The sequence below is a fragment of the Bidens hawaiensis genome, unplaced genomic scaffold, assembly GCF_021521415.1.
Source record: "Bidens hawaiensis isolate Kalapana, Puna unplaced genomic scaffold, B.hawaiensis_p1.1 tig00002423_1, whole genome shotgun sequence".
Classification (NCBI taxonomy): Eukaryota; Viridiplantae; Streptophyta; class Magnoliopsida; order Asterales; family Asteraceae; genus Bidens; species Bidens hawaiensis.
The window spans coordinates 740,265-807,599 of NW_027491133.1; the positions used below are offsets into that span (position 1 = coordinate 740,265).

At 36.9% G+C, this 67,335-nt stretch overlaps 3 protein-coding genes across 3 annotated transcripts; 1 reads left to right on the top strand and 2 right to left on the bottom strand.

The window, feature by feature from the left end:
- The first annotated feature begins 29,556 nt into the window (after window positions 1–29,556).
- LOC143619267 (NAC domain-containing protein 43-like) lies at window positions 29,557–31,783 on the top strand. Its single transcript, XM_077091235.1, has 3 exons — window positions 29,557–29,873; window positions 29,967–30,238; window positions 30,808–31,783. The coding sequence occupies exons 1-3, from the start codon at window positions 29,681–29,683 to the stop codon at window positions 31,519–31,521; spliced, it is 1,179 nt and encodes a 392-aa protein (XP_076947350.1). The 5' UTR covers window positions 29,557–29,680; the 3' UTR covers window positions 31,522–31,783.
- Window positions 31,784–42,103: 10,320 nt separating this feature from the next.
- Window positions 42,104–44,223, bottom strand: LOC143619269 (uncharacterized). Its single transcript, XM_077091236.1, has 2 exons — window positions 44,077–44,223; window positions 42,104–42,367 (listed from the first exon to the last, which is right to left on the bottom strand). Exons 1-2 carry the CDS (start codon window positions 44,197–44,199, stop codon window positions 42,272–42,274), a joined length of 219 nt encoding a protein of 72 aa, XP_076947351.1. The 5' UTR covers window positions 44,200–44,223; the 3' UTR covers window positions 42,104–42,271.
- A 991-nt stretch (window positions 44,224–45,214) lies between these two features.
- LOC143619270 (GDSL esterase/lipase At5g41890-like) lies at window positions 45,215–47,692 on the bottom strand. The gene is made up of 5 exons (XM_077091237.1): window positions 47,215–47,692; window positions 46,480–46,610; window positions 46,138–46,380; window positions 45,559–45,817; window positions 45,215–45,458 (listed from the first exon to the last, which is right to left on the bottom strand). The coding sequence occupies exons 1-5, from the start codon at window positions 47,441–47,443 to the stop codon at window positions 45,217–45,219; spliced, it is 1,104 nt and encodes a 367-aa protein (XP_076947352.1). The 5' UTR covers window positions 47,444–47,692; the 3' UTR covers window positions 45,215–45,216.
- Between the last annotated feature and the right edge of the window lie 19,643 nt (window positions 47,693–67,335).

The window sequence follows — 67,335 nt, forward strand, 5'->3', positions numbered from 1 at the left end:
CATCATGTCCATAAATGTTGCGGGAGCATTCGTTAGACCGAATGACATTACGAGGAACTCGTAGTGTGCATACTGCGTCCGAAACGCTGTTTTAGGGATGTCTGCCTCTTTCACCTTCAACTGATGATAGCCTGATCTGAGATCTATTCGTGTGAACCAGATTGACCCTTGCAGTTGGTCAAACAGATCGTCAATCCTTGGCAAAGGATATCTATTCTTTACCGTAAGTTTGTTCAACTCGCGATAGTCTATGCACATTCTCATACTTCCATCTTTCTTCTCCACGAACAACACTGGCGCGCCCCAAGGAGAAACACTTGATCTTATGAAACCTTTGTCGAGGAGTTCTTGCAGTTGGGACATCAATTCTTTCATCTCAGACGGCGCTAGACGGTAAGGCACTTTCGCGACGGGCTGGGCTCCTGGTATTAAATCTATTTGGAATTCTATCTCACGTTCCGGTGGCAACCCCGGAAGATCCTCAGGGAATACTTCTGAGTAATCGCACACAATAGGAACATCTTTCATTTCTTTCGTCTCGGCCGTAGCGTTGACAACATACGCCAGGTAGGCACCACACCCTCGCCTTAACAAACCTTCGCCTTTTATCATTGAAATGACGTTAAAACCTGAACTTTCTTTATCGCCATAAACCGTCACGACACTACCATCCAAGGACTTTAGCTTTATTATTCTACTCTTACATACTATCTGAGCTTCGTATTCAGATAACCAATCCATTCCCAAGACTACATCGAACCCTCCTAAGGTCATGACATACAAAGTAATAGGGAACTCATGTCCCTCTAATTCTATCTTACAATCCTTAACCATTTTCATTATTTTCACCGAGGTGTCACTAGCGGTTTCTACTATGAAGGTTTCAAACACTCGGCAACTATTCATTTTTGCCTAGTTTACTAAACGCCGTAGCTACAAAATTCCTATTCGCACCCGAATCAAATAATACTGAAGCAGAAATACCGTTTACTAGGAACGTACCGGTCACAACATCAGGAATCTGTCTAGCCTGTTCCTGGGTCAGCATGTAGGCTCTAGTCCTCGGCCTTGCTTGATTAGCATCTTTCTTCCCACTACCTCCAGCCTCACCGTCGGCGCACTCCCTTTCCATATGGCCTGTCTTACCGCACTTAAAGCATGCTGGTTTTGCATTACATTCATTAGCATAATGACCCATCTTCCCACACTTATAGCAGGCATTTGTCCCCATCCTGCATTCTCCACCATGAGCCTTTCCACATTTGTGGCACATGTCCGAACCAGTACCCCACTTGCACTCGCCACCGTGTACCTTCCCACACGTCTTGCATGTCTTTCTCCCCCACACCTTCTGCTTCTTGTCCCTAGGGTTCCATAACTGAGTACCAGGTCGTTTGGTAGGCGCGACCCACTTCTTCTCCTTCTTCTCATCCATAGCCACCCCATCTATCAAGTCCTCATAAACCTTTTCCGCGAGCCCCATAGCAGAATCAAAAGTACCTGGTCTACCAGCCTTGACCAAGACACGAACATTCTGTGGCAGTCCCCTGAGGTAGCATTTGATCCGCTTGGCCTCGGTGTTCACCATGTCTGGCACCAACCTTGACAGACGGTTGAATTCAGTGAGGTATTCTCGGTGCGTCATCTTACCCGCCTTCAGACTTTAGAACTTCATCTCAACCTTCTCTATCTCTGCATCAACACAAAATCGTTTCATCACTAACTCCTTCAGATCGTCCCACCTCAAGGCCTTGATCTCCTCTCGACTCTTCCTCTGCTCAATTGTCTCCCACCAGTACATCGCCTCCTCACCGAAGGATTGGGTAGCATACCCCACAGCTTGGTCGGGACGACATTCGCTAATTCGGATAATTTTGTCCATCGCGGTTATCCATTGGAGAGTAGCGATTGCGTCTCCCAAGCCGGTTAGCTCCGGTGGACCACAGCTTTTGAAAGACTTATAGTTGCAACCACCTCGGCCCCTTTTCTTGCTATCAACCTTCACTGACTTCACCACGCTTGATTCTTCCCCTTCCCCTTCACCATTTTTCTTACCATCTCCTTCCGCCCTTTCAGCGGTTCTTTCACGGCCTCCAGCAGACCCTTCAGCATTCCAGTTCTTCGCAGCAGTTGCTACCGCTTGTGCAATGGCAGCTTGAACAGCAGGGTCAAGTTGATACCCCTCGTTGTTACTCGGATTTCCACCAGCTGCACTTCCTTCTCCCTCATTATTAGTAGCTGCTTCCACTGACGGTTCTCGGACAACGCGTGGCCTGTCACGACGTCCCGTACGTCCTCCTTTTCCAGCAGCTTTCTTAGCTCCAGCCATTCGTATTCTATAAGGAAACTCAAACGTCATCACTTAAGGAACCATTTAATACAAGGATAGTAAGGCTAACAGGTAATAACAGTGGCCAGCTGTGATTAGCTGATCACGTTACTTTCCGTGTCCTATACACTTCCCTTTATGAGTCTATTTGTGCTGGTTCTACTTCTAACAGTTAGACAATCAAGAATTTCATATCATCTTATACCCCTATCCCTAGCAATTAAGCTAGCATTCACACATTCTTTATTTAGCAATTACGCAAACATTCATTCATTATTCTACTTTACATGTGAATTTAATCACGTACTTTACCTTTACTTAGCTTGCTTGAGTGACACATGGCATTCTCGTACTGGCATCTTCTTTCTTTTCTTACTTTTATCTCATTCTCTGTTCGAGTCTAAGCATGTAGGATGCTTAAATCTCTCGAACTTTGTTCTGATACCAACTTGTAAGGCCCCGTTACCAGTAGTCCTACTTTAACGTTGGATTTACTCATAAACGCAGTTCTAAATATCAGAGTTAACAAAAACTTTCGTGGAATAATAAAACTTCAACCATAACATTTTACATAACCATCAAATCATGTCTTATAAAACATTCGTAGTCAATTAAAACAAAACATAGTCTTTAAAACATCACAACATTTCTTCGAGATGCCAGTATCTTCGATTTCCATGCCATGTGTCTTCAGTCACGCGAGCTGCCTCAACCTATTTGCCTGCGTGCATACTAAAAGTCAGCTATGCTGAGTGAATTATAGTTAATCACATAACTTACTTTTCATACACATATATGTACCCAAAGGTACGCATTACAACATATCTAGGTCAGCATTCGTCCATACACATTCATATCTAACCATACATTATAAAGGGCGTTTCACCCTACATACCTCGAATATTTTTAGGGTCCAGTACCCTCCATCCTCGGATATTATTAGGGTCCGGTCACCCTTCATCCTCGGTTATTATTAGGGTCCGGTCACCCTTCATCCTCAGATATTATTAGGGTACGGTACCCTTCATCCTCGGATATTATTAGGGTCCGGTACCCTTTCTTCCATAGCTTCACACTATACATGTCGTTAAATATTTTTCCTGACAATACGTGTAATCTCCGAAGAGCGTTCACGTACCATTAACTTATCATACGTACATTATGCATACATCATAAATATTCATACATGCATCTTATCTTACATCATACATAGCAATCACGTCTTTAGCTACCACCTGAAGATACATGCAATATCCGAAGATCGTTCACGCACCGTCAAGCAATCATCATACATACATCATACAAGGCATACACTTACCACTTAAGGTAAGTGTATTAACTATCACATTGAGTATGCACACAGCCCCGAAAACATAACAAGGAAGTGGGGCTAGAAACTCACCTCAATGCGGTTGCGTTCACCGTTTACGGTTATTCCCTTCTTGAGCTGTGCACGACTACCTGTATAATAATTATATGTTTCAGTAAACTATCACTACACATATCGCCTTTCTAGTTTAATTATTACCCTCAACGAACGGGGGTCCTGGGCCAGCGCCCCTGGCAGCGGGGTTCTAGAGGCGGCAGCCCCTAGCTGGGTCCAAGGGGCAGAGCCCCTGGCTGGGGTTAATATGCTACTTAAAAGTTCAAGGGCTTATTTGTAATTAAATCATTCTTTTCTAAGTCCAGGGACCATTCTGTCATTCTGTTAAACTTCTAATTCGTTACTTATCCTTAACGAACTGACTTGCCATGACGAACTGGTTCTTGTAACGAATTGGAACCTTTAACGAACTGGTTACTTACACGAATTGGACTTTTAACGAACTGGACTCTTAACGAATCAGTCCATGTAGCGAACTAGTCCAAGTAGCGAATTGGACCTTCTAATTCGTTATCTCCTTTAACGAACTGGTCATACCGAATTAAGGGTAATTCGTTACCCTTTTCCATTAACGAATTGGATACGAACTACAGCTAGTTCGTTAATCTTTCCTTAGCGAATCAGCTGGCGAATTACCTCTAATTCGCTAGTTATTTCTTAGCGAACTAGGGTTAGCTCAGATTTGTCAGAACATTCCCTGACAACCTCGTAAACGTTTTTCCGGCGCCGCCATTGCCTGAAAACTCACCGGAAAAACGTATCTTCACCGTTTTTCATCGTTTTTCGTCCCGTTCGATCCAGATCTGAGCTAGGGTGACCCCTAAGCTCATATTAGGTTCGGTTTATACCCGATTTCACCCGGATCTCATGACTTAAACGGTTTAACGGTGTCGGCTCGTCGTTTCATGATTATATCTAACGGATTTAAGCTCAAACAATAAAATACTATCATTACCTCGGGTCGGTTCTCGGTTTCCTTCTTGATATCGGTTTAGAGAGAGAGAGAATCTTAAGTGTGTGTTTTGGATGGTGTAAGGGATATGTGTAAATGAATTAAATGGAGGATTAAGGGTATATATATTTTTTATCATGGGCTTAAGCCCATGGTCTTTCCTTCATTCCTCCATAACCCAAGTCCATAACCCATATCCATTTACCCAACACAAGTCCATCTCGTATTCTATTCAACTAAACCGGTAACGACCCGCTATAAAATAAACAAACTTTATTTTATTAATATAACCGAAAGTAGGATGTTACAGATCATAAATCAAACAAAAGCCGGTATTCGATTTCATGTCACCAAACATTGGTTGAACAGCTTTAGGAATGAGCTATAAGTAACACAAAAAATGTTCTTAGAATGTATATGTTGCAAAACTGTAAAATGTTTCATAAAAAAATTAACCAGATAACATTAACATACCATCCTACTCATGGAATCGCTGTCGATATCTACCAGGAACTTAACTCCATTATTGAGACGTGGCATTTTTATGTTCTTACCAGGATAAGCGATCGATGTCTACGAATTACAGTAAATACGAATTACAGTAAAGCGAAGTAGAAGTCGATTTAGGGTTTTGAAGTTAAACGGAGTTTGAATTTTGGTTTTATTTATTTCTACACATTTAATTATATATATTTTTTGGTTTTTGTTTTATAAATTTTTAAAAATAGTATAAAAACATTTACTTTTACTTTTTTTTACTAACATTCCGGTATTAAATTTCGTTAAAAGTTAAGTTCGTTTAATAAATTGTTTTTTTTAAATAAAATTAATTTTTTTTCCATTAGTGAAGTATTATCTTAACCATTAATAAGATTTTCTGGATAAGATTTACAACTTCGTAATAGAGAAGCTCATAACATTCTAGTGTTATCATCATCATATGGTTATCATCATCACCATATGTGTTATGATGATGATCAACATCATAAAGTTATCATGGTTATCATGTATTATAGTGGTTATCATCATCATAATCGTTGATCATCGTCACCATGAAACGGCATCATCATCAGACGTGCGGGTAATCAACGTGGTCATTGTATAGGCTATCGTAGTCGGCGTTGATCATACTGGTAACATATATCTCACTATCAGTGTCGTCATCATCGTCACACATCATCATCATCATCATCAACATCATCATCATCATCATCATCCGATTGCCATGTACGGGATGTAGTCAGCATCGTATGGGTTATCGTCAACAAAACGCCCAATATTAGCGATCACTGTCGGCACCATCTTATGAATTGTTGTCGTCATCAAATGACATCATCAGTCGTACATGCTACCATCAGTATGACCATCGTATACGTTATCATGGTCGTCGTCGATCATACGGGTTACATGTCATTAAACATCGGTGTCACCATCATCATCAACATATATATATATATATATAAATATATATATATATATATATATATATATATATATATATATATATATATATATTAGTGTGTGTGTGTGCGTGTGCGCCTGTGTGGCGTATTGTCATATAGGTACATATAATTGGTCATCATCATATATATTTGTGATCATCATCATAGACGTCATGCTCGTCGTACGAGCTACAGTCGTCATCGTATGGGTTGGCGTAAGCAAACCGTACCATATATGTTAACAACGTCAATATGATAACCACCACCAACCCAGGTTGTTATATTAGCATCGTCTCATCATAATTGGGCCAATCATCATGGTCATCATATGGGATAGCACTGTCATCGTCTCATGTATTACATATCCGCAATCATACTACACACCACCTACTACCACCATCCACCGCCCACATTCGCCACAACGACCTCCAGCACCAACCACTAAGCACACTCCACCATCACCCACCACAACCACCCACCACACCACCACCACCCACTAATATTATACAAAAATATATATATATTTATTTCTACCCATCCACCACCACCCACTACCCACCACCACCACCACCCACCCACCACCACCAACACCCACCCACCACCACCCACTGCCCACCACCACCCACCACCACACATCCGCCACCACGAACCACCACACCTCCGCCACTATCCACCACCATCTAATATTATATTTGTATATATTTTTTGCTAATATACAATACAAACCGTACGATTAAAATTTAAAAGCACGCGCCTTTTTGCTACTATACAATACTAACCGTACAATTAACTCATCTATTCTGGAACGGCGATAATTATTCCCAAAATTCAACCTCGTAAGTCAATATTCCTAAAAACTCGTTTCTACTGTGAAGCACAAGCACAAGCCCGAGTGGTTTAATTATTCTGGAACGGAACCAAAATGAAGAACCCTAACTCATCTACTTCTGGAATGGAACCAAGGACGAAGCAAAAGCAAGATAGGTCTCAGAATAAAGATGGAACAGGTGTTAATTTATGATTTTTTTAGCGTTTTAGGTTTACTTAATCTTAAAATGTAAGCATTTGTTTGAATCTTCGTATGTATTAAAGCGTTTGATAAGCGTGTTGTTGTAATACATATCTTTGTTTTTTTTAATCTATGTATAATATTAATGCATGTTATAAGTGTATGATTAGCGTGTTATGGCTTTGGTATGAGAATTTATCATTGTGATGTCTGATAAGAGTTTTCTGTTTCCTTGTGATTCGTGTTGTTATCCCCTACCCCCGTGTTTTATTGTATGTATGTGATTTAGTTGTCGAAAAAAACAAGACTGATAAAAAGGAAGACTAAAAATTTTGCTCCGGTGGGGAAACAAAACATGTTGTGGAAGCAGACTCTGATTCAGACCTTGACACAAAAATTGACAGGTTGTTGTCAAAGCGGAAACAGGTGGAACACAGCACCTCTGGCCCGAACTTTCAGCGTCCGAAAAAGAGAGTCATTCAAGAAAAGAAGCCAGCCAAGAGGGGAAAACCTTTTGTTGAATTTGTAGACAAAAAATTGAAGAATAGGTGTGCACCTTGTAATATTGTTGATGCAATGAAGGCAATGACCACTGCCTAAAAAACTTGTGTAGAAGAAATGGGTTTCGGGTCAATGTTAAGGCTTCAAGTAACCCAAAATCCAACAACTTTGGGATATTGGTTGCTCATGAACTATAATAACCGTTAAATGAATTGAACATTGGGAGCGCTGTTATTAAGATAACACCACAAAAAGTACATGAAGTGTTGGGGATACCAATGGGTAAGATTCCTGTTTTAGACAAGAGTAGACCAAGATTGGGGGAAGATGTTACTACAGATTTGTTCAAAATCAATTCCCGACAAATTCAAGAATAAGTATAAAGCATGTGAAAGACAAACTGGCCGCGGATCAAGGAGTTGGTGAACTGTTTAAGATTAATTTCCTTGTGTTGTTCAACACCTGTATAGGATTTGTGACAAAATCAACAACAGTCAATCAACGATTCATCTCCGCAATTGATAAAACCTTGGATACTCCAAATATGGACTAGTGCAGCTATGTTATTGAAAACTTTAAAATGACAAAGGAAGAATGGAGAGGTATCAACGCTCAATACAACGGTCCGATCACCTTCCTTGTGATGCTTTACACGCATGAATACCAGAAAAAATATGGTTCATTTGGGACTCCCGTCACAACGCCTGTAGTCAACTACATAACAACAACTACTCTTAATAAGATGGAAAAATACTTGGGAGAATAATGGTCCTCCCTTAGAAGAAGATGCTACAGAGGTTGCTGCTGTGACGTTTAGTGTTGACGGGAAAGGGATTGATGCGGCTCCTGCTACTGTGACCGTTTGTGCTGCCGGGAAGGGACTTGATAAGACTGCTGATGTTGCTGTTGCTGATACTGCTGCTGTGGCAGTTAGTTTTGCCGGGAAGAGACTTGATGAGACTGCTGCTGCGGCTGCTGCTGCTACTGGTGCTGTGACAGTTAGTGTTGTCGGTAAGCCTGGAGTTGAAGAAAACACTACAGCTGAGGAGAAACAAGAACATGGTATTAAACTTGTTATTTTCTTCTAAAAAAACTCTCATATCTCTTATCTCTACATGCATTTTATGTAATACAATATTATATGTAATTAAAAAACAGATGGTCAAAGTGCATCTAAAACAGATAATAACGATCAAACAGCTGAACAAGATTTGGATGATTATGTAAGTGATTATTCACCTTTAAGTTTGCAAATGCCTATCGTGCTTGTTGACTATTATATATCTCCATTACAACTGGCTGGGATAAATTGAAAATGTTTTTGAATTAACAATAACTATATTTTCTTTTTACAGTCTTGGAATAAGGCAATGGATAACAAGTTGAAGAAATTTGATAAAATTTGCTCCGAGATCAACGAGTTGGTCCGTCAAGGAAAGGATAGACATCCATCAAATGAGAATATCTTTGCTAGATGTTGTGAATGGGAAAACAGATTCACTAATAATGTGGTCCCTAAAACACAAGATTCAGATGTTGGTGTTGGTGGTCCAGTGGCTGCTCTAAAAGTATTTGGGCTAAATTAATTATTAGTACAATTAAAACGCTCTTAAAACACTTATGCTGTTATTTTAAACTTATTACATCTGTGTGATGCAGTTGATTCAGATGTTGGTGTTGGTGGTCCAGTGGCTACTCAAAAAGGTATATCATATATGTACCAGCTTAATTATATACCAGCTTAATTATAATCATAGTTGAACATATTACATCTTTGGCTGTCGTAAAAAATGATGCAGGTGATGCAGGTCAAGAAAACAATGTCTCGTGCACAGATATTGATGAAGTTGTTAATACAGTGGTTGCGTGGGCAAAAGAAGGTATTTAATAATAAATAAAAACCAAAAGGGGTTGAAGGTATTTAATTATAGTTACAATTATTTTCAGTCAAATTTAATGTGAGTTGTTTTATGTTTAACAGTTGACACCGGATTGTCAACAAGTGATAGCCTCATTACACTGAACTCTACATATCTTCTGAGAGAGGTTGACGTATCCGCTAGTGTCACGGTAGATGAACAAATAATTTCAGAGTATATATTTTTTTGTCTTGGAGACATTTGGGAGGAGGTCTACAAGTCCACTCACACAGAATCGTTCAAGGTGGTCTTTGAAAGCTTCTGTCCAGGAATTTATATAGCCACCAATGCAATGGATGCATTCAGTGAAGTAATGAACTATGAAGAAAAGAAAAAATCTGCAGCATCACCGTTCAGATTCTTTGCTTCAAGCACTGTGCTGGTACAAATTAATCTATTTTGTTTGTACTATTAGAAAACACACAATAAACGCTTTAATCATCTGCATTTTAATTATTATACAGACAAGTGACCATTATGCTGAGTCAAGGGGTTACACAGACAAAGAAAGACTGGATGTGTTTTCAGACAACATCGAAAAAGAAATGGCAAGTAGTGGAATTCTATCACTCAAGGAGGTTGCTATAGTGCTCATGCCAATTCTACAACACGATCATTTCTTTGTGGTTACCTTCAATCTTCAAACAGGAGTGATAGAATTACTTGACAACAGTGCACATCAAGAAATACCAGCTAATGCAAAGTTTAAAAGCTTAGAAGACAAATCAAAAGCAATTAGAGAGAATTTGGAAGAAAGATACGAAAAGACTCCTGATATACTGGTAAACATATATACCTTTAACCCGAAAAACATACTTAAATTGCTTAAATTTAAAATACTTAAATTGCTTTCTATTTTGTTTAGGAAACGTCTTTTGCATGTATCTTAAAACAATCAAACACCCCATTACTCAGCAAATCCAAGTAGCAACAATCAATAGATTGAAGATGACATGGAGAACAAGAATAATGGAATAGATTGTGGTATTTTTGCTATGAGACACATGGAGACATATGATGGGAAGAGACCATGGGGGTGTAATTTCAAAAAGGAAGGCCATAAACAACAAAGACAACTAAAATGGTTGAGGTCAAAGTATTTGTGCAAAATCCTCCTCTCGGATATAAACCAACACATAAATACTCTTATCAAGAAAGCATTGCTATTCCATGAAAATGACGACACTCGTTTAACCGGAGAAGAGTTGATTGCTGAACTTAAGAAAAGGCAACAAAAAATTTGAATGATTTCAAAACTGACTGCTATGTACTTTAAGATACTTGTTATGGAGATCTCTAGTCTTCTGTTAACAGTTTGTAATGAACTTTAAGATAATAGTTACATGTTGAATCAATGTTTTAACACAAACATAAAAATTTTATTACTACTAATCTCTGGGTGACACACATAAAAACACACCATCACTACATCATAAACACTCATGAAACACCATCACAAACTAATCTCTGAGTGACATAAGAAACTTCAACTTCAATTCCATTGAGCAATTCAGTTCAAGAATTGCCTTTCCCAAAAGTTTTAACTCGTCAATCTCTCTCTGTCCTACATCAACCATAAAAAAACAACAAGATATCGGATAGTACTAGAGGGCATTCGAGTAAGAACTTTTGCAATGACATCCCTGGCATCCAAGTTGTTGCTAGTCTTTACAAATTCTTCAGTAAGAGTTTCCTGACAAGCTTTATCTATCTCGATTTGATCCTCAATATGCCTTCTTAGGGCAGCCTTGTAGGATCTGGATAATGATGATGATGATGACGAGCAATCCATTATTAACTAAAAAAAATAATTTAAAATTGTGTAGGTATATGAGTTTCACAAATGTGATGTAGGTATATATAACCAAAAGGCTCACAGACAAAACAAAAGGGTGTCCCACGCTTGGGAAACGCAACCAGACGAATAGTAACTCTGTAATAAAAAAACAAAAGGGTGTCCACGCTTGGGAAACGCAACCGGACGAATAGTAACTCTGTAATAAAAAAACAAAAGGGTGTCCCACGCTTGGGAAACGCACAAACTTGTCTCATGTGTTTTTGTTTAATCTAGAGATTACTTGCATTTATATCACCTGTCAGAATTAATTGATCACAATTATACTCACCTGTCAAAAATGCCGGGAAAAATATTATGGTAATGATAGCCTACATTAAAGTTAAGTTATATTTTACTAGATCTTACTAGATCATACTACAAATCAAACTTACTAACTTACTGGTTACTCAATCACACTAACAGTTTCAGAAAGATAATAAAAATGTATTCTTCTGACAAAACCGTGAAGAACATGGTGAAAACAACGATGGATCTTGAGAAAGAGAAAGACGACACTTTGTTGAAGACAGTCGAAGCGATTAGGGCTAGAGTCGCATTCGAAAAAACAAAGACCTTCGACTCCTGTAAAATCATGTTGTTTGAAGACGGCAATGAGTTTCGAGCAATGGTTGCTAATTATCAGAAACAACAGTCTGAATGCTACGACTCAGTGTGTGAGACCCTGGTTGACACCATAACTACGGTGTCAACCAACATAAGTTTTAAGGAGCTGGGGAAGGAGATTGTGGACAGGGCGGAGTGATGGTGATATTAGCTTCTCTCTTTTTGGTTTTTTTGTGAGGAATTGTAATTAATGGTACTTTTTGTATGACATCTTTTGATTAATGGTAAATATATGGATTATCTTAAAATGCTTTATGTATTGTAATTAATGGTACTTTTTGTGATGCATCTTTTGATGAATGGTAAATATGGATTAATGGTTCTCATATTTCTTTGTTAAAAATGCGTGTAATCAATTAGCTTAAAATATGTTATATATTTGTTCAAAAGAGTCTATTACGCTTACAACACGCTACTGTACAAAGACATATATAAATATCCTAAAACGCTAGTAACACGCATGTGTACAACAACTCCTTTCTAAACCCTCCTATATATATATATATACACACTTATATATCTAGTTTTGTTTTCAATAAAAACTCCTTTTTCACCATGGAAGAAACCTCATCGCGAACCACAACATCCAGTAACAATCGATCTCATGTTTATTGTTTTTGTGGTCAAGAATCCATTCTAAGAACATCAAGGACCACCAAAAATCCAGGTCGGAGGTTCTACAATTGTGCATCTGAGGTTAGTGAAATTGCAAATAAAGTTGGAATTCATCTACAATTGTTGACCCTGAATTCTATATTTTTTAACTTAGGGCAAAAAATGTGATTTCTTTACATGCTCTGATTGTGTTTCGTCCACAAGATCTGATGTGTGCACAAGATGTACAGACATAATTCCTATCTTGATAAGGGCAAATAAGTCATTAGAGTATCAACTTTCAAGGAGTGTAGCTTCACTGATTGAATCAGAAAAAAAAGTGAAGATATTGTATTTTATTTGCTTCTTGTTGTTTTTAGGGCTTTTAATTAGTTTTGTAATTAAAAGCAAAGAAACTTTGTTATGATTTTACACCAGCTATTATGATGTATTTTTATGTTTCTGAAAGGATTTAAAGGCCTTTTAATGAGTAGTTTAGTTTGAGTGTTTTCAAAATCACAGTGTATTTATTTCATTAAAAAGAGGTTATTATAAAAAATTAATAAAAATATGTTCCCTCCTGAGTTTCGAACCGGCGGTATTTGCAATCTATGTTTAATGACAAGCGCCTCTACCGTTTGAGCTACACCCTGAGAACGTAATAGAACCTCTTCTAATATTTATATAACGAAATTTAGAAGTTTAAAATTTTCATTTTTACCCGCCAATTAATCGAGTTATCTTCTGGAAGACTCCCAAATCAATTTGTATTTATTGAACCAAATAAAATCTCACCAAACCCTAATAAATGATCTGCTAGTGTATTTATTGAACTCTCATCAATATCATTCCTACCAAACAGCTTCATTAATTTCAGGTGAGTACCAAATATTTTTGCTTTTAATTAGTCGGTTACATTTATTGGCGTTAATTAGTGTGTGTATATATATATATATATATATCGTTGATGACACAGTTAATAAAAAAATTCTTGGAAGATGGATAAGTCTTGGATGTCAGTAGGCGTCAGGTGCAGTAAAGCATATAAAGATGGTGTTAAGGCATTTCTACATTTTGCAGTTCGTAATTGCAATGAGTCATCACCATCAATTTCTATTTCATGTCCATGTGTTCGGTGTGTGAACCACGTATCTCTTAGTGTAGACGATGTAGAACATGACTTGTACAGATTTGGAATTGATAAGAGTTATACTACTTGGATAAAACCTGGAGAAACCGACACCAACATTCCAACAAATGTTAATAATACTGGGTTTGCCTACACCTGCATTCCAACTAATTATGATAATAATACTGGGTTTGTTGACACCAACATTCCAACAGGTGCCTGTGAAACTGTAGAAATGGTAAATGCTAAAAAAGACAATTTCAAAGGTGACAAGAAGTATCAACAGTTTCTACAACTACTTGTTGACGCTGAGAAGCCCCTATATAAAGGATGTCTTGACTTCACCAAGTTGTCTGCATTAGTACAACTACTCAACTTGAAGAGCAAGCACGGGGTATCTCGTAAGTTCGTTGATGAACTTCTGAAATTGTTGAAAAAGATGCTACCTGCAGATAACAAAATGGTAAATAATATGTATGAGGGCCAAAGGATGATGAAGGCAATGGGTTCAGAATACGAAAAGATACATGTGTGTATCAACGACTGCATTATTTACTATAAGGATTACAAGGATTTGGAAGCATGTCCAGTTTGTAAAAAGTCAAGGTGGAAGGTGGATGAGAAGACTAACAAAACTTACATAAACACGCCCGCTAAGGGACTGTGGTGCTTTCCCATTATTCCACGATTCAAGCGCCTCTTTCAATCAAAGACCACAGCAGAGAATTTACATGGCACGCCACGAGTACCAATAAACCCGGTGTTTTATGCCACCCATCAGATTCACCAGCATGGAAAGCCATAGATGACAGGTACTCCGATACCATCGGAAGCGATCCAAGAAATCTTCGTCTAGGGATTTTCACTTATGGGGTCGACGTACATAGAGGCAACAGAAACCATAGTGTCTGGCCTGTTTTAGCAGTCATTTACAACCTTCCACCTTGGATGTGTAAGAAAAGAAAATTCATCATGCTTTCCTTATTAATATCTGGAGTGCCAGGAAACAATATTGATATGTTTTTACAGCCTTTAATTGACGATATAGCATCTTTATTTGAGGTCAGGGAGCCAACATATGATGCATATAAACAAGAAATGTTTACACTACGTGCAGTTGTGTTATAGACGATTAATGATTACCCTGCTCTTGGTACAATATGTGGTTGCCCTTATAGTGGATTCAAAGGTTGTGTGGTGTGTCGGGGCGACACTCAGTGTGTTCGACTTTATCACACAAAGAAGAAAAGTTATGTTACCCACAGAAGGTATTTATCACATGACCACCCTTTCAGAAAACAAACAAAGACGTTCAACGGAAAAGAGGAGATGAGAACCGCTAAAGAGCCTATGACAGGGGAAGAGATATACGACGAAGTCAAAAACATTAACAATGAATGGGGAAAGGGATCTGAATCCCTAAGTGGGAGTAAGAGGAAAAGGGATAACACAACGTCGTAGCCATATTGGAAGAAGTTCAACATATGGTACCAACGGCTCAGCTATTGGAAGTATTTACCTGTCCAACATTGTATTGATTTGATGCATGTTGAAAAGAATGTGGCAGAAAGTATTGTCGGGACGTTGCTGAACATTCCCGGTAGGACAAAAGACGGATTGGCAGCTAGAAAGGATTTGGAGTTTTTAGGGATTAAAAAGGAGTTGCAACCGAAAGCAAAAGGCAACAATACAGAACTGCCTGCAGCATGCTTCACATTATCAGCGCAAGAAAAAGACATGTTTCTTGAAACACTGTATAAACTGAAGGCTCCACTGGGGTATTGTTCTAACTTCTCTAGTTTGGTGAATCTTAAAGAAAGGAAGCTACAAGGCCTTAAATCACATGATTGTCACATGCTTATGCAACAGTTTCTGCCCCTTGCAATACGGTCCATCATGCCAGAACCAATGAGAAATGCTATAATCAGGCTTTATTTTTTTTTTCAAGTCAATTTTTAGCAAAGAAATCATTGTAGAAGAGCTTGATAAGATGCAGGAAGAGCAAATAGTTACACTGTGCCTGCTGGAGAAGTACTTTCCGCCATCATTTTTTGATGTCATGGTTCACTTAACGGTGCACCTTGTAAGAGAGATAAAATTATGTGGGCCATCATGCTTTCGTTGGATATATCCCTTTGAAAGGTGTATGAAGGCTATCAAAGGGCATGTGCGAAACAAAACTTATCCAGAAGGGTGCATTGCTAAGGAGAACATTGCGGAAGAAACAATCGAGTTTCTGAGCGAATACCAAAAAAACATCAAGAGTACTATTGGTATTCCACATGATAAGCATGATGATAATGGGGAGACAATTTCTATCACAGGCGCTAAATCAGTTGAAGTTTCTCCGGATCTCTTCAAGAGAGCACATTTCTATGTGCTGCAGAATATGCCTGAAATAGCGCCGTATATCGAGTAAGTAATACTAAAATATATACTCTAAATTATATATATATATATAGGGTGTAGTTACTGTATATAGAAAACTTAAACCTCAGCAAACGCACCCATATATTAAATCAGAATATACCGTACGTTAAGGCATTAGCATACAGTAACTGCACCCATATATATATATATTAATTCACAATATATTATACTCCTACTTGCAGACAACACAAGACCTCTTTGAAAGACCAAATGCCTGGTAAACGACAAGCATTGATGGAGAAGGAGCATACTTTAAAGTTTGGTGACTGGTTACGCGACAAGGTAGATCAATTTATTAAGTCTTCTATAATTTTTAAAATTCTTTTATAGTTTCTGCAATGTAGGTGAAGAATCTAATCCTTGTAATGAAATTCAGGTTGAAAGAGAGCTAGCGGGCTCCCCAGGTTCTGTATCGGAAACCGTAAAGTGGATTGCACACGGAGCACACCGCAACGTTTACAAATACGACTCATACGACATCAACGGTTTTGAATTTCGTACAAAATCTCATGATGGTAGAGTTTACCAGAACAGCAGGGTTGGTGTAGAGGCGGATGACATGCACATCAAAAAAGACGTGGTGACCTATGGACAAAACTTTTATTTTGGTATTTTGCAAGAGATATGGGTCCTAGATTATCATACTAAAATAATCTGGTCTTCATGTGCCAATGGGTTGACCGTAAACATGTCAAACATGATATTCTTGGTTACGCGTCGATCGACCTAAACAAATTTGGCCACAAGGATGATCCGTTCATATTGGCCTCACAAGCACGCTAGGTTTTTTATGTTCAAGATCAGCTGGATAGAAAAAAACATGTTGTCCTCATGACTCCACCCAAGAATTATAGGCATTCGTATGACGAGGTCAATGAGGAATTTAGTACGGTAACTTTCCCTCATGAGGGTAATACATTGCCACTTGTACAACCAAATCAACTGCTTCGTAATGAGTCCCCGGATGATTACTGGAGGCCCGGGAAAAAGCCTACAACTATTCGTAATGGAGATTGACACCAATGTCGGGGTTGTCGACCAGCAGTTGTGTTCGTTCGACTAGTTAGATGTAAATAATGTTTAATTTAGTTGTGATACACGATATCACCATTCTTTACTTTGTACTTATTAATTCAAACTAAAGAAATATTGGTTGTTTTTAATACTATTACTACTTATACAGGCCGGTTTGTTGAATTCATTTCATCTTCTGGCTATTTTGGTCAATTGGTGTCAAGTTCAAACATACATCATGTTACATCGATAAAAGTCACAATTGACTTGTAGTGTATCATAGTAAGATCAAAGCTACATTAATACAAAGAAAGCCCAAAAATGCATCATGTTGTCTAGGGTGTTCATGGTTCGGTTGGAAACCGCTAAGCTGCCCAAATCGGCCATCGGTGACAGTCATCATTTCTCGTCTGATGGTTTTGTTTCTTGCACAACCTCTATTTGGTTATGTTTCAACATACATTTTAACAGCTGGTTTCCTGCAAAACATTATCAACTCATTTTATAAAAAAAGACCATTATGCCCTTCTTTTCACTAACCTGCATACCAAAATTGTACCCTCTATAAGCAGATATTTGACCAAACCATCTGTGGGTCTTAGACTTTGAAGAAGCCTTTGAACAAATAAAATTCAGTTTTGAAAAACCCCTTCCAAACTCAATGCCATCACCAGTAACCTTAGATTTGGTGATGGTATTGAGTTTTGGAAGAGATTTTATCAAAATTTAAGATCTTTGGGAAGTTTAAGATCTGTGGAAACCTTAGATTTTTTCTGCTTGGCCAAGTTTGGAATTCACATAACATATATATATTAAAGCCTAATAAATTTTAGCCACCAGTTTTATTGCAGGCATTAAAGTCTATTGTTTTATAGTTGGTTTATTGCAGTCATTAAATTTCAGCCACCAGTTATATATATCACGCTTAGGAAACGCTCCACGCTTTACAGTTAATAATAACATTTACAATAATAACATTTACATAATATAAGTGATTATGTATTAAAAAAACAGTCATTAAATTTCAGCCACTAGTTATATATATCACGCTTTGGAAACGCTCCACGCTTTATAGTTAATAATAACATTCACGTAATATAAGTGATTATGTATTAAAAAAAAAGCAGTCATTAAATTTCAGCCACCAGTTATATATATCACGCTTTGGAAACGCTTCACGCTTTACAGTTAATAATAACATTTATAATTACAACATTCACATAATATAAGTGATTATGTGTTAAAAAAAAATTTAAATATGATTAATCAATTCACATAACATATTAATACCAAAATATAATAACATTTACAATAATAACATTTACATTAATATAGAAAACCAAATTACATAAAACTAACTAGCTCCTAGCATCCGACTCTATATCAGAATCTACATCGACATCCATCGTAGACCTCCCTGTAGATTTCGTATCCGAATCTACATCCGGATTCTCTTCTGGAGTATGAGAGGGCATGATCCTATCGTACATGTCATCCGAGGTATAGGTGGAGTCCCTAAGCCTTTGGAGGCGAAGGTTCACCTGACTACGGAATGCCCCATAAACGGACACCGCCTTGAAGTGCTCCAAGTCGTTCAACTCGATGTACGCCACCTCGATTCCCGGCACTACCATATCAATGCTGAAATAATCAACAGTCATTTACCCAAGCCACCTAACCATTCGGTTAAGTTGTTGGTACGTGAAGGTGTGAGGGTGGACGTAGTCCACATACCTCACCCTTTGATTCCTCCGAACAGCGCCGAAAGAAAACTGGAATCGTATGGTGAAAAATGTGGGGTCGTAGTAGATGGGGGCATGAGCACCCGGTGCACGTTCGACCCATGTTGAAGCCTGTATCGGAATTTATAATCGGAAGAAAGGTGGATTGTGATTGTGATTGTGATTGTGGATTGTGATTATGGATTGTGATTGTGATTTGTGGATTGTGATTGTGACTGGTATTTAAACACCATCGGAACCCGGTGGTACATCTCCCTGGCAATTTGAATTTGGCGGCACAAGAAACTGTAAAGGCAATGATGACGTCGCCACTCGTCAAATCAAAGTGTGGCCATTAATTACGTTTTTGACACGCTAAAACATATTTTAGTGTGATCATTTATCACTTAGCCCCACATAATAAGTGTATCTATGACAATTAAAAACTTAGAAAAAATAAAACTAACATACTCTTTGGTCACACAACCTCGTATAAGTAGCCATTAATTACATTTGGACACACTTAAAAATATTTAAGTGTGACCATTTCTCACTTATAGCCACACATAACAAGTGTATCTGTGACAATAAAAAAACTTATAAAAATAAAACTAAGATACTCTTTGGTCACACAACCTCGTATAAGTGGTCATTAATTACATTTGGACACACTTAAAAATATTTAAGTGTGACAATTTCTCACTTATAGCCACACATAATAAGTGTATCCGTGAAAATAAAAAACTTAGGAAAAATAAAAGTAAACTACTCTTTGGTCACACAACCTCGTATAAGTGGCCATATATTTTAAACGTTTTAGCCACATTACTAATAAATACAATGGTTGTTCGTCATATTTCGTCACTTTATTAAAAATGTGGCTAGAAAATGTGACATTAGGTCACACAACGTAATATAAGTGGCTATATCTTTTACCTTTTAAACACATCTCTTATCAATACAGTAGCCGTTTGTCACATTTGGCCACACTATTAAAACATGTGGCTAGTTAAATGTCACAGTTTGTGGCTAATGCATGTGTTTTTGGTCACATGTATCAAAGATCAAACAAACTATGATTGTAGGTCACATTTCGCCACACGTTTTTATAATGGGGCTAGTTTTAGTCACAGTTTTTTTCAAAGTGTGGCGAAAAGTACCTGAGTAGGTATAGAATGGTCACATGAAGAATAATATGTGTAGCCAAAACATTCTGGAAGGTTTTCAAACATGGTCAAAGACCTTTTATCCACACATTTAAGCCGAAGTGTGGCAAATCGCCCAGACCACATGTGTGGCCGAAGGTCGATATTCACGTAGTGGAACATGTGTGCCTTAATCAGAAACAAAGTACACTCGTTTGGGCGGTTCCATAGTTTTAAATTGTAACATTAAATTATTTGGTGGGTTATCAACCTTGACAGTGTCAGTTCTTGAGAATTGGGTATGACCTTATACCTTAATAGTATTAATCGTGGTAATTGATGAATCATCGTTCGAGGTGTATGTGTTGCATGAGAGTTTGCTTGAGGGCAAGCAAAAAGTAAGTGTAGGGATGTGATGGTCGGGTAAAAGTCATGTATATTATTATATCATTTGTTTACTTTTAATTTAAATATTATATGAACTTTGATACTTAAAGCGCGCTTTTGTATTTCAGGTCATTGGGCATTAAAGCGAAGAAGAAAAAGAAAAAGAATATGGATTGTGCCACAACCAAATAATAAAGTAAAGTTAGGTGGGGTAATTAGAGTTCATATGGTAAAGATTAGTTCTCGGAAGATTGTGAAACAAAAGCCCACTAATTAATTAGCTTCTTCAACATACGTATGAGCTTAAGATCACAATTGGCAGCCCACTAAACAACAATTAAAAAGATTAACACAAACGAGGTCAGGGGAGTTGGACGGCAGTGTGAGGGCTGTATTTTGGGTGTGGAGTTTAGACGAGAGCAGCAGCCCTTTGGCTGTTTGGCACACAAATCAAAAGGCTATCATCATAATGACGCAAGGCTAATCTCCTTGTAACATCCTTTGGGTGAACGGTTCGTTAGGTTAAACATTAAACTTTGTTTTATTTATTTTTGGATTTGTTTTTGACATTGACAACGTTGTATAAACATATTGATGTGTTGGTTTATTTAAACTATTTGCATGTGTTAGTAATCCTTGCTTTAACAACTTGTTCGGTTGATGACAAAACCTAGTAGCTTGTTGGGTGACATATATAGAGTTGGTCGATTCACACTAATAAATAGGGTAATTGAATTATAAAAGATTGGGTGACAAATATCAGTTTTTGATTACCACCTAAATTAACCGACTTTCCAACACCATGTCTATATGGTGTCCAATTAATAAAACGAGTTTTTGTGAAACATGGAACCTGAAACCTGGAGGAGGTTGCATTTTCTTTAAATTGTTTTTAGAATCAATCTTCTAATTTTTGCTTAACATCGTTTGTCCATCTTAGTTAGTTAATTTTATATTAAAAATCAAACAAACCTTGTAATACTGACCACATGCTCCTCGTGGATACGATACCCTACTTAGTCTAACTATTTAGTTTAATTGGGTTTTTGAATGACTAAAACTACGATCATCAATACTCGTCACGACTAGATTATAATTCATATTTTATGAATTTTTGCAAATGACACATAAAACCTGGAAAACGTTTTCATAAATGTTTATTTTTGGAATTTTCCCCTATTTTAAAAATGACATGAAAATAAGGGATTACATAATATTTTTATATATTTTTTTAAATAAATCGGATTACCACTAAAATGAGTAGCTACGAGTAGATTGTAAGGTCAAACTATTGGCGACGAGTTAACTGGTAATAAACTAATCGTATTGGAAATGTATATAGGAAGAACTAGTCGTTGATCAAAATCTACTAGTAATGACTAATTGAGTTTTTAAACTAACCACTCCAGTTAGTTTCTTGTAAAACTAACCGGTTCGATGCATTTGGTAAACAAAACAACTCATCATGGTTAGTTACTTAATTTAGTAAACTACTTGTGTCTCGAAAAGGTGTAATCTACTCATCGCGACGAAACGATTTATGAAGTACTCATGGGCGTTGATTACGAGGCACGCAACTTCTTTAGTCGTGGTGACTAAACGATTATTGAACGTGCTCCCCACGGTTAGTTTATACTTTATGGTCACATGGCATGTTTAATTTGGCTTTCCAAACTATCAGCTTGTTAACATAATCTACTTGTCACGATTAGTTTATAATACCTATTTCTAAAATTCTTTGGAAATGATACCTAAAACTTAAAATTTGTTTTCATAAATACTTATTTTGGGATTTTCCTCTTTTTTAAATGTGTATTTTCAAAAACAAGTTTCTAGTTTTAGGTATCATTTGTATAGAATTCCAGAAATATGTATTTTAAACTAGTCGTGATGACTAGATTCTTGTTTCAACTAGTAGTTTACAAAACTGGATGCGACGACTATTTTAGTCTAGAAAATTTCAGGGACGATTATTTTGAAGCACTAAACTTTTTAAGACGACTATATATTATAGGTAAAAAATAGTTTGGACGAGTTCCATTGTTCCATCAGCCTCATAGATTGATGATATTTTCACGAAGGCTAAGTCGGCCCTCGATTTCGTTTTTTGTTGACAAATTCTCAATGCTTATTACTGTGCATTATGAGTTTGGAATGTTAGCACTTAGCTTAATAAAAGAAGTTTAGTTTATTAGTTTTTTGTGGGCTTTGGCCTGTTAGCTAGTAAGCTTTTAGCCCAAGTATATATTGTTCATCCCTCTTCATTTGTAGTTGTGTACTAAAGTTTTCTATTGAATAAGACCCTAGCCGCTTTTATTTGTACATGTTTATCAATTTACAGACGGTACGCTTGATTATTTAATGGATCCAAGTTTATTTGATCATGCAAGAGACGGGACTCATTATACGTGTGCTGTGTTGAAATTTTCAAAAGTTGGGATATTGATGGAATTGGGATTGACTTTGTGAATAGTGTGATGGAATTGAGTTAAGAATTGATGGTTATATTGAGTTTGATTTTGCGGCTGTTGTGGTTGATTTTACATTTGTTGGTATTAATCGCGAGTCTTTTGATTTAAACCAGTTTTTTTTTTTGGCGTTGTGAGCTAGGCATTAAGTCCATTAGTGATTCGAAAGTACTATTAAGAAATTTGAGAAAGGTTGAACTGAAGACTGGTATATAAAAAAATTCGAAGGTTTGAGTTTGTTTATATAGGAGCTTGAATTAATTTTAATATAAAATTTTATCAAATGTTCATACTCAGACAGCAATATGACCCTCACTGGTACAAGGGAGCGTGACGAGCATCGGGGAAACAACACCAGGTGAGAGTTTCTTTTCCAACGATGGAGTTGGGGCGGTGTTTCGTCCCATGCCTTCCATTCTATACCGTGCAGCCTAAGGTTGGAGTTATATAAATACATTTAGTTTGTTTTAGGATATTTTATTATTAATTTAGGGACAAAAGCAACTAAATATTAAGGTTGTTTATGTGTGGGCGTCACACTTGGTCATGTTCCATTACGAAAATTAAGCACGTATGGAATAAGTTGGTTGATTGGGTTGGCTTGGTTTGTGTTTATCTACTAAATGGTTTGCATGCATGATGGCATGATGACATAAGGAAACGACTTTGGAGTTCATGGTTAATTGGTTATGTAGTCGTTTAGAATTTTTTATTTTTTTTTCTTTTAACTGTTAACTCTCATATTCCTATTAATTAAAAATATTTTTAATTTTTTTTCATTGTTCTTTGTAAAATTTGATAATTTCATGAGTAGGGACAAGTATGCATCAATTTTTTATTTTTATTTTTATTTTTTGACATAGACTTCTTAGTTGTATTCGCCAATTCTTATGGATGTTTATTTTCACGTACCCAAATTTGGCGTTAGCAAAACCCGTGTATAAGGCATATGTATATGTAATCTATGATATAGACTCATTTGTTGGTACTAAATAATAAATATTACCAGGTCTAGGAGACAGGAGTAACTCTATCATTGCTTGAGTTAGGTACTTAATGCCTTAATTAGAGGGTATTTAGAGACTGTCTTGAAGCACATGCATTTTATGATAATTCAATAGTCTCATCTACTCTGCAAGTTGTAATGAAGATTACATATCCAGACTTCAAGCCTGAGTCATGGAATAGTCAGAGGGAGATCCAAAATTTTTTATCACGGTGTCGGACTTCGGATGAAGTCGTTCTTAAACTTTCATAGAGGCTAGTCAAAATTTTAACATATATATGTACCTCTACAAATAAAAAAATTCACAGGGCACGGGCGGATTAAGTGTAGGTCCGCCCCCTGGGGATAGTACCTGCTATAGGAAGAGGTGAAACATGGAACAACATGGTTTAAAATACTTGTCATATCAAAGAATGGATTAAGTATATTGCTTGGCCTAGGGTGATCATTAAGAACATTGAACATGGGAGATGGGCCTGATACAATAAAGAAGTTCTCAGATGTGAAATTATTTTGATGTAGTAGGGATCCATTTGGAATAAAAGTCCATTTTGTGAGGAAACAAGAAGAGTTAGCTATAATAACCATAATCGAAATCGAATGATAAAAGTGGGTTATAACCATATTCAGTCGGTTTTGTTAATTTTACTCTAATCAAGCTACTAATGAGAGAGGTTGTGTCTATCTTTAGAATAAAGTATTTAGATTTTTAAATAAAAGTTTGTCAACTTTCCATACAATAACCATATTATATTCAAAACTTATTTACACACTTCACAGTACGTTCACACACTTTGGAGCTGGATTGTTCTAAACTAAACGGGCATGGAATAGAGATAACTGATTAATTAATGGGTAGTTATTAAAATCACCTAGGAATGAATTAAAGAAAGGTTGGTAGTTGCGCGGGAGGTGTTAGTTGTTGTGTCTATTTTTATAGAATAGAACAATTATTGTGTTTAGAATTTGTTTTGGTGCAAATGAACTGAATCATTAGTTTTAGACTTCAGCTCCCCCATTTTCACACTTCTGAATCATTACATATGTGAGGTTCTATTACATTTGACACGATATATATATCTTTACATAAACATGTTATTTGATATATTTTGTAATTAATTTATGTTTTAGTTCTATAGAAGTTATGTATTTTCAATGCACAATCGCATCAAATCTTGAGATCGTTTGTGTGTTGATGAACTAAACAGTTAACATTCTAGTTTGAAAAAGGAAAAGAAAAATGACTAGACCACACTATAAAAGTCTGTATTCATGTGACCGGAAGAAGGAAGAAATTTTGGATGACTGAATCGATATATCTACGTAATATGAGGGATTCTCTATTGAACGTTTAAAGAATCGAAAGCAAATCAGCCGTCGTTGTCTAATGCTGAATGTATATTATATATAACTTATACGTACCGGTTAAGTGTATGGAAAAGGACCATGCATGTAGCTCTAGTGAGTAGTTTACTCATACACTAAAGTAGCTTTTAATTTGACGTGTCAATTGGTACTGCTACTTTTTCGGTGAGTAAATTAAACACCTGTTTATAATATATCTTTGTGTGCATAATTCACGCCAGCAATAGTGCTATACCTTAAAGCAATGGCTGCCTATACCCTCTAGAAATATCACACGGATTGCAATAGTAATGCAGCCTAGCTATATATTGATTTTTAAATTCGCTGCGCACGCTGAAAATTATGGCTAAGCATTCTTAAATGATTTAACACATGGTTGCTCTTATCAACCAATATTGTGCGATTTTCCCATGATGAGCTCACGAATTTATATCTAGGAGTCCTAGTGAAATTTCCTTGAGGTTAACAACCATAGGATTGCTCACACACAAGTGTGCATCAATAATATTTGAGACGAAAAATTCCTTCTAATTGAGGTCATGGATCTCTTCGACTCTTCATATATATGGAAAACATGATAAGAGCCTAGGAAAATTCAAAGTTCCGGGACTCCTTCCGTCTACGACAAGTCTTTGATGAGCAGAGGTTGTGGCAAAGCGCAAGTTATATATAATCGAATTTTCAGGATTTTATTATCATAGAGCTTGTAGCCCAATGGTAATAAAGTGTTACAATATATGATGCCCCTCCAAGTGGTGAGGATTAAACTGATCACACTGTATACAAAATGGTGTAAACTTATATGTTTAAGTGCGTGAGTCTCGTAAAAAAATACCTTCAGTATTTATTATATTTCTGTTTTATATATTAGATAATCATCAGTACTGTTATTAAAACCATTTGAATGTAATTTTTTTTTTGGACGAATTAGAACCAAAAGGTACATCCTTTTCCATTTAAAAGATTTCGAATCATATGGGTCATCGGTTTAATTGCTGAATGATAGCTGGTTAACATAAACTGTGTTTATATGTATATAGAAACTAGCTAGTAACAGATTTTTACCAACTGATTTGATCGTTGTTAAAGGCAGTTGTTTAAGCAATTGAACGCTACTATAAAACTAAGTATAATCAATGTAAAATCAGTGGTGGAAAATAATCATGATCGTGAATTACCTGCAGATTACTTACGGATTACAATATATGTGTAAAGATTTTCATTTACTTGTCTACAGAAAATTTATTGATGGATCATCGACTAAACGACCCACACAACAAAAACATTAAAAAGAAATTTTCGGCAGATAATTCCCCAACTGATTTTATTCAACAAAAGATATATCTAATTACAGGATATAAATGTGATATTGGTGTAACTAACTATATACCGATGAGTTGTTCGTGGCGACCGATGGTTACTAGTGATCTAGCTGATCACACTTGTTCTAGTTATTGCACGAGGAATTTGAGAGAAAAAGATACTTGAAGATAGAGGTAGTTTCATATGTGGTTTTCTAAGAGATTTTAAGGTCGAAGGTCGTAGTTAAGATGGAGGCATGCCTCCCGCTGCATTAGCCAATGGACCCACCACTTAAGACCACCTTCTATCTCGCTATTATATTTAGGTTGTTAGTTGTTTTCCAAGTTCAGGACCCTACACTAAAAGTAGCAAACACTATGCCCACATGTCCAAATCAGCTACCTCATTATATCTTACCATACATTTGGACCTTTTATTTCTATTTTATTTGTTGCGATCTTCTGGTAAGTGTTCAGTCTATAAACGCAACCCAGTAAAAATTGATGGTTTTCAGTTTTATTGTGACATGAGTTTAAAAATGCACACATGATCATCTTTTTCATGATAAACCTTAACTCAGTTGATATTATTTTTAACATTAAATCTAATTTATCTAAATTAAAACATAATTACTCTAAGTTAATAATTAAGTAACTCAAAAATAACCCCTTTTAATTATTGGGTTAGGCCATTTTCTCGTACCAAACAACTATTTTGCTGACAATAACTTGACCAACGTATGGAGCTATAAATTCCATACACAACAGAGGGAAAGGCTTCGATGAGTCATGATGTGGGCTACATGTCGGAGCTGAATTTCATCATTTAGGGCTCTAATTTGATGACCGGAGATGTTCCATCAATTCTAACATTTTCTTGATCGGTCTCCTTTTGGTGTAAGAACACGTAAATCATTGATTGACTTAACTTACATTTTTTATATATTTTTAACTTCATCATTTAGATGCCACTTTAAAGTTTCAAAGATTTGACAAATCTATCTAATTTAGAACTTATATGACCTTTTGTGAATAAACGGGAATCTAGTCGCAATTGTGATATATCTTCATATATTGAGACGTAAACATGATGACTCGAGCCGAAAGGTTATTCTCATTAACGTTTAATTGAATGAATACAATCATACATGCATACACACACTCTATTAAGATCGATCTACCACGATGTGCACCTTGTCGTGGCCAGTCATCCTAGAGACTCCGACAACATAATGATACAAATTGCTAGAGAAATGGCTAGGATTCTTACCATCCGCTTGTGGTTTAGCCTATAAATAGGCATGCCATATGCCTACATTACCAGGCATATGGCTCCAAGCCTATTGCTACTTATACGCTCACACGTAAGCATATGGGTTCTAGTCTAAGCGTATGCGCCTCCATACACCTACATCCAATCATATGGGCAAATACAATACATGTATTAAACCTTGGGGTTTAGCCTATAAATAGGCATGCCATATGCCTACATTCCCAGGCGTATGGCACCAGGCCTAATGGCTACTTATACGCTCACACGTAAGCATATGGGTTCTAGTCTAAGCGTATGCGCCTCCATACACCTACATCCAGTCGTATGGGCAAATACAATACATGTATTAATTGTAATCGGAATTTGAATTGGAATTGGAATTGGAATTTGCATAGAATTTGAAATTTGAAAGAATCTAAACATTCCGGTAGAAATTGGAATTGGAAGAAATAAAATTCAATTTCATTCTTGATGTGGTCGTTTAACAAATTAGTTGTAATATATCACTACAAATATCAGGTCGAACACAGGTTTTGGTTGAAATGAGTTTGGGACATAACAAGTCAATCAAAAAAAGGGTTGTTCTGGTTTAGGTCGTAACATGTTATGGTCATAACGGGTTTCAGAGGATTTTTTTTAACGTGGATAACGACAGAAACATTTTAGTTTTTTTTAGATTTTTTGCTTTTTTTTATATTTTGCGTTATGATTTATTTATTACTTCTTTGAATTTGTAGGGGTTATATATTAAAATCGAAAACCCCTGAAAAAATATTCAAAAATAATAATAATAAATTCATAGTTCAAAATATAAATAAAAAACAAAACTAAAATGTTTTATTCGTTGTTCTCTTTCAAAAATATCAAAATAAACCCGAAACCCTAAACGCGAACTGACACGGAGTGTCGAACCGAAGTGAACTGACCTGGAGCGTCAAACCAAAGTGACCCAGAGCATCGAGTTGAATGTGAACGGACCTGGAGAGTCGAAATGATCTGAAACTGATTGTCGAACCCAACGCACTCTAACGCGGGAGCGTTAAACTGAATGCGAATTAACCCAGAGTGTTGAAACAAAGCAAAGCGTCAGACCAAACTGACCCGGGGCGACCGAACGTGAACCGACCTGGGGCGTCATACCGGACGCGAACCGACCCGGGACATCAAGCCGAACGCAAACCAACTCGAGGCGCCAACCTGAAAGCGCTACGGCCCAGAGCATCGACCTGAACATGAACACATCCGAAACATCGACCTATAAAATATTCTAATGAATTTACTTGAATTCTTCTACATTTTGGAAGGATTTAGAATTTCTTTAGTTAAAGGAATTTGGAGGAATCGAATTCCAATTCCAAATTTTTGACAACCGAACACCAAAATGGAATTAAGATTTTATTTTCAACGAAACGAACACGTCATTTTATGGGATTTTAATTCCAAATCCTTTGAATTCATATGAATTCTGTGAAACGAGAGTGCCCACCTATTTGAAAAGCCACGGACACAAAATATTTCACTAACATTTTGTAATGTTTTTCTCGTTCAGCATTACATAAACTTGTCTCCAAGAGTTCCTCTTCAATGATCTTTTATATGCTAACCAACACAATAATATCGTACTTATTTACACTGTATACATTTTCTTTCAGCCATTTCTTCAAATTTGTGGGGGCCTTGGGTTGGTCATACCATTATACACACCAAAAAGATACGTGCGTTGAGTTTGTTGGGACCAATCTCACTCATCGTCCCATATAAATAATTACGTCCTTGCAACTACTTTTATGCACACCTAGCCTATCTTTTTTGCTATCATTCTCTTCTCTTCTCTTCTCTTCTCTCTAGTAATGCCTGAAGAGGAAATGAGTTTATCTGTGAATGTTAATGGTCAGTCTAAAGTGCCACCTGGATTTCGGTTTCATCCCACCGAAGAAGAGCTTCTTCACTATTACTTACGGAAGAAAGTCGCATATGAAACGATTGATCTTGATGTTATTCGCGACGTTGATCTCAACAAGCTTGAACCATGGGACATACAAGGTATATATTTTGTGTAGGCTTTATGTAGTCCATAATGAAAGATAATTAACATAATAATATTAAATGATATGTATTTAATTTGTGGTTTGGCAGAGAAATGCAAAATAGGATCCACTCCTCAAAATGATTGGTACTTCTTTAGTCATAAAGATAAGAAGTACCCTACTGGAACCAGAACGAATCGCGCGACGGCTGCAGGCTTCTGGAAAGCAACCGGACGGGATAAGGTCATCTATAGTAGTGTTAAAAGAATTGGCATGAGGAAGACATTGGTGTTCTACAAAGGGAGAGCACCACATGGCCAGAAATCAGATTGGATTATGCATGAATATAGGTTGGATGAGATTACCAACCAAGATGAATGTGTAAGTTTCTTTATTTTCATGTTATAGCTCAAATGGTACCAAATGTGTCCCCTCAATCAAAAGGTTGAAGGAGTGAATTATTTGCCCCCCAAAACAAGAATTCACAGTTATAAAGTTTGCTTGAACTTGAAATTTCAGTTTAGCATGAACATCTTAATTAATGGTTTGGTAAACAATAATTAAGTTAAGACCATTCAACACTCTTCATGGCCTTAAGGCACTTAAATGGTATCCACAGGTCCCAGGTTCAAACCATCCTAGTAAATATCTTGAATGACCATTGTCGTTAAAAGAAATCAAGACCGTCCACATAGGTCACGAGCATGCTACGGAAATGGTCTAACCACAAAACAATTACAATAATATTTTCGCCGAATTAAAGTTTGCTTAACAGTTTTGATTTGCAACTCATTTTAAAAAATGGTGACATAATCTGTTTATTACTTTAAGAATTTCTTTTCTTGGTCTTAACTCTTTATTTATGTTGAGTCTTGATTATGAGGTAATACCAAAAGGAAAAAAAAGGTAATTAAATTATTTGATAAACTTATAAACTTATATTTTCTCAGGGTTCTAATATGTGTGATTCAACTCAAGAAGACGGGTGGGTGGTATGCCGTGTTTTCAAGAAGAAAAACTACCATAAAGCGGTTGAGAGCCCCCAGAGACCGCTTGCAGCCGCTATAGAGTCAAGGACACAATTGCAAACGTTAAACAAAGACGGTGCTCTTGATCAATTACTCATGTACATGAATAGCAGTAGGTCTTGCAAACAAGAAATCGAGTCTTTAACCACAAACCACAACGCTGTGCCGCAAATCATGAACCCTATTAGCGATAGATTCTACCACCTACCAAGGCTCGAAAGTCCCACGATAACCTTGTCTCCTCATCACAGCTCGGCCTCAACAAACTTCGATCAAGGACTAACTTTCAAGCCCTATGTAAACGACTTCCTGACCGAATCCAATCAACCAACGAACACGGACCATGACTCACGTGAGCGGATTGATAGTTGGGCAGACCTTGAAGGGCTTGTGGCCAACCAACTCAATGGTCAAGTTGACTCTACAAAGCAGTTATACTCTTGCTTTGGTGAACCAAGTGATGACTTCTGTTTCCCACTTGAACATGAAGAACCAGAGCCATCTCACCTATGTGATTCAACAACAACCGTTAGACCGAACCAAGCCGTGTACACAAGTGAGATAGATCTATGGAGCTTTGCTAGATCTTCTTCATCTTCATCATCCCCGGATGCCTTATGCCACTTGTCAGTATAATAATTATACACTCCAATTCCATAGAGATTATCATAATATAATCATATAAAATAAAGTAGATGAAATACGAAAATAGGGGTTTAGGATGGTGCATGAATTGACCAAATGCAAGGTGATTGATGGATATAGGTATCATATGGTCGAAAAAGAAAAAAGAAAAGACATTCTACAAACATATTATATGGAAAAGGAATGAATAAGAATTAGTGAATAAAGGTGTATGTTTGTATGTGTGTATTGGTGATGGATTTGTGGGGTGCACCATCTTATGAGAAGGGCCTGTAGCTCGATACAATTTAAGGCCAGTTGCGTACTTGCTAGAGACGGATTCCGCCATTCCCTGAAACATCAGGGCCCAGCTTGAAAAAGATTTGGATGCGGATGATAGAGAGCATATTTTTTATATATCCCCAAAATGAGATGCATGTCATGTAATAACTATGTCATCCGTCACACACTACGTACATAAGGTTTTCATTATGGTGCCTATGTACATGTATATATGCGTTATACGTATACATCAATAAATAGATTTTTCATGGTCAAGTAATTTTACAGTATTTTATTTTAGCCATTTTGTCTTAACTCAACTGGTATTTGAGAAGAATTAAAGATTTGGGATGAAGATGACGTAAGGTCTCAAATTCGAATGTGATCTCAGCATTGGTTTACGACAGTGAGTCTTTGGGCAGCGGGTTTTCTCTAAAATAGGAAGATGATAGGTTTAATCTATCTTGTCTATAATCACAAGCATATGAGGTCGCCTTTTGCTGTTGAGTTACCACACTAGGGGGTTTTATTAGTTGGTTGTTCAAAATTTTCTATTTTTACGGGATTTTAGTATCAAAAGTCTCACTCTCTATTTTGTTTCTAATGATTAATGGTTGATTTATTGTCATGTGGTTGGTCCAATAGAAAAGGTCTCACCAGCAACACTAGTACGAAAAGTTAAATGAAAAGTCCACCACCGTTTTTCCAATAATAATAATAATAATAATAATAATAATAATAATAATAATAATATATAGAAAAATATATATATGCATGTATCTACGTCTCAATGTTTTTTTTTCTTGTTTTCTTTGTTCACTTCATAATTCTTCTTCATGATTTTATTTGTTTCATTTCCTAGCGTATGTAGCTTCTAGATTTCCTATTACTTTACACACCCAAATCTTTATTCAAACTATTGTCATGTTAATATAATTAGATTTCTGTTAGATAACTAATTAACGCACCACACCCAACTCCACTAGCGACATACGGGAACCCATTTTCTTCACTAACGTACCAAGTAATCATAACTATCTTCACGGGAACCCATTTTCTGAATTCAACTTTTGGATTCCAGATTTATGATTTGATAATACAAAATAAGTAGTTTATTTTCCGGGTTATCTCAGTAAGAAACTAGTAACCCTTATGGACGTGTTCCAGGAAATTTGTGAGTGGGTTACAGGCGTAAACGAAACGAGAAAAGCTCTTTTTATCTTTTTAGTGAAATGCGCTAGCTGCAATCAAACTACTATATACGATTATAATATCCTAGACAAATCTCACATCGGTCGTCGGCATGAGAGATTCTCGGTTCATAAGTAAATGTCTCGCATCTTAAATCACCAACGAGTTTTGTGCTTAATGTCAGTGGGCGAGAGGATAGCTCCACAGTTAAACGTTCTCAGGTGAGAGTAGTAGCAGAATGAGTGACATCCTGAGAAGTCTCCACTTGGAAAACTCCCAAAATATGTAATTACCCGTTTTTGTTCGAAACCACCCCTAATGACTGGCGTCAAGATATTTATTATTAAATATATATATATATATATATATATATATATATATATATATATATATTTTTGAATTTCTCACATTTTAGAAAAAGTTGAGTTATTTATATGAAGGAATTTGAGTGAACTGATTACTATTCATTGTAAAACAAATTAAAATAGAATTTAAATTCCAATTCTCAATCAAATTCTACAAGCTAAAAACGGTAAGAAAAAGTATTCAGATCGATATGAACTCCAGTAACATTGAAACTAGCTTGTCGAAGAGAAAATATATATATGAAGACTAAACATGTTCAACTCTAGCACATATCACATATGAGGGATATGTTTGGTATGGAGCTTTTAACTTTTAAGAAAAAATTCATACTTGATTAAAAGTCTTGTTCGGGTGAATGAGGTTGAAACTTTTAGGTTAGAAGAAAAGGCTTAAATAGTAGCGTTTAGAAAAAAACTACAAGTTTTTAGTATTTAAAATTACTTAAATAACCTCCAAGATATATACATTTATATTACGTTTAATTATGCCAATTTTGGTCTTTTTTTTAAGATGCTAATGTTTCACTTTATTTGAAATTCATTTCTTCAACTCGATTACAATAAAGTGGCAGGCAAACGGGCAACAAGTTGCGCCGCAACCCCCGTTTGAATAGGAAAGTCAATCCTACTAAAAACGAAGCTTTGAGACCTAGGAGCTGAAGAAGTTCCGTGTACGACACACTGAACTCTACTCAAAAAATTCACAGCCTCTGGGGCTAGCTACTCTGCCAAACACCTAAATATATATCTAAAAGCTACAACTACTAGCTTCTAGACATCAACTAGTTTTGTCAAACGTACCCGAGATAAAACAGTATACTAAATAGGGCCGTCCAAACCGCTCGTCGCTCGAACTCGCTAGCCGCTCGCTCGGAAATTGCTCGGAAAATGCTCGCTCGTTTTTTCGCTCGATTGAAAACGAGCCGCTCTGCTCGGTTCGGTTTGTAAACGAGCCAAGCAACGAGCAAAGGTCTGCTCGGTTCGGTTCGGCTCGAATATTCTTAATCTATTTTATATATAATTATATATGAATAAATATATAAATTAATAGACAAAACACATAAATATAAGCTTACAATTATTTTTACCCCTTTAAAATTTTCATATTCAATCAATTTTATAGTTTTATTTGTTCGATTCACGTTTTTAGAATACTAGAAGTTTGTTTACACTATCATTATATCTCACTTTAAACTTATTTTTAATATAAAATTTACAATATATTACACGTTTGTTTTAAAAACTACTAATTTATTTATAAAATATATTATTTACAAGCTTCAAATTTGTTTCTTATTGAAAATTTTAATGTGAAAAAGAAATATATAATGCTCGAAATCGCTCGATGTTCGATCGAAAAATGCTCGATTCGATTTTGGCTCGTTTCGGTTTTCGCTCGGTTCGAATTTCAGCCGTTCGGCTCGGTTCGGTTGTAAGCGAGCCAAGCAACGAGCAAACCTTCGCTCGGTTTGGCTCGACTCGTGAACAGCCCTAATACTAAACCTGTGTATGAATTGAGAATGTGTTACTTAAGTAGGAAAGTTTTGTTTTGTTTTTGTTTTTTCTTATGAAATAACCATTCAAACTATATTGCAATCTACCTCACCCACCTAACACGTTAGATGAAAGTACTCAACCACGTATTGTGACCAACACCGTCTTTTCATACATTTGGCTTTCTTTTAATTGATCATTCAAAAAGACTCGTACATGTTTTACATTTTTTGCAACTTTGCACTCATGATCGATTGCTTTGGATTATGATAGATAAATAACCCTTATTTTTGACGTACCGACCATAAAGTCACATAAATTTATTCATCATGATCGATTGCTTTGTATTTGGACAAATAAATGACCCCGTCTACCAAGTTCTGTGTATATGCCCCAAACTAAATCCCCTCTAGGGACCAAAATTTGAATAATCTCAAATATATGCTCAAGATATTTTAGACAATGGAAGATGAAAAATATAAGTACACCATTATTGTATATGACATAGAGGTGCACAAATCGGGTTCACCTTGAAAACCTGAACCGGTTCGGAACCGGTTTTTTTCACACCGGGTAGAAAATGAAACCGGTTCCAGTCAGGAACCGGTTCGGTTCCCGACCCGAACCGATGCCCAGAAATGCAAACTTTTAGGAACCGGAACCGGTTTTTACGTAAAAACCGGTTCCATCGGTTTTTTTTGAAATTTAAACATTATAGCCGTTAGGAACCGGTTCCAACGGCTATATAGCCGTTTTTGACCGTTGGAACCGGTTTTTTAACTATAAATAGGTTATCTTCTTTCTATAAATAGCAAGGTTTGTTTGTGTACTTGTTAAACCACTCCCAAAACTATAAAACACACTCCAAACCACAATTAACCTTAAACCGACAACAAATGGCAACCAATGATGACATTGTTATGGTGATCGAAACAACAAGATGCCCCGATGTTTGGGTTCATTACGATTTGTGTCTCATGACCGACTCACATGAGTTGGCACGTTGCAAATATTGCTCGAAGTTTCTTAAAGCAGCGTCCAACTCGACATTACGAAAACATACGAATAAGTATTGTCGAGAGAAAAGAAGAATGGAAGCTAAAAAAACGGAAGTGGGAAAGTCGTCCGGCTCTACAACCCAAAAATAAGTATTCCCGGATTAAAACGACGGACTTTGTTTTTTATGTTTTAGTTGTTATGTTTAGTATCGTTTATGTTTTAATAATGTTTGTAATAGTTATTTTTTAGATGAATAAAATGTTCGTCGTTATTAAAAAAGTAACAAACAATTAATCATGAGTAACAAAAGTAATTATAATAAAACAAATCAAAACTAAATATTAGTTGAACAAGTTACAAATAATTTTACCAAAACAAATAATTACAACTCTTCTTCGTCTTCATTCTCGTCTTCACCCTCGTCTTCGTTATCGGAAGAAACCCCGTCCTCCGCCTCCTCATCATGAATATGACGCTCTATTGGTATTTCGTCTTCAAAGTTCGCCTTGTGTTGTACACGATCCACCGCATCCAAATGGTCCTTTAGGCAAATGCAAACCTCTAGAGACTCGGGAGTTAGTTTTGGTCTTCGCATAGATAACACCCTCCCACTAAGAGAAAAAACCGATTCGGAAGCAACCGTTGAGGCTTGTACGGCAAGCAAATCACGAGCCATGGCGGATAGAATGGGAAATTCGTTTTGTTTACCTTTCCACCAAGCCAACAAAACAATATTGCGAATTTCGTCGACCTTTGCGCCCTCAACATAGTTTGCTCCACTATATCGACCAAGTTCGCTACTTGGTGTGTTTCCTCTTTGCCTCTTAGATGCCGATTCACGAATCCCATTCATCAAGTTTATAAGTGGGTCATTGCACGGCCTACCAGTTGTTGTTTTTTTCACAAAAGACGATCTCGTGCTTGGACCATACATTTGAAAATAATGGTCATAAAGGTCTTGAAGGTTTTTGTTGAACTTGTCATTCGCTTTCGTCGACAACTTCGGGTCAATCTCGTGCATACCTAAGTTGTCGAATATTTCCTCAATCGTTGTTTCAACCCCATTAACATTCCAATAGGGGTTTAATGCGGCGGCACAAGTAAAGACCGGCGGTATGATTTCAAAATATTTTATGAACTTTTCTTTCATTACCGCAACAATATTTTCGAAGAGTTTGTTCTTCTCCGCAAAGCTTTTAAAAACACAAGACATATAGTACAATTCTTGCAAAACCCAACAACTAGTAGGGTAATAGACTCCCGATAATTTTGTTGTTGACTTTTTGAACACATCAAGATACTCCAACAAATAACCGACTTGGACCCAAACACTTTTCGGAAACATATCGGCCTCGCGTTCTTCAACAAGATTGTTATGAAAAGCTTGTAAAGTTTGGCGTTGGGCAAAAGCACACTTTAACATATGACAAGTTGAGTTCCAACGGGTTGGAACGTCCCAATTCGGCCCCAAATACTTTCTTTCAACCGACTTGCAATAGTTCTTATATTCAAGATGTCTTCTTTTACCACTTTTGAAGACATCTTGTAACATAAGTCTAAAGTATTTTAAATCATCACAAATGTGTTCATTGTCAAGACCTATTTGGACAACCAAGTTGATGATATGTGCAACACATCGGACATGAAAAAAATCCCCAAACCAAGGTGGTGAATATTTAATGATAAATTTTTCAGCCGCCTTAGTATTGTTTGAAGCGTTGTCAAACGAAATCGAAAATATTTTATTTCTCAAGTTGTAAGTCGTTATAACTTCATCAAGTAATTCAAACAATTTTTCGGCGGTATGTGGGAACGGGAAGTTTTCAAAAGCGATGGTGCGTTTCATCAATTGCCATGTCACCGGATCAACCCAATGAGCGGTGACACATATGTATGATTCGGGCAACCCGTGTGTTGCCGACCAAACATCGGTAGTTAAACTAACCATGGCTTCTAAAGAATGAAAAGACTCGATTAAATCTTTTTTAGCACACTCCCACAACCTGATACAATGACGTCTTAAGGTAGTACGACTTACATGTGTGTATCTCGGTTGTAGAGTTTCGCGAATCAACGACGTCAACTCCGGGTCATCAAAGTGGTTAAACGGCAAACCTCGTTGAATAACGAACTTTTCCATTCTATCTTGAACTTGAGTCGTGTTGTAACGAAATAGTTTACCATCTTTACCCAAGTCAATTTGATCGGTCGCGCCAATCCCTTTCAACGCCTTGCAATATGGCTTCTCGATGTGCTTTCTCAAAGTAGAGTTGGAATCGTGCTTTAATATTGAACCACATAGTTTGCAACGAGCCTTTTGATAACCTTCGTCATCCACAATCAAATCCCAATTCTTCCATACGTCTTGGTTGTGGTTATGTTTGACTACCGTAACAACCATTGGGTCCTCCGTAACAGGAACGGGGGCAACAAAAACACTCTTCTTAGCCTTGTTGTTAGTTTTTTTGATGGGTGCCATAATAATATTTAGTTGGATGGTCGGGTAAAGGAACGGGTTTGCTAAAGGAGTAGTATTGTAGTTTGTTTTTGAGTTTGGTGGTGAAACAAGTAATGGAAACAACTTATATATAGGTTTGGCCCAAAAACCGGTTCCAACGGCTATATTACCGTTGGAACCGGTTCCAACGGATCTATTGTCTTAAAAACCGGTTCCAACGGCTATATTACCGTTGGAACCGGTTCCAACGGCTAATTGGTGTCTAAAAAAACCGTTTCCAACGGCTATATTACCGTTGGAACCGGTTCCAACGGCTAGTTTGACTTTTGTTTGACCCTTCAAAAAAACCCGTCGGAACCGGTTATTCCGGGTACGAACCAAACCGGTTCCAATTAAGAACCGGGTAGGAACCGGTTTGGAACCGGTACTGACATATAAATATGAGAACCGGGTACGATTTTCGGGTACAAAAATACCCAAACTGGGTATTGTTCCAACCGGGTTGGAACTAGAACCGGTTCCGGTTCGGTTCCACCAGTTAGGTTCCGGAACCGGTTTTTTTGTGCGCGTCTAATATGACATAATGACCATATATAAGACTAAGGTATTGTTGTCTTAAAAGAAAAATGATTTGTAACGGGTCCCACGGCCAACTCCTTAAATCCAAGGATTTACCGACAACACATGGATCAAAATTATTTAATGCTTTTAAGTTCATTAATAATACATAGAAATAGAAACTCATGTTAATAAAACAAAAAAAAAAGTTTAAAGCACTTTCCTTTGTGTGTGTGTATATATGATATCTATTGTCTATACTTGTTCTTAATATATTTATTTTAATGTGTATAAGTAATTATGATGCCGTTGAAGAAAAAATCGGTTAGAGAAAAAGACATTTTTAAAGCAAGTAAAAGATGTGAACAGTTTTTATAATTTAATCAAGAAATTTGCTCCGACTTTTGCATCATAATTATTAGAAATAGAAAGATAATTTAATTCATGTTTTTTTTATATATTAATAAAAAATTAATGCAATATTTCGTATTTTATTGTTCTTGTTGTTTCAAAGAAAGTGTTGACTGTGATTTCAACATGTTGAGCAATTTCTTGTTTATTATAAATCATCATATATCTGATATCGAATAAATTAATGAGAACTTTGGTTAAAGAAACAAAAGAAAGGTGCTTTGTATAATTGTATCTCAGATTACAAAACAATATTTTGTGCAACAAATTTTATAACTATTTATCATTTTAGTAAACGATATATCTCTCCACTTTTGCGTCTTAGTTCTACGTGTTGATCATTAAGTCTGAAATCCAAGTCAATATATATATATATATATATATATATATATATATATATATATATATATATATATATATAAAACATATGCGGTACGTACACTATAAGGAACTGGAGATTGAAGTTATAGATACGAGTTTGAATTCAACATATATGTTAAATTGTTAATAATAGCTCTACCAGGACCAAAATTTGAGTATTGTGACTGTGAAGACTTGGGGATTGGGTAAAGATTGAAGTCAATGGTGACTTTAAGGTTCTGTTTGGTATAAGGTACTGGAATCGATAAATAAATTAAATGGATTATTATCATTGATTCATTTAAATGAAATGTTTGATTATCACATGAAAATATAATAAATTATAACTATGTGTTGTTTGATAAGTAAGAAAACACAAACAAAAAATATATAGTAAAATTGAAAAAAATATATAGTAAAATTGAAATGACAGTGAGTGGCGATCCATCCCCATCTCCAAACCTCATTATTATGTTTAGAGAAAATGATCAAAAACCATATTAAGCATCTCTACATGACCACATCTCATCCCCATATCCATCCCACAATTTTATGAGAAAGTTCTCATTATTTATCCCCTATATAATTTTTTATAATATTTTGGGTGTGTTGATGTTGATGGGAAAAAGAAAAAAATAATAATAAAAAGAAGGATAATAAATATTATTTAGTTGAATAGAGATAAATACGTAGAATCAGATATAAGAGTATTTTTTTAATAAAAAAAGTGAAGCAAATTTCGAAAGATATGATTTGTAGTTAAGTTATATGTTGGAGATGGGGAATGGGATGAGACAAGCAAAAGATTAACAAACCGATTAAGGTTAGAGAAGGACTATTCTTCTTATAATTAAATGAATACAAGAATTTAATTTAGTTAATCTCAATATTAATTAAAACATGAGAGCAACCATTCAGCTTCATCTCTCTCCATCAATTTAACAACCATTTCCATCAACACATTCTTTCTTCAACCTGGTTGTTGTGGTCTAGAACTTTAACTCATGTCAAGTTACTTTAGTCCCATTGGAAAATATCATATGGTTGCTATAAGTTCAAATCTTCACCCCAAAAGGAATCTGATTCGTCACTTTATTATTTGTTCTGTTACTAGGACAGCAGACAACTCCCACGGAGTCCAGGCCGGGCCAATTATCACCCACATGCTAATGTTTTGACACATATAATATGATCGGTTTCAATATTCATATACTCCGTATTTTTTTGAACGGAGAAAAATATAAAATGGGCCGAACTAGCAAGAAACTAGAAACAACCAAAAACCCCAAAGTACATAAACACAAGAGCGAGATTGAAACCGATAATTTCAGCAATCTTCTCAATCAAAAGACAAGCATAAAAGCTCGTGTTCTTTATGTCTTCGGCAATACGGTTGAAATAGGTCTTCTATGATTGAAAATCGCTTCATTTCTAGCTTTCCATATTTGTGCAACAACTAATAGTGAGAGTCACCGCGTGTATTATCATTCTCCTAGATGGGTTCATATTCGGAGTCCCACGAAAATTTAGAAGATCTTTGAGATAAAAAGTATAAATGGGCGAGACTTTTATTTGCACCAGTTACTTATAGCTTGCCAAATGACAGAGGCAAAACCACACGATAAGAGGATATGCTCGGCTGATTACGTCATATCGGTGCAAAAGACACATTAATTATTTATTTTTATTTAATTAATTATTACTTGAACATATACGATCAAAACTAATCAAGGATTCAGAATTGATCGATGCTGGTTAGGAGTTAAAGCCACTTGAACTTCCATACCATTTCGAATGCACACGTGGATTGCGAAAATAACTAAGAATGGGGTCGCTTCAAGAAAAGTTAGGCCGAGGACTAGTTAATAGTTTGGGAACAATTATTATTAGGATATTTATTGGTTACAAGTTAAGTCCAAAAATATAAATATGAAATGTGTTTTCTACTATAGTTAGTTTTCAGTGTTTCATGTTAATCTGTGAATACCTTTTTACATAGAAACAGAAAGCAAACAAACTAAAGTTGCTTCGCCAACCTTTTTTTTCATAAATTAATTAAAAACAATTCAAAAACTCGATTTCAGAATGGAATCACCAACTAATTCAACTTGCCCAGCATTTTATTTCATCTCCTTTCTCCTCCTCTCATCCTTTCTCTTCCATTTCTTTCGTCTTTCCTCTCACAATAGCTTAAACGCAACACATGTCACGTGCATAACCTGTAAATGCCGGCCTCCACCAACACATTTTTTTCCAAAATTTTGCCACATCTACTAAGCACACCCACTGGAGGTGGTCTTATTGTTTCATTAAGCTTGAACAAATTGATGAAATCACATAAAAAAATGTCCAGTGAAGAAAAACATAAAACTCATCCTGGTAAAACATGTCAAACGAAGAAAAACATAAAACACATCCAGGTAAAAGTATGACTCCATTCAGCAAGGACTTTGTGGGAAATGTTGATAAAACAAACAAAACAAACATTTAGTCAAAAATGTTTATTGGATAAAAGGAAATAAAAAACAAAAACAGCTCGCCTAATTCACCATTCCACAAACATAAAAAAGGAAACTAAAATGTAACTTAAAACATGGTACAAAGTTGAATAACATTGCAAGTAACAGATGTTTAAGGGGCTTCCTTATTCTGCACTTTCAACCGGCTTCAATGATTCAACTTGATTCAGATTTTCCAATGAAGATATGCGCCCATCTAGAGATTTATAAAGGTTGCTCATCTACACGACCAAGGATAGCCAATAGCTTGTTAGAACTTCAAACCAATCACCAGTTAAATGAGAATGAGTTTATTTAGTCAATACCATTATCATTATTTAAAATATATAAGAAAAATAGAAAGTCTCAGCTGCAGATCTGATAAACACACACAACCTCCCACACGAAAACCAAGGCAACATGTATTACCAAATAAGCTTTATGCACAACCAGAATTCTTAACTTACATGTCTATATCAACAAGATACTTTCGTTTTTTACATCTCTCGCAGAGACGCCTCTATAACTCTATAAAGTTGTACAACTTGAATATCACAATTCACAAATGCTTAAAAAGTCAAGAAAATAGTTACCTAAACTTATAAAATATAATGCCAGATAGGCCATGTCTTAACCCATGCCAGTTAACTGCAATCAAGACTAAGCAGTTGACTCGTATACGTGTATATCAAATATCATTCTATATATGCCACTCAGAAATACACCTACAGCTTTACCAAGAGTTACTTCAGAAGTCAAACCCCAACAAAATCATCATAATACAACCTAAGCAGTTAATGCGGAAAAATATCGGATATCGGTCAAGGACCGATATCTGAGATATCGGTTATCGCAGTGAGATATCGGTGGGATATCGGTAATTTTAATATCATGTAAAATTCATATATATAGCAATTTAACACTAATAATTCAGTATAGTCTCCTACCATTAACAAATTAACCTTATGCAAATTGCAAAACACTAACAATCGTAGCAAGTAAGAATTGATAGTCTTCCTGAATTGGAAGAGCAAGAACAAGTCTCTCCATTTTTTTAGGGGAGCAGAGCAGTCAAAGAATGAAAAACACTTAAAACAATAACATTGAGCACTAAAAGTTGATCATTAAGACTTAAAACACTGATATCGTGAATACCAGTGATATATCGATCAAATATTAGTCCAATATCGGTCAATATCGTTGATATTATCGGTACTGATATTCTGAACCGATATTTTGATTTATATATCGCCAAGGGACCTATAACCGATATATCACTGATATATCGGCGATATCGACTGCATAGAATACAACCAAAATTAACAAATTCTTAGAAAACCAGTAACAAACCTCTTGTAACGCTATGAAGCTTGCGAGATCTTTGTTATTCTACTTCACCAAAGATCTTATTTGATGTTAAATTTTACTGTAAATGACGTAAACTTTTCAAATTCAAGAAAAGTCTCTATTTCTTACTCAATCATCGGTGCAGCTAAACACACTATGTTTATAGGGGAACTTGAATCCGTACAAATTTGATGTCTTGCATAGTCACTCGGAACAAAACAATAATATTTATTTAACCTAATACAATGTTATCCCCAACTCCCCATACTTTTCAAAGATGTAATCTAAGGCATGATGCAGTACATCAAGTGTCTCTCGCCAATGCAGTTAATGCGGAAAAATATCGGATATTTTAATCTCATGGAGAATTATAGCAAACTAACACAACTAATTTTAATATACTATCCTACCATTAACAAATTAACCTTTTCAAGCTTGCAAAACACTAACAATTGCAGCAAGTAGGAACTGATTATTAAGACTTAAAACACATTAAACAATAAAAATTGAGAATTAAGACTTAAAATATTGATATCGGTAGTGATATTCACTAATAAGCTACCTAGGGTTTTGAGCTTAAGGTTTTAAGAGGCAATAATAATACCTGTTGAGACATGGATTGATGAGCAACTTTATAATCTTTGTGAAGGTAATAAAATCCGCCGGCCGACGCCACCGCAGCGCCGGCGAAGAACGAAGCCAACCGCAGCCTGAGTGCGTATCCCATCACTTCTCCGATTATTATTATTAGACTGTGAAAAGAAAACCGAACAAAATGAATATTAAGTTAATAACTTATTTAATATATGGGCTTTTTTTAAGTATAACAGTTACTGGCCCATATATACCATAAAAGAGCCCAGCCCATGTGGAATCTGTATTCTAGTAAAGAAATTAAGAATTTGAAAACACGATATTTTAAACGGGCATTTATTTTTATTTATTTAGATTAAAGACCGTGTAAAAGGGATTACGTTTTAAAGGCTTGCAGGTTTACAACTAGAAATATCAAGTTAGTCGTAAATTAGATAATTTCATATATATCTTGTTTTGTCACTCTTTTTGATTTTTAAAGGTCGAATGAGTGAACCTCAGCATGTTGCTAGATCATAGTATGCATGCTGACCACCGACCACCATTTGCAACTTTGCATGCTCAAGCCGCTTACAACTCGTAACTTGTAAGTTTTCTTTTAGTTTAATCAGGAGTGGCTCAACGGGAAGTGAAATAAAGCAATGGATTTAGGTCCCCACTTGATCTCTAAGACCCCCAAATTCTAAAAAGTAACAAATTACATACAAGTTTGTAGTCTACAACTATACATACGCATAGATGACAAAAGAGTCACATGGCCGAAACCGAATAGTTTTCTTATGAAAAGGGCTTCAATTATACTAAAAGTTTTGAGCCCAAAAGGATTGAGACACGACCTGGTTTAATCTTGTTATCTAATTAATGTTTATTTGTGTTTGTTTTTTGTTTAAATAAGTTAAACTGATTTTTTTGTTGTAAACACAACAATAGCTGCTATCTACCATTTCTTCATATTCTCTTTCGTCACAACTCACAACTAATCATAGTAGATCACATTTAACTTGGCAAAATGATGAGCCGAAAATGAATCACATGAATTGTTCTAATGAACATGAATACGTAGCTACACAAAAGTCCAAATTAAACATCTCAAGTCACATATGACCTACTACTCCAAACATCACTCAAGAATCCAGCATCACACACTTGCTTAAACCTTGTAATTGTGAAGCTGGCGAACATTTAGAGGAGAACATATGTTTTCATCGCCATTTAACATATGTTGTGCTATGATGAAATTCGCTGCTTGTCCAGGGTGATATGCATCCCAGAACAAATACTTTGATCGATCGTCGCAAATGTTCGTGCTAATTTCATCCTCATCGCCTATTCGTAAGCAAAAAGATAGTGGAAAGAATTCTCCACAACAAGGATCATTCACATTCTCAAATCCTGCACAATAATTAACTTGAGTTAATAACATAAATACATAATTGTACTGCAGAAGCTATATAATTATCATGGTTAGATATATATACGATTAATAGTATACCATAGTCGGTGTAGTTTTGTAACATCCCATTAATGACGTCGTATGAATTTGCGTAGACAAAAACTGAACCTGAACCCATCTCATGATTTAAGTTGTGTACTGCGGTACGTAACTTTTGATTGTATCCCCGGATCAACATGTTCATTTCTTCGTGGCATTTTCCCACCGGAAGGAAGTGTATAGACCGAACAAAGGGTATGCAACCGAGAGGCCCTATGTCTACTACAACGATCTTCCGAGCCCCTAGTTTATGCAAACGCTTCGCCAAGACAAAAGGTTAATGTAAAGAAATTGTGATTATATACCACGAGCCATTGAAAGTAACGATCTTTTCAAGAGGTCGTCATTTGCAATGACGACGCCCTTTATAAAACATTGTAAAGTGTGGATACCCTTAAAAAAAGTCTTTTTTTAATATTGCAAAATTACAGAGCGAATATTTCTGTCGCAAGATTAGGGACAGGTAAGTTGAGCCACAGTTAATACCGTCACGGGTTTTAGCCGCTGAAAAGGTCCATTTGTTATAGTATTGATCACATTCATGTAGAATCTTACTAAAAAGATAAAAGAAAAATGTACCTTGAGATGTAAAGTCATATTTGAGACCATGATGTCTTGTAAAGTTGTAGGCGAACCATCATAGTTGCCAACAAAAGGAAGATTTGGTAGGAAGTAGGTTATAATATCATTTGATCCAATCGTTAACGAGAAGATCGAATTCTTTAAGTGATCTAGTGTACCGTTTTCTCCCATCTTCCTCACCATTTCAGCTCTACTTGCCTCAAAATTATCGATTTGTGTTCTTAAAGGAAGACGTCCAACCTGCACAAGTTAAGGTTTTTTATTTCAAAACACAAATATAATCTTATCTTGTTGCATGATTAGAAGAATATTCAAGAATTTGTTATTGAGTTCACATACAAAGAGGCTACCAGTTCCATCTAGTATACCAGAAGCTCCAGACGCGTAGTTTATGCCACCTCGAGTCGCATGTGATGCTGCATTAGCAGCTAGAGACGGTGGAGACAGTGTTTTGGCACCCAATGCTTGCGCTAATATGAAATCATAATCATAAAGCGAGTTATTCATTTATACACGATTTTTTAATATCAATGTTTTATAGCTAGAGCATATACCATACATATAAGTTACCTTTACAAACATCTCTAGTCATCTAATACATCATCAACAATCATTTACTGGTTTACATATGTACGACAAGACCTATATACCTTTAAAAACACACCAGAAACAACATTCTTAGGTACCTTAATGGTATCAAGGAGTGTAAACTAAGTGTCATTCTAATGATTGAGAATTCTAGTTTAGCAGTAAATTAATAAAAATGTAGATTTAAGAGTATTTTAAATATGGGTGTATGAGTTAAAAGGTATATTTAGTAAAAGGAATATTGCATGTGTGAGTTAGTTGTTTAAAAATAATATTTTTTTTAATGAATGATCAATTACATAACCAAAAAATGATAAATATATGTCACAAGGAAAGCGTTGTGTTTAGATAACTAGTTATGTTATAATATTTGATAATTATCCTAAACGGATTATTAATAATCAAATATTTACTCATGAAACACAAATCTCACAACTACTTACAAGATGGTAAACCTAAAGGAAACGAAAGTAGATGGTTTAGTACCAACAAGGTCAACGATGGTGAAACCATTTGTGTATCTTCCGGTGGGCTTTCCACCAGACGGTGTAAAATCGATGCCATAAGGAGAGTAGTCGGCCTTCGAGAGACTTGGCAAGTAATTATTGTTTCCAGCATCGACAATCGAGTCCCCAAATGCAAAGTTAGTGAAGGAAACACAACATGAAACATGAAGCAAGCACAAAATAATGAAAAACAACGAGTGTGTGCCCATTTCGGTTTTGATTTTACTGCGCTATAGAAGAGATAAAGTAGCTAATTTATAAAGGTATATATGTTTGGTGATATATTGAATTTGAGGGTAGTAGTAGTAGTAAGTTTAGGACAGCATACATGGTGCATGACAACCATATCCGAAGGAAAAGATACTTGAACAAGTCTAAATGAATTGGTCCATGCACATGTCATTTGTATTGAATCACGTACCCACCATCCAAGATGACGGATTCACGGTAAATATGAAATCAATATGGTGCATGACAACCATATCCGAAGGAAAAGATACTTGAACATGTCTAAATGAATTGGTCCATGCACATGTCATTTGTATTGAATCACGTACCCACCATCCAAGATGACGGATTCACGGTAAATATGAAATAAATGAATACCTTCAGTTGGTAAAATAGCTAGGTTGTTTTACAAAGGATAATTTGATATATATCTATCTATACAAACTTAAATATATGTATCATATTGAAGAAACACTAAGTGACCCCGGGCAGATTACGGATAATCTGGGGGTTAAATAGACGTTTCCCACGAGGGGTTAGATCCGGCAAAGATGGTTCTTCTGATGACCTGCAAAACAGACACCGTGAGCTCGTCACTGAGAAGGGGGGGGTACCTCCTTGTGACCACCCTCTGGCGTGAGAATCAGACTAGATTGCTCTTGAATATAAGTGTATATTAAGAGAATGACTAGAGCAGATATCAGGTAATATATCAAGATATAAGATATGAGATAAGATGATAATACCATTCCAAGGTGTTGGAGTATTTATAGCCGAAGGTAGGTTTCCAAGCAGGTACAGCCGGCTAAATAGTATTCCTGTTCTACCAACTGTGGGCTACGCACGTGCCATGCTGGTAGTTGGTGGGTAGGCAGCGGCTGATAGTGACCAGGCCGGCTGTGTACTATTCCTTTTCCACCAACTGCAGGCTATGCACGTGGTATGACAGGGGTTGGTGAGTAGGCAGCGGCTAATAGTGACATTAGGTACAAGAGCATGCTGCTCGTTGTACTGTTGTCAGTGAGCTGTCGTATCTTTGGCCAGATCTTTTGTCCATACCTCGTCAGGTACCGTACAAAAGATCCTCCAGTATCGTACGAACTGGCTCATTTGGGCGGGAGTTTTCCCGGCTTTGTGCGGGAGTGTTCCCGGCTTGCTCACTCCTTCTTCAGGTGACATTACTGAATTATTTAAGAGTTTAGTGCCTTGTGCGTGTAGCCTTGCTGCGCGGGTAGCCTTCCCTGATGGCTAGTATCCGTTGCTGCGGGAACAGGCGGAGTACGTCGACCATTGGGAGGCTTTTCCTGCGGGAACAGCTTGCGTACTGCGCGTAAGGACGTCACGTCTCTGAGCATGGTGGGTCCTGCGGATCCAGTTGGTTTCTGCGCAGACATCTCTCTTCAAGGTGAGTCTTGCGAGTTTACCCTTTGCGCAGACGTCCCTCTTGAAGGTGAGTCTTGCGGGTTCAACTGCGCAGACGTCCCTCTTTGAGGTGAGTCTTGCGGGTCCAACTGGGCTCTGCTGGGACCTACCTCTTCACATATATATTTATATAAAGAGTAAACCGTTAAAGTCGTCCCTAAGGATACTTTCATCTAAAAGGTTGTTTTATTTTCATCTAGAGTATAAGGATTTACAAGTCTATCATTTCCTCGTCGCCTTGGTAAAGTATACCTTCAGGCTACCACCATCATCATTGACAATGCCCACCACCACCACCAACACAGCCCTCTCGAATTTTCCTGATTAAACCCAAGAAAAGGCCCCGATATCAAACCAAAGTTCGTGTTCGATGATCACATATTGAAACAACACTTGAGGGGGCTTTGATTCGGATAGAAGAAGTGAGTAGAATGATGGTTTAATTACGTAGCACATTTACACTCTACCCCCTCCAGTTTAATAATATTTTAGTTAGTCCTTCAAGAAGAAGCACATTCACACTCCACACCCTCCAGTTTAATCATACTTTAGATTAGTCCTTCAAGAAAAGCACATTCACTTTATAAGCAGTAGCCCAACACTTCGGCACATTAGCACATCGATCAGCTTCTTTATAACTCACAAGCAGATACAATCATGGAGCACATCAACATTTATATATCTATAGTTAACCTGCACTCTTTTTATCAAGAAATTTTTCTACCTTAAAATCTCCTAAACCTTACATTAACAAAGATTTGAACCCATCACCTCACATTTATAAGAGAGGATACCATACTAATAACTTATGTCAAGTAATCATGCATATATGCATGAACTGCATATATACAGAAAATGTGTACCATTAAACTATCATGAATAATAGTGTAATATCCGGTGCATACACTAAAGCATCACAAGGAACTCATGTAGCGTATTTATCAATACATACACTAAAGTTTCATCAATAACAAATGTAGTGTAACCATTAATTAACATATGCACTAACATGTTATCAGAAACACCTGTGGAGTAATCATCAATACACAAACTTAAATATTACAAGGTTAGCGCGCGAGTTGTGTATATCAAAGAGTATACACTATACTATGACTGTTTCACTTATTTACGTCACCACCACCCGTATATTCTTCTATGTCACGTAGTCAATATTACATTTAATGTTCAACTTGATTATGACACAGAAGCTGTGTATTTTATTTATTTTATGTAATTAAATCGTATGTAATATTTCAGTTAATTACTAAATTGTCACATCGTGATTTTAGTCTCATGTTTGAATGTGATATAAAAGAAATTTATGTAACATTATTCATTTTTTGCTTTCTGGTTATCTTTTATGTTTTGTACAAGCAGATTATAGAATTTTTATACAGTAAATTCAACCAATTGAAGAAGTTGAATAATTATATGAAAATGAAAAAGAAGTAACGGAAGGAAAGAAACATGATTGTTCAATCAATTAAGGACGAGTAGCCAGGTTTAGAAACAGAATCCATAGCCCCTAGATGCCAGATGTTGACTACACTCTGACCAAGTGAGTCAATGCTAAATAAAAGCTAGCACCACTTGTATCTCGTGCATCAAATCTTGTTCATTTTTTAAAATTAACATTAAATGATACTAGTACTACTGAATGATGTAAAAATGATGGCAGACCCACAGCTTCAAGAATTCATGACACGTTTGACATTACAAGCTCCTGTAGTCTGACTCACAGATGAGGGTACTTCATACTTGACAGCTCTCTTTCACTTCTTGTTTCTCAACAAAAGAAAACATATATACAATTATAAATCATAAATCATCAAAATGCATGTTAGTTATATTTATATCAAACAGTGTTGGAATTATATCCCTTGCAAGTGATGATAAGTGATCATGAGAAGTTTCATTATAGACAAAGTGATGTAAATTTATTAGTGTATGTGTGTCATTAAAAAACAATTATATTAATCAATAAATATTTCTAGGGTTCAAAGAAAATAAGACCAATCGTAAGTAATGCTATCAGATTGAAGTTACGCACTTACGCCCATATCAGCACGACCAACTCTATCTCCTCCCACGTCACAAAACATTTCCATTCAAGCGTTTTGTACAACGACATAGTCCTAAGGGCAAAGAGCTCCAACTCCGTCCATTGGACGAGCGGTTGACACGCATGCCCCCAAGAGCGAAGCTTCATTGAGGTCCGGGGTGGCCTCGGCCCCCCTGTTTTTTTGCGCAGTAGTATAAATTTATCCATTTTTGCCCGAAAATTTTTATACATAGTGTAAGTTTAGCCTTTTTCAGCCGAAAATTTGTGCCCGGCCACCCCTCGTTTGTGAAATTTTGTATACATTTTGAGCTCGGCCCTCCGGGTGCATCAGTCCAAGCTTCGCCACTGCTTATGCCCCAATTAGGACATGTGATGGAGATTGTCTAATGGGTTTTAAATTTTGAAATTAACATGCATGAGCTCCCATGGCATCATTAATCAAGATACAAAGAACAATAACCATTTATCAAGAAACTGTTGATGAATAGAGTTAAGTAAGGACAAATTAAACCGATCAAATCAATCAAAGGACTACTACGCCTGTGAGGCCAACATAATAAGAGAAATAATTCAACGAAAAATAGGAAAATGAAACAAAATGTTTGCATCATTTTCACATTATCAACTAGGCCGGCTACTAGTGGTCTAGTAAATGACAACTCATAATATTAGATTTCTTCATGACACAGCTACCACCTATTCATCACCATTCAATGCTTCTTTGAGGTTTCCATTCACTTCACACATACTATTATTAACTCATAATAGTAAAACTACTAGCATTAACTAATTGCACCTAAGGCTGAGGGGTGCGGAGCGCGAGAAGGGGCGCGAAAGCCCTTCCGCTCGCGCCCCGGGGCGCGAGCACCACACCACCGAGGTGCGAGAGGGGCGCGAGAGGGGCGCGAGCGCGGAAAAAGAGGCAGGCGCGGATGGGCTAGCGGCGTGAAGGGTTCTTGGGTTGCGTGAATAGAGCCGTTGGGCTCGTTTTTTATTAAAAAAAAAATTTTTTTTTTCTCTATATAACCTATATCAAACACAAACCAACAACAATATAACATACAATTTCGTATGTAGGGCCGAAACGGACTAAAACTAGTTCGTCTGGAGCGTATAGCACTTCCGCCGGGTCGGATTGCCGGGTTGGATTCGACCTAAACGTTGCGGGGGAGGAAACGTCTTCACCACCGAGGAGGCGGCCATTGGGAAGGGACGCCAGGGGCAAAAAACCGGCTGAGGGGGAAGCCGTAAACATCAACGATCTTGTTGAATCCCTCAATAAATTCAACAAAACCATGGAGGTGGTCTCTAATGACAAAAAGGAAAAAAAAAGAATGAGAGATTTGGAATTCCTTACAAGAGACTTCAGTAACCTAAATCCGGTCGACCAAATGCTGATGGAAAAACAAAAGGAACGTATCCGGAAGAGGTTGATCGAAGAAGACCAAGCCGAAGAATAAGAATAATGTTTTTTTTTAGTACTTTAATTTTTTTTTAGATATTAATGTGTTTTTTTAATTAATGTGTGTTTTTTTAAATAATTTATGAGTTTTTTTAATAATACGTTTTTTTAATACATTTATAAAAAAATAAAAAAAATACCGCTCGCGCCCCCTCTCGCGCCCCTCCACACCTTGTCCCGGGGCACGAGCACCACAACCAACACCCATCTTATCAAGTTTCTCTCTCTGCCACACGTCACAATATTATTGGCTGGCGCCCCCACTCGCGCCCCCTCTCGCGCCCCCCACACCCCTCAGCCTAATAAAGTCACAACCTTTACATGATATGACTAAAAACACACAATCTTAGTAACTTATTAAAAAGATATTATATTTAATAGTAATCTGGATCATTAACTAGCCATTGACCTACATGATAATCTTTTCATCCTTTGTATAAATTTGGATCATTAACGAGCCATTGACCCACATGATATTCTTTTCATCCTTTGGAATTAAATTACCCACCATAGGTGACCAACTTGAAAACCCTTATTTTTGTCACAAATGGGACTTAAACTCAAAACCTTCCATTTTTTAATTAAAATCTTTGGTGTCTCATCTCAACCAGCTGGGCCGAGATCATTGGCACAAAAGAAACTATATATGATAACTAATCTAGTACTTACATAAATAAAATGATTTAAGCAAGTTACTTGTACCTGGTGATCAACAAATCCCATGTAAGTGATTTCAATATTGTGGTTCAACGTACATTTGCATGTGAAGGTAGATGCTGATTGCTGAGGTGTGTGTATTTATTTAGCCCATTAAAATTTAAATATATAGTAAATCAGATCTCAAAGAGTTACAAATCTAAATACCATGAAAAGCAAAAAAAAAAAAAAAAAAAAAAAAAAAAAAAAAAAAAGAGTAAAAAAATGAAGTTTCAAAACATAAAAACCCTAGATTTGAAAATAAAACACAAAACAGAAAAAAAAAAAAAAAAAAAAAAACGGTTTCATCATGATGTTAATCATAAGGTAATGATGAAGGAGTTGAAAGTTCAAGTAAAATACATGCATTAAAATTGTAAAAAGAAGAAATAGCATAAACATACACACGAATCTTTAACTTGAAGCCATGATGATGGAAATCACAAACACAAAGACAAATTGTTACGATCAACTGCTTCGTTTCGGATCTATAGTTTTCTGGTTATTTGCAAGACTTGTCCTTTATATATCTGTACTCATCAGTTGACCTAATTTATAGCTAAAAATCATAAAAAGAAGCTAAAAACTGTTGGAGTTAAGAATAAAGATTAACCCACCTCAAAGATCGGATCTTTATTATGCAAGAAAGATTGAAAGTTTGTGAAGAAAGGAAGCAACAATTGGGGGGAATGAAGCCTGGTCCGAGTACACCAGATCCAATATATGATCAACTCTTTCTATATATTATTATACCATCTATAATAATATAGAGAGAGAGAGAGATCCATGTATGGTTTCTAATGATCTCGAGCCAAACAACATTCCCCTCAAAAGATATACATATATAGCTTCTTTTTCTCTTGACCTTGATGAGAGTGTATATATATAAAATGAAAATGGTGAGAGTGGAAGGAGAGATAGAGATGATAAATAAAGGGGTGAGAAAGAAGAGGGTGCATGGGGTGGGGTAGGGTTGCAAAAAGCCCAAGCCGACTGTTATGTTAACACAACTCAACAAACCTATCTTTCTCTATATTTCTTCTCTCACACACAATTACACATACATATATAGTAGACCAAGACTTTATACCTTCATTATTGGTTCTAGTTTATACGGCTAACATCTTCTTAAAACAAAAATCAAATCATCAACACCACATAGGAAATCATTTTACACATCTTAGCAGTTAATAGTGCTAGACCATACACTTGAATGGAGAATTGATAAGAAACTCATGTCTTGAGGCCCAACCCACATGATTGGGCCCAAACTACTAGGATCGATGATCATGTTGGCCCGTAATAAACCACACATGATAATACGTATTATTGATTCAATGAATATTAATTACAAGATCATAATATATAGGATAGAATATTACAACTAAGTACCCCAAGTATTAATAAATATAAAATACTCTCTAATGTATTGTTTATCATCCCCCAGCAAGTTGAGGGCGGGGAACAACTCGCAACTTGGATCGTAACAATAGGAACCGTTGAGTCGATAGAGGCTTTGCAAACACATCAGCAATCTGGTTGTGTGTATATATAAACCGAACTTTTTATTTTCCTTTAGCCACTAGTTCACGAACAAAATGATAGTTAACTTCAACATATTTTGTGTGATCATGAAACACGGGATTTGCAGAGAGATATGTTGCACCTAAGTTATCACACCAAAGTGTAGGTGAAACTTTTGAGATAATACCAAGCTCCTTTAAAAGTGCCTCGAGCCAGGTGATTTCGGATACAGTGTCAGCGAGAGCTTTATACTCAGATTCAGTGGAAGACCAAGAAATCATGCATAGTTTTCTAGCATTTCACGAAACAATATTTGAGCCTAGGTATACAGAACCCCCCCCCCCCCGGTGGACCAACGGTCATTTGGACAGTCGGCCCAATCCGCAGAAGAATAGAATATGCTTTCAAAGTTGTGCGCCGGTGAACATCGGTGAAAGCTTGAATAGTAGAACCAGAATCATGGTGAATAAAAAAAACAAAATGAAAAGCACCTTTGGGAATCCGTTTAACAGTCGACCAACGATTTTCAGTGGGAGTCTGCATAAACTGACAAACCTTGTTGACAACAAAGGATATGTCAGGTCTTGATAAGGAGACATATTGAAGAGCACCTACCATTCGGCGGTATTTTATAGGATCAGCAAGAAGGTGAGTAAGTACTTGTGAACTACTCATTTCACGAAACAAGATTTGAGCCTAGGTACACCCCCCCCCCCCCGGTGGACCGACGGTCATCTGGACAGTCGGCCCAATCCGCATAAGAATATGCTTTCAAATATTGGAGAGGACACACTTTTTCAATCAAATAAGCCAGCCTTATTAATCAACTCAAAGATGTATTTGCGTTGAGACAGAATTAGGTTTTTGCCATGAGAAACAATTTCAATGCCCAAAAAATAATTCAAATTCTCCAAATCTTTGACTGCAAAGGAGGTGCCCAATTTTTCAGTGACATTATTAATTGCCACAATATTATTCCCGGTAATGATGATGCCATCGACGTGTACCGAGACATACACCAGGGTGCCTCGATCCTTTAAAATAAATAAAGAAGTGTCAGTTTTGGAGCCAGTAAAAAGATGATGCAAAGTTTGGGAGAGACATTCGAACCATGCTCTCGGTGCCTGTTTGAGGCCATATAACGACTTATGTAACATGCAAACATGGTCAGAGTTGGATTTGTCAACAAAAGCCGATGGCTGGCATAAATAAACAGTTTCTTTTAAATCACCATGAAGAAACGCATTTTGAACGTCCAACTGTCGAAGAGACCATTGGTTTGTGACCACGAGAGACAAAAGTACTCGAATTGTAGTGGCTTTGATGACGGGACTATATGTTTCCTGGAAATCAACACCAGGTTTGTGGTTAAGACCTTTGGCAACAAGCCTCGCCTTGTAGCGAGGGACCTTCCCATTTTCATCCTTTTTTATCTTGTAAACCCACTTTGAATCAATAACATTAGTATTTTTAACATAAGGTACAAGAGACCACGTCTCATTCCGAACAAGAGCATCAAACTCTTCGGCCATGGCCTTGCGCCACTCTGGTAATTTGTTAGCGACCGTAAAAGAGGATGGTTCAACGAGGTCAAAAGAGTTAATAGAAGTGTGATAAGCGGAAGGATCATAGCGAGTGGTGGTTTTGAGATTTTGTCGTAGGTTAGATTGTAACATCTCTAAAATTTCGATCCAAATTTGACAACTTAGTAAAGTTGAAGGATCAAAATTATTCTCCAAAATAATAAATAAGAAAATCTAAATAATGAAATAAAAAAATTATTTCATAAGAAAATAAAAATATTCTATGAATAAGTTCAACCTATGTTAAGGATATGGAAAAGGAAAATTCATCCCACATGAAAGGATGGAAGAAAGTAAAAACATTCCACATGAGTATAAATAAGGAAAATAAAACTCATCCCACACGGAAAGTAAGTAAGATTTGGAAGTTCTTATTAGGAGAGGAGTTTACATAATAATATTATTTTATGCCTAGCATGCACCCATTAGTCCTAGCAGAGGGTGCAAAGCACCCGACTCGCACGCGCACGGGCACAGGAAAGTGCACGAGCGTTGGACGATGGGCGCAAGTGAAAATTTGAGTCCAACATACCATCGCGATACGCGATTTACCATGATGACTCAGCAAACACGTGGTATGGCCGCGGTAATTTTGCGGCGTCACGATACGGGACGGGGTTACCAAGACCCATCCCGTATCGCGATGGGTTGCAAAATCAGCCTATAAATAGGGGTTCATGACATCTCATTCTTCACACACTAACACAAACTCATTCACACACACTTAGCCTCGTTTTATCGTAGTGCGTGCCAAGCTCCGATATTCCGACAGTTTAAGCCCCAGTATGTGACGTAGAGTAGAAATACTGCTCGTACAAGCTTAGACATGTAAACTTTGAATACCCATGTATGGTAGGGTTCTGCCTAAGTCATTATTTTATTATTATATGACTTAGACCATTTTCAGGGATGTAGCCCAAACCTTGATCATAATTATATTTACATAAGCTTTAAACAGACAAAGGATTATAGTAATGTTTCTGTACAGTTAAGAAACACAGAACTTTTCATACATGAGGATATGGTCAAAATATAGTTTCTTCACGATTAAGAAACATAACATTTTATACACAAGGAATATAGTTAAAACATTGTTTCTTCGTGATTAAAAAACATAAGATTTTACATACAAAGGTAGAAGTCAATGAACGTTTCTTCTTGAAGAAGAAACAGATTATAAACGTTTCTTCATAAAGAAGAAACTCAGCATATGATTTGATAAATAAACAGAAAGACTACAGGTCTTGATATTGTATTCAAACAAATGATCAGCCAAGGTTTAAAGCTACTAAAACCAGGCTAAAGGTCTGTAGCCGGATCAAGAGACGATCTGGGTATTTTTATAAACCTATTTTGTTATAGGTTAATCATCAATCACAAAGGTTTTCAAACGAGATCACATCATTCAGAACAGACAATCACAGGTGAATACGTTAAACCTTTACAAACAGTCAAAACATATTTATTCTCTATAAGATGAACGGGTTGTTAATCTTAAAGGGTCAGTCAACGTTTACATGAGATTACGTAATCTCTAAAACGTTATAATATAAAATAAAAAATAAAAGCAACTCAAACTAATTATACATGTGTCTGGATCCATACATAACTGTCTAGCCTAAAAGGCTACGTGGCCGCGGGCTAACAATCATAACTAGTTCTCCATTAAGGGCTATGTGGCTCGGGAAACATTTTTGTGTGTGTAGGGAAGTGGTACAAATCCCAGGAATGAAATACTTTCTCCTGAGCTTGTACAAGAAAACGATATTTGTATTGTAACTGTAACTTAAATATTTTTAGAGTCAACGATTCACCAGCATATCGCTGACGAATTTTCCCCACATTTCAGGGAAATAGTGTAGGTCCCAAAACGACCACCGAACGATTTTGCTCTCGATAAATGTGTCAGACGGGTGCGGTGAATTCAAACGACCGAACATAATTAATATAAAGATAAATAAATGAACGATCTCGTTATCGGTTAAAAGATTGATATATTAATATGCGAACCGACCTCACCTTGGGTGGATGAAAACACCTTACAAACACACATAAAGCCTCTATATATAGTAAAACATAACATATTCTAGAAGCCTTATCCCGTTGAAGCTAAACGCGCGTCCCGAAGCTCTTGTTTCGTGTCCGGTTTCCTCGTCGGCTTTAATTATTTACTTGACCAATAATATATAACAGGTTTCGTAATTTGATATCGCAAGTCACACTTTTTGGCCCTACAATCACCCCCTTGTCTTGTGATATCAAAACATCGTCGAACCGTGTCTCACATTTTCACGAATCAACCCGATAAATTCGAAGCCAATTCAATCACCCCCTAAAGGTATGATCCACTGGGGACAACGATTAAATGAACAAAGCTTGTTATTTCCTCTTTAAGTCCAAATTCGTATCCAATTTGTTCAAAGTTCATCAACCTCTCGAACGCCTCGAAAATAGCATAGAAATAACATACTTTGAACACGGTCCAACAATGAGGAAAACCCGAGCACATTTTGACTTTATTCAGTTTGGTCAACCCAAATAAATGACTTACTTGGCCAAAAGTATCTTTTCTAATTTTCTGATCCATTTAGAGGTTTTGGCCCAACAAACTATATCCAATCTAAAAGAAAATGACCCAAATAGCCCAATAATCAAATATTCCAACCAACCCACCAAGAAGATGCTAATGTTGTGACGTGAGTCGTGACCTAGCATGCATTTAAACTTATCTCATATAATATTCAGCCACCCTTTCGCCGGAAAAGTGCGCTGCCACCGCCGCCCAGATCCAGTGTAGATCTGAAGCTAAAAGGTCATATCTAGTTAACAACCACGACTGCGGTTGTTAACCATCAGACACCTTCGTTGTTGCAGCTGAAACGCCAAATAACACCACCACCGTCACCCGTTGATGCTGCCGGAACCCATGGTGAAAAACCTAGCCGTAAAAAGAATCACCATTGTTAAACTCTTTTCGGCCTGAATTGTCTATAAACAGACTCACTGGTCACCATGATGGATTGCTACCGTTTACCACCCTTCCATGTCACCGATTCACTGAACACCTTTTCCAGGAGTTTGTATTCCGGCACCACAACCGCTTTTTTCATTCTTCCACCGGAATACCGACCTCCCACAACAAATTCGAGATAACCGACACTCACGTCGGAGTTTGATTTTTACTTCTACAATCTCTAAAATCATCGCCGGAGAAGAAACGAACAGTCGCCGGATTATCGACGTATGGCGGAACGGTTCCCGAAACGCCCGAAAATGGCACTTGTAGATCCCGGACATCCCATCATGATCTACAAGGAGAAGATTCAAACACGCTTATTTCCCACTTTACTTCCAATTTTGTTTCTAGATCTACAAACTTTATTTTCAAACTTCAACGGATCATTAACGTCTCGGTTCGGATAATAGCGGAAATAGAACCCGAATATCAAGAGCAAAGTTGAATCATAATATTCGACCCGCTCTGATACCAATTGTAGGTCCCAAAACGACCACCAAACGGTTTTGCTCTCGATAATTGTGTCGAGACGGGTGCGGTGAATTCAAACGACCGAACATAAATAATATAACGACAAATAAAGGAACGATCTCGTTGTCGGTTAAAAGATTGATATATTAATACGCGAACCGACCTCACCGAAGGTGAGCTCCCCTTGGGTCGGTGAAAACACCTTACAAAAACACATAAAGCCTCTATATATAGTAAAACATGACATATTCTAGAAGCCTTATCCCGTTAAACCTAAAAGTGTGTCCCGAAGCTCTCGTTTCGTGTCCGGTTTCCTCGTCGTCTTTAATTATTTACTTGACCAATAATATATAACATGTTTCGTAATTGATATCGCAAGTCACACATTTTGGCCCTACAAACAAATTAGCACAGGTAGCAAGGAATTATAGTCATTCATGGAGTTAAATACTCGCAAGGTAGAGATGTATCATTTTTAAATTATTAAAATATTATAAACAAGATTTAAACATAATTTATAAATCAAACACTCGGGCATTTATTATCTGATAAGTTTTCAAATAAATTAATATTTTATTATAACCAAAGCATTCCGCTAAAATAAACCGCAACTCTGATATATTTACAAAACATGTACCAACTATTGGTCATACTGATGTACATAGAAATATACATCTTTTGGGCATCAAATAATCTCAAAAAACTGTAATTTCTATCAAATAACATAGCATAAAAGGCTACTTATCATAATAAAATATATTTTCAGGTGAAACCAAGCCCAGATGAAGAAACAAGCGAAAAGACGAAGAAAAACAGAAAAAATCACAAGAAAAACAAGAAACACGCCCCCATGCCTCAAGAAACACGCCCCCATGCTTCTAAACACAAGAAAAGACAAAATCTGGAAGCAGAAGCACGGGGTCGTGCCTTCCAACCACGGGGCTGTGGACGTCTACACAGAAAAGACAAAAAGAATTAGCACATGTCACTAAAAACCACGGGGCCGGGCCTCTCAACCACGGGAACGTGGTCACCTTTCAGAAAAGACAAAACAAATCTGGCACATGTCATAAAAATGCACGGGGGCGTGCCCACTAAGCACAGGGCCGTGCTTCATACTCCAGATTGCCTATAAATAGTGGCTCTTGTGCCATTTGAAGAGTGTGCCTTGAAAAGACTTCTATCCGATTCTCTCTTATAAAAACACACACTAACACTCACATAGAAGGTTTAGTAAAGAGTTTGAAGGTTTGGAGATCATCACCATCAACCATCATCATCATCCATCATCACCATCATTAAGAAGGAAGATTCATCTACATTTGGTTGGATCATTCTAAGTTTAATCATGTATTTGGTATCATCGTTCATCTTAATGTTTATCATTATGCTCATTATGAGCTATACTCCTTTTATCATCTAAAATCTATGAATAAGCTTTGTTTTTCTTGATAAATATGCAAAACATGTGGTTTAGCCTAGTAAAGTACATGGTTATATTACAATTATCTTTTGATGAGAAATGTTTCACCATCTTAAATCACTAATTCAAAGTTGGTGGTTGTCAATTCTATTGGCAATCGTTCATGATCGATTCATGTTTTTGAAAGATAGAAATACTTTGATACATTATCGAAACACGGATCCTTATATTGTACTTAGAAATGATGAGATATAAGTTATGATGTATTTATCTAAATCTTGGTAATCCGAAAATGGCTTTGCTTAGGATATCAAGCTAATTAAAGAAATCATATGTTAATGGAATGTGTAATTATAACCTACACAAATCAACCAAGGGGAGGTTGTGTGATGAACTACAACCACCCGAAGTTGTTAGAATTGGTATTTGAGAAATCGAAGTCAATCCTAATCTTTCTACTTTACGAAACTACTTGCCAACTTAAATTGACATCATTGAGATGACATGACATTAGGAAAGAGTGGACTTTAAAATGTGCACGCTAGCTACTTAGTGCCAAAGATGCTCACTTAAGGTTTAAGGAGCTATCTATCATATATTACTACGGCAGGTTTACCACATGTTTAAATATTATTTATCAATGCTAAAATGGAGTGGATTCTTGATCTTAGATGGTAACCTTCGCATAATTGAACAACTCGTTTAGAATCTCTTGTCTTGGTCACCTATATATTATATATAAGTATTTATATTTTATAAAAAGTTCAAAAATTAACCCCAAAATGATTAAAACCTCCGATTAAAGTAAAACAACGATTTATCATTAGAAACATTTGTGTCCACGGATCGATAATTGGTTCTTACCAATACTATTATACATATACGATAGGTACACTTGCCTATTTTGTGTGTGTTTAGTCTTTGTATAAATCATTTTTATAAATTTAAAATACGAACTTGTGTAAAAGCAAATCATTCAACCTTTCATATTTTACAAGCCGCATGCGCACGCATCAATTTTTGGCGCCGTCGCCGGAGACATGGTACGTTTCTAAGAACGATCCAAGTTTTAATTTAATTATTGTCTATAAATGTACAAATTCTTAACTTCTATTTATTTTACTTTTATTTTTTCCTAAATACCAAACTGTATAATTTTACGGCTAGCCTAATTTTTAACCTTTATTTACCTTACTTTTACTTTAGCATTAACTAATTTATACTTTAGTATAAAATAGCTTAGACTAGCTCATAGTTTAATATTAGACTAACCTTTAGTACTAACTTTAACTAACTTTCACTTTAGTTTAATTTTGATTTAGTCACATGTATGTCCTCTACTTTTGAGCCTGAGCTTGTTTCTCCAATTTTTGAACCGGAACGACTCTTTCGTCGACGAGCACGTAAACGGACAGCAGAAACCGCCGAAGCAATCAAAGACGAATCAGTAGATGCCACCACATCAGGAAAAAATCAAACCGAAGAAATGATGGTGGCCCAGAACAATGAGCCAACTCTCGAAGGTTATGGCAATGGAGTGGCTCCACCCGATATCACCGAACATTTCGAAATCAAATCAAGCACCATTCAAATGGTAGAAAATTTAGTTCAATTTCACGGTCTCCTTGACGAAGACCCTCTTTCTCACATATCTCGATTCTTACGAATCTGCGGAACCTTTAAAATTCAAAATTGATCAGAAGATCAAATAAAACTCAAACTCTTTCCTTTCTCTCTAAGGGGTCAAGCCTTAAAATGGATAGAATCCCTTTCCTCTGGTTCCATCACCACTTGGGATCAGATGGTAGAACAGTTTCTCCTCAAATATTTTCCGCCCGACAAAACTGCCAAATACCGAGCCAGCATTACCGAATTTCGGACCGATGATGATGAATCGTTACACGCGGCATGGGAAAGATACAAAAGTCTTCTGAGAAGATGCCCACACCATGGACTGAGCGTATGTTTACAAGTACAAACTTTCTTTGACGCACAATCCAGTCAAAACAAACAGGCAATCGACCAAATCGCTGGTGGAGACCTGGGATCCAAATCACCTAACGAAGCATTTGAAGTCCTGGAGAAAAATGCAAAGAAGAGTTTCGATTACAACCCACCAAGATCTACACCTGCCCATAAAGGAATACACCATGTCGATTCTAACACTCTTGTCACAGCACAGCTTGAATCCCTTTCTAAAAAATTCGAACAACTTCAAGCTGACCTATCAAAGACCAAACTCACCTGTGACACTTGTGGAGGAAATCATAAGACGAATGATTGTAAACAAGTCATCATGGCCATGGAAGAAGTCGATTTCATCGCTAGACAAAACAACACTTTCAGCAACAACTACAATCCAGGATGGAGAAACCACCCGAATTTCAGCTGGAAAGACGGAGGTAACACTCAACCCTTACCCGGATTCGAAAAAAGACCAATGAATCAATCCTTCCAACCTAAACCCCAATTCCAAGATCAAAGTTCCAGTAGCCAACAAAACTCAAGCTACTCAAAGATCGAAGAAATGTTAATCCAACTCATGACAAAAACAAATGAAGCAGAGAAAAAAGCCAACTCAAGAGCTGTTGATATCAGCGGAGTACTACTAAAACATGAAGCCGATCTCAAAAGTCAACAAGCATCACTTCAGAACCTAGAAACTCAAATCGGACAAATTGCCCGACAATTATCCGAAAGACCACCTGACACTCTTCCAAGCAACACAATCACCAACCCGAATGCGACAGCTAACTCCGTTACACTCAGAAGTGGTACAACCACTGATGTCTCGCCAACTTTAGTTATGGAGAAAAAGTATCCCGATGAAACACAGGAGAGACTGACCCCAACAAGCACAGTACAGCCCAAGGATCCTGTCCGAACCTATGTTCCACCAATTCCATACCCTGGAAGTCTGAAACAGGAACGACTGGAAGCTCAGTACGGAAAGTTTCTAGAACTCTTTAAGCAACTCTATATCAACATCCCTTTTGTCGAAGTCATCACTCAAATGCCAAAATATGCCAAGTTTCTCAAAGAAGTGCTGACAAACAAAAGGAAGCTGGAGGAGCTCTCGCATGTCACCCTAAGTGAAGAATGCTCAGCAGTCCTCCAAAGCAAGCTACCGGCAAAAATTACCGATCCAGGGAGCTTTACTATCCATTGTCTTATAGGAAATTTATCTGTTAACAATGCCCTGGCTGACCTAGGAGCTAGTATTAATTTAATGCCATATGCGGTTTTTGCAAAACTAGGGATAGGAGAACCAAAGCCCACCCGTATGAGCATTCAATTAGCTGACCGATCCATTAAATATCCTCGGGGCATTGTTGAAAACATGCTTGTCAAGATTAACAAATTTGTTTTTCCAGTAGATTTTGTGATTTTAGACATGGAGGAAGACAAAAGTGTACCTCTGATTTTAGGAAGACCCTTCTTAGCCACCGCAAAGGCTATTATTGATGTTTGCACCGGCAAGCTCACTCTCAAGGTCAATGATGAAGCAATCACTTTTGACATAGGAAAATCTATGCAATATCCGCAACAGCAAGATGACACATTATACTGTGTTGACATCATAGATTCCATCGTGAGTTGCTATATGCGAGATTCCTCCCTTAATACCTCATTAGAAACACAAATCTTAACTGACACTATTACCAAACCCATTTTAGAAAAACGATAATCTCAATACTGTGAATAACTATCAGGAAGCATCAGAAGCAGTATATGAGATCACTGAAAACAATGAAAAATCAAAACCATCAATCGAAGAACCACCAGCCTTAGAATTAAAAGAACTACCAAACCATCTCGAATACGCCTTCCTAGAAAAAGATTTTCAACTCCCAGTAATTATTTCATCTCACATTTCCAAAGAAGAGAAAGACGAACTTCTTAAGGTTCTCAAAAACCATAAGAAGTCCATCGCATGGAAGATCATGGATATCAAGGGCATCAGTCCCTCCTTTTGTACTCACAAAATTCTCATGGGGGTGGAATAAAAACCCGTGATCCAACATCAAAGACGTCTCAATCCCAACATGCAAGCTGTGGTGAAGAAGGAAGTAATCAAACTGCTTGATGCCGGATTAATATACCCAATCTCGGATTCACCTTGGGTAAGTCCCGTTCAAGTAGTACCCAGAAAGGGAGGAATGAAGGTTGTAATGAACGAGAAGGACGAGCTGATACCAATGAGAACCATCACAGGCTGGCGAGTTTGCATTGATTACCAGAAGCTTAATGACGCCACAAGAAAAGATCATTTTCCACTTCCCTTTATCGACCAAATGCTTGAGCGATTATCTGGAAAAATGTTCTACTGTTTTCTTGATGGATTTTCCGGATATTTCCAAATTCCCATTACTCCTAAAGATCAGGAGAAAACTACCTTTACGTGTCCGTATGGAACCTTCGCATACCGAAGAATTCCATTTGGGCTATGTAATGCTCAGGCCACCTTCCAACGTTGCATGGTGGCCATCTTTCATGAAATGATCGAGCACTCTATGGAAGTCTTCATGGACGACTTCTCAGTTTTCGGAGACTCCTTCGATCATTGTCTGAAAAATCTAGACAAAATGTTGACTAGGTGTGAAGAAGTGAATTTAGTACTCAACTGGGAAAAATGCCACTTTATGGTCAAAGAAGGCATCGTTCTAGGTCACAAGATATCCCAAGCAGGACTAGAAGTTGATAGGGCCAAAATAGAAACCATATCCAAACTTCCGCCGCCAACTTCAGTCAAAGCCATTAGAAGTTTTCTAGGTCATGCAAGTTTCTACCGCCGCTTCATAAAAGACTTTTCTAAAATTTCTAGACCTATGACCAAACTTCTGGAAAAAGACGCACCCTTCGTCTTCTCTAAAGAATGTGTTGAATCGTTCAAAATATTAAAAGACAAACTTGTCAACGCACCAATCATGACTACACCCGATTGGACCCGTCCATTCGAAATCATGTGCGATGCAAGTGACTTTGCAGTTGGAGCCGTACTCGGACAACGCAAAGAAAAACACTTTCACCCAATCTAATATGCTAGTAAAACTCTTAATGATGCACAAGAAAACTACACCACAACAGAAAAAGAGTTATTAGCAGTAGTTTTCGCCTTTGAAAATTTTAGATCCTACCTAGTTCTTTCCAAAACCATAGTTTACACCAAACATGCCGCCATACGTTACCTTTTCAACAAACAAGATGCCAAACCCAGACTTATCCGATGGATCCTACTACTCCAAGAATTCGACATTGAAGTTAAAGACAAGAGAGAAGCAGAGAATGCCGCCGCAGACCACCTTTCGCGCTTAGAATGCTCAGCTCCTGAAGAACTTCACAAAGAAATTATCAACGATAATTTCCCACATGAAATTCTCATGCACATCCAAGCCGTCATAGAGGAAAGAGACGAAAGCCCTTGGTATGCCGACTTCGCAAACTATCTAGCTTGTAGAATCCTAAGAAAAGGACTTACTCATCAACAGCGGAAGAAATTCTTCTCCGTCCTCAAATTTAACTTATGGGATAATCCATACTTATTTAGGATAGGCGTTGATCAGGTTATTCGAAGGTGCGTATCAGGCAAGGAGGCTTTAGACATCCTCAAACACTGCCATGAAGGACCCACTGGTGGACACCACGGTACCGCCACGACGGTCAGAAAAGTGTTTGATGCAGTATTTTTCTGACCCACCATATACAAAAATACACATACTTTGATCCAAGCATGCGATGCTTGTCAAAGAGCCGGGAACATCTCTTCCAAGAATGAGATGGCTCAAAAGGGCATTCAAATTTGTGAGATTTTTGATGTATGGGGAATAGATTTCATGGGCCCATTTCCTAACTCATTTGGAAATAATACATCCTTGTAGCAGTCGATTACGTATCTAAATGGGTATAAGCCCAAGCTCTTCCCACTAACGACGCTCGAGTAGTTGTAAGATTTCTGAAAAGATTATTTTCACGATTCGGCACTCCCAAGGCTCTAATCAGCGACAGAGGTACCCACTTCTGTAACAGTCTAATGAACAAGGTCTTAGCACGATATGGAGTTCACCACCGACTGGCAACACCATATCGCCCTCAGACTAGTGGGCAAGTGGAAGTCTCAAATCGAGGAATTAAGAGGATTTTAGAAAGAACTGTAGGAATTAATAACAAATTGGGCAGAAAAGTTAGATGACGCTTTGTGGGCCCTCAGGACGGC

What these genes read in the sequence shown, in the direction of transcription:
- LOC143619267 (XM_077091235.1), top strand. Translation starts at nt 29,681, where the DNA reads ATGCCTGAAGAGGAAATGAGTTTATCTGTGAATGTTAATGGTCAGTCT. An exon ending in TGAACCATGGGACATACAAG is followed by an intron (nt 29,874 to 29,966) that starts GTATATATTTTG and finishes GTGGTTTGGCAG; the next exon opens with AGAAATGCAAAATAGGATCC. An exon ending in TTACCAACCAAGATGAATGT is followed by an intron (nt 30,239 to 30,807) that starts GTAAGTTTCTTT and finishes ATATTTTCTCAG; the next exon opens with GGTTCTAATATGTGTGATTC.
- LOC143619269 (XM_077091236.1), bottom strand. Translation starts at nt 44,199, where the DNA reads ATGGGATACGCACTCAGGCTGCGGTTGGCTTCGTTCTTCGCCGGCGCT. An exon ending in ATCAATCCATGTCTCAACAG is followed by an intron (nt 42,368 to 44,076) that starts GTATTATTATTG and finishes TTGGTCGTGTAG; the next exon opens with ATGAGCAACCTTTATAAATC.
- LOC143619270 (XM_077091237.1), bottom strand. Translation starts at nt 47,443, where the DNA reads ATGGGCACACACTCGTTGTTTTTCATTATTTTGTGCTTGCTTCATGTT. An exon ending in CACCATCGTTGACCTTGTTG is followed by an intron (nt 46,611 to 47,214) that starts GTACTAAACCAT and finishes ATTTCATATTAG; the next exon opens with CGCAAGCATTGGGTGCCAAA. An exon ending in ACAAAACTACACCGACTATG is followed by an intron (nt 45,459 to 45,558) that starts GTATACTATTAA and finishes ATTATTGTGCAG; the next exon opens with GATTTGAGAATGTGAATGAT.